The sequence below is a fragment of the Rutidosis leptorrhynchoides genome, chromosome 3 (assembly GCF_046630445.1).
Source record: "Rutidosis leptorrhynchoides isolate AG116_Rl617_1_P2 chromosome 3, CSIRO_AGI_Rlap_v1, whole genome shotgun sequence".
Classification (NCBI taxonomy): Eukaryota; Viridiplantae; Streptophyta; class Magnoliopsida; order Asterales; family Asteraceae; genus Rutidosis; species Rutidosis leptorrhynchoides.
Window position 1 is genome coordinate 525,396,943 of NC_092335.1, and position 72,089 is coordinate 525,469,031.

At 34.6% G+C, this 72,089-nt stretch overlaps 2 protein-coding genes across 2 annotated transcripts; one reads left to right on the forward strand and one right to left on the reverse strand.

Annotated features, from left to right (window-relative positions):
- Positions 1-32,540: 32,540 nt before the first annotated feature.
- LOC139901896 (epi-neemfruitin B synthase L1AT-like) lies at positions 32,541-33,884 on the reverse strand. Its single transcript, XM_071884564.1, has one exon. The coding sequence runs from the start codon at positions 33,882-33,884 to the stop codon at positions 32,541-32,543; it is 1,344 nt and encodes a 447-aa protein (XP_071740665.1).
- A 507-nt stretch (positions 33,885-34,391) lies between these two features.
- LOC139898346 (uncharacterized) lies at positions 34,392-35,919 on the forward strand. The gene is made up of 4 exons (XM_071881079.1): positions 34,392-34,597; positions 35,094-35,412; positions 35,488-35,542; positions 35,627-35,919. Exons 2-4 carry the CDS (start codon positions 35,125-35,127, stop codon positions 35,635-35,637), a joined length of 354 nt encoding a protein of 117 aa, XP_071737180.1. The 5' UTR covers positions 34,392-34,597; positions 35,094-35,124; the 3' UTR covers positions 35,638-35,919.
- The last annotated feature ends 36,170 nt before the right edge of the window (positions 35,920-72,089 follow it).

Below are 72,089 nucleotides of genomic sequence, written 5' to 3' on the forward strand. Positions count from 1 at the left end.
CGAATCCTAAAGATAGATCTATTGGGCTTAACAAACCCCATCCAAAGTACCGGATGCTTTAGTACTTCGAAATTTATATCATATCCGAAGGGTGTCCCAGAATGATGGGGATATTCTTATATATGCATCTTGTTAATGTCGGTTACCAGGTGTTCACCATATGAATGATTTTTATCTCTATGTATGGGATGTGTATTGAAATATGAAATCTTGTGGTCTATTATTATGATTTGATATATATAGGTTAAACCTATAACTCACCAACATTTTTGTTGACGTTTTAAGCATGTTTATTCTCAGGTGATTATTAAGAGCTTCCGCTGTCGCATACTTAAATAAGGACGAGATTTGGAGTCCATGCTTGTATGATATTGTGTAAAAACTGCATTCAAGAAACTTATTTTGTTGTAACATATTTGTATTGTAAACCATTATGTAATGGTCGTGTGTAAACAGGATATTTTAGATTATCATTATTTGATAATCTACATAAAGCTTTTTAAACCTTTATTGATGAAATAAAGGTTATGGTTTGTTTTAAAATGAATGCAGTCTTTGAAAAACGTCTCATATAGAGGTCAAAACCTCGCAACGAAATCAATTAATATGGAACGTTTTTAATCAATAAGAACGGGACATTTCAGTTGGTATCCGAGCGTTGGTCTTAGAGAACCAGAATTTTTCATTAGTGTGTCTTATCGAGTTTGTTAGGATGCATTAGTGAGTCTGGACTTCGACCGTGTTTACTTGAAAAATGATTGCTTAACAAATTTTGTTGGAAACTATATATTTTTAACATGTGAATATTATGTGATATATTAATCTCTTAACGCGTTTGATATTATGTGATAGATGTCTACCTCTAGAACAAGTCCCATTGACTCACCTAATAATAATGAAGAGTCAAATGTAAATTGGAATGATTCGTGGACTGATTCACAAGTTCCCGAAGAGGAACCGGAAGAAGAGTCGGAACCGGAAGAAGAATCGGAACAGGAAGAAGAATCGGAACCGGATGAAGAAATAGAACCGGTGGGGGAAATAATAAAACGGTTAAGTAAAAGAAAATCCTCAACCAACCGACCAAGATTAATTATGGTCAATGGTGTTTCCGCCAAGGAAGCAAAATATTGGGAGGATTACCAATTCTCCGATGAATCGGATTCCGACGAGAATTCCGATGATGTTATAGAAATTACCCCAACTGAATTTAAAAAGGCAAAAGAAAATAATAAGGGAAAGGGCATAAAAATAGAGAAATCTAATTCCAACCCCGATGAACTTTATATGTATCGTCAACCCCCGAAGTCCTTAAGTTGTAACAATGACCCGGGAACCTCTAAACCACCAGGTTTTTCTAAACCAATGTGGATAACGACGGCTCGTATTAGGGGAACATCATATATCCCTAGAAACTTGGCAAAACGAAACAAAACCGAAGAAGAAGAAACGAGCGAGTCGGAATAAGATAGTTGTATTCGTGTGGTGTAATATATGTAATATAGTGTTCGTATGCTTTATGATATATGTAAAAATTGCTTGTATTAATAATATTTTTTTATGAATCTAACTCTTGTCTATTTTACAGTTTAAAAACACAAAATGGATAGACAACCCAATATTTTAAGAGACCTACCCGGAGACATGATTGATGAAATCTTGTCTAGAGTTGGCCAGAATTCCTCGGCACAACTATTTAAGGCGAGATCAGTTTGTAAGACATTCGAAGAACGTTCCAAGAATGTCTTGGTTTATAAGAGACTTTCGTTTGAAAGATGGGGGATATCACATTGGGAAACCCATAAGTTACGATGTGTTTACTTTGACGCATATATTGCGGGGAACCCAAATGCTATTTTACGCAACGGGTTAAGAAATTATTTTGACTCAATATATCCGAATATTGGACTTCGTGATTTAGAAAAAGCGGCTAACATGCAACATAAAGAAGCATGTTATGCTTACGGATTAGTAATGTTCGCTTCTCACCAAAGTGAGAACAAGAACATCGGGCTACAACTATTAAACAAAACGTTTCCACAAGTGACGGAGTCGGTAATTGGGGTAAGAAATGAGGTTTTTAGATTATTACGGGACTGTTGGACATTACGTAACCCTCATCCCTTTGATGACGTTACAACACGCTGTCTTATCAACGGCCATAACGGTTATGTTGCACAAGACCAAGGATGGGAAGTAGTCCTAGTAAAACCAGAATGCATGACTTGTTTCTGGACGTATGAATTACGTGTCTTTATTGCCTTTGCTGAACGACTTGTGTACTAGCTAGAATTGTCTTCACAACTATCTTGTATCAAAGTTATTGTGTGCTATATTTCATGCTTTATGTAAAATAAGCGGTATTGTAAGTTTGTAAAATATTGTATAAAAGTTTGAACGCGAAATATTATTATAATCAGTTTTTCATATAGAATTGTAGTAGTTGAATTGTATATTAGCTACTAAGTATGAACTTAACGGGTAGGTACTACCCGAATTTAAACTTATAAAATGCTAATATGAAGAAAAAGCTTTTATAAATGAGTTCATATTATGCTACGAAATACTATTAACTACTCTTAATATTCTGTATGATTAACTTGTTCCGTTTAACTATTTTGAAGGAAATGGCACCGACTACTCGACACACCGTGAATATGAATGAAGAGGAATTCCGTACTTTTCTAGCTTCAAACATAGCCGCAGTACAGGCTGCGCTACATACCAACAATAACCTTGGATCTAGCAGTACAGGAAATCGTGTAGGATGCACCTACAAAGAATTCACTGCCTGCAAACCTTTGGAATTTGATGGAACCGAAGGACCGATCGGATTGAAACGGTGGACCGAGAAGGTTGAATCGGTGTTTGCCATAAGTAAGTGTACTGAAGAGGACAAAGTGAAGTACGCTACGCATACCTTCACAGGTTCTGCGTTAACATGGTGGAATACCTATCTAGAGCAAGTGGGACAAGATGATGCGTACGCACTACCGTGGTCAGCATTCAAGCACTTGATGAACGAGAAGTACCGTCCCAGAACCGAGGTCAATAAGCTCAAGACAGAACTTAGAGGGTTACGAACCCAAGGATTTGATATTACCACGTACGAAAGACGATTCACAGAATTGTGCCTATTGTGTCCGGGAGCATTCGAAGATGAGGAAGAGAAGATCGACGCGTTTGTGAAAGGATTACCGGAAAGAATCCAAGAAGATATAAGTTCACATGAGCCCGCCTCCATACAACAGGCATGTAGAATGGCTCACAAACTAGTGAACCAGATTGAAGAAAGAATTAAAGAACAGACTGCTGAAGAGGCCAATGTGAAGCAAGTCAAAAGAAAGTGGGAGGAAAACGGTGATAAGAATCACCAATACAACAACAACAGCAATTACAACAATAATCGCAACAATTATCCCAATAATCGCAACATCAATCGCAACTACAACAAACGGCCCAACAACAACAACAACAACAACAACAGCAACTACAACAATCATCCCAACAACAATAATAACCGCAACAACAACAACAATCAGAAACAGCTATGCCAAAGGTGTGAAAAGAATCACTCGGGGTTCTGCACCAAATTTTGCAACAAGTGTAAAAGAAATGGTCATAGCGCGACGAAGTGTGAGGTCTACGGACCAGGGGTTAATAGAACGAAAGGAACAAATGGTGTCGGAACGAGTAATGGCGGAGCAAGTAGTGTCGGAGCAAGTTATGCCAATGTAGTTTGTTATAAATGTGGAAAACCGGGCCACATTATTAGAAATTCCCCGAACCAGGAGAACACGAATGGACAAGGCCGTGGAAGAGTTTTCAATATTAATGCGGCAGAGGCACAGGAAGACCCGGAGCTTGTTACGGGTACGTTTCTTATTGACAATAAATCTGCTTACGTTTTATTTGATTCGGGTGCGGATAGAAGCTATATGAGTAGAGATTTTTGTGCTAAATTAAGTTGTCCATTGACGCCTTTGGATAGTAAATTTTTACTCGAATTAGCAAATGGTAAATTAATTTCAGCAGATAATATATGTCGGAATCGAGAAATTAAACTGGTTAGCGAAACATTTAAGATTGATTTGATACCAGTAGAGTTAGGGAGTTTTGATGTGATAATCGGTATGGACTGGTTGAAAGAAGTGAAAGCGGAGATCGTTTGTTACAAAAATGCAATTCGCATTATACGAGAAAAAGGAAAACCCTTAATGGTGTACGGAGAAAAGGGCAACACGAAGCTACATCTTATTAGTAATTTGAAGGCACAAAAACTAATAAGAAAAGGTTGCTATGCTGTTCTAGCACACGTCGAGAAAGTACAAACTGAAGAAAAGAGCATCAATGATGTTCCCATTGCAAAAGAATTTCCCGATGTATTTCCGAAAGAATTACCTGGATTACCCCCACATCGATCCGTTGAATTTCAAATAGATCTTGTACCAGGAGCTGCACCAATAGCTCGTGCTCCTTACAGACTCGCACCCAGCGAGATGAAAGAACTGCAAAGCCAATTACAAGAACTTTTAGAGCGTGGTTTCATTCGACCAAGCACATCACCGTGGGGAGCTCCTGTTTTGTTTGTCAAGAAGAAAGATGGTACATTCAGGTTGTGTATCGACTACCGAGAGTTGAACAAACTTACCATCAAGAATCGCTACCCACTACCGAGAATCGACGACTTATTTGATCAACTACAAGGCTCGTCTGTTTATTCAAAGATTGACTTACGTTCCGGGTATCATCAAATGCGGGTGAAAGAAGATGATATTCCCAAGACTGCTTTCAGAACACGTTACGGTCATTACGAGTTTATGGTCATGCCATTTGGTTTAACTAATGCACCAGCTGTGTTCATGGACCTTATGAACCGAGTGTGTGGACCATACCTTGACAAGTTTGTCATTGTTTTCATTGATGACATACTTATTTACTCAAAGAATGACCAAGAACACGGTGAACATTTGAGAAAGGTGTTAGAAGTATTGAGGAAGGAAGAATTGTACGCTAAGTTTTCAAAGTGTGCATTTTGGTTGGAAGAAGTTCAATTCCTCGGTCACATAGTGAACAAAGAAGGTATTAAGGTGGATCCGGCAAAGATAGAAACTGTTGAAAAGTGGGAAATCCCGAAAACTCCGAAACACATACGCCAGTTTTTAGGACTAGCTGGTTACTACAGAAGGTTCATCCAAGACTTTTCCAGAATAGCAAAACCCTTGACTGCATTAACGCATAAAGGGAAGAAATTTGAATGGAATGATGAACAAGAGAAAGCGTTTCAGTTATTGAAGAAAAAGCTAACTACGGCACCTATATTGTCATTGCCTGAAGGGAATGATGATTTTGTGATTTATTGTGACGCATCAAAGCAAGGTCTCGGTTGTGTATTAATGCAACGAACGAAGGTGATTGCTTATGCGTCTAGACAATTGAAGATTCACGAACAAAATTATACGACGCATGATTTGGAATTAGGCGCGGTTGTTTTTGCATTAAAGACTTGGAGGCACTACTTATATGGGGTCAAAAGTATTATATATACCGACCACAAAAGTCTTCAACACATATTTAATCAGAAACAACTGAATATGAGGCAGCGTAGGTGGATTGAATTATTGAATGATTACGACTTTGAGATTCGTTACCACCCGGAAAAGGCAAATGTGGTAGCCGATGCCTTGAGCAGGAAGGACAGAGAACCCATTCGAGTAAAATCTATGAATATAATGATTCATAATAACACTACTACTCAAATAAAGGAGGCACAACAAGGAGTTTTAAAAGAGGGAAATTTAAAGGATGAAATACCCAAAGGATCGGAGAAGCATCTTAATATTCGGGAAGACGGAACCCGGTATAGGGCTGAAAGGATTTGGGTACCAAAATTTGGAGATATGAGAGAAATGGTACTTAGAGAAGCTCATAAAACCAGATACTCAATACATCCTGGAACGGGGAAGATGTACAAGGATCTCAAGAAACATTTTTGGTGGCCGGGTATGAAAGCCGATGTTGCTAAATACGTAGGAGAATGTTTGACGTGTTCTAAGGTCAAAGCTGAGCATCAGAAACCATCAGGTCTACTTCAACAACCCGAAATCCCAGAATGGAAATGGGAAAACATTACCATGGATTTCATCACTAAATTGCCAAGGACTGCAAGTGGTTTTGATACTATTTGGGTAATAGTTGATCGTCTCACCAAATCGGCACACTTCCTGCCAATAAGAGAAGATGACAAGATGGAGAAGTTAGCACGACTGTATTTGAAGGAAGTCATCTCCAGACATGGAATACAAATCTCTATTATCTCTGATAGGGATGGCAGATTTATTTCAAGATTCTGGCAGACATTACAGCAAGCATTAGGAACTCGTCTAGACATGAGTACTGCCTATCATCCACAAACTGATGGGCAGAGCGAAAGGACGATACAAACGCTTGAAGACATGCTACGAGCATGTGTTATTGATTTCGGAAACAGTTGGGATCGACATCTACCGTTAGCAGAATTTTCCTACAACAACAGCTACCATTCAAGCATTGAGATGGCGCCGTTTGAAGCACTTTATGGTAGAAAGTGCAGGTCTCCGATTTGTTGGAGTGAAGTGGGGGATAGACAGATTACGGGTCCGGAGATTATACAAGAAACTACCGAGAAGATCATCCAAATTCAACAACGGTTGAAAACCGCCCAAAGTCGACAAAAGAGCTACGCTGACATTAAAAGAAAAGATATAGAATTTGAAATTGGAGAGATGGTCATGCTTAAAGTTGCACCTTGGAAAGGCGTTGTTCGATTTGGTAAACGAGGGAAATTAAATCCAAGGTATATTGGACCATTCAAGATTATTGATCGTGTCGGACCAGTAGCTTACCGACTTGAGTTACCTCAACAACTCGCGGCTGTACATAACACTTTCCACGTCTCGAATTTGAAGAAATGTTTTGCTAAAGAAGATCTCACTATTCCGTTAGATGAAATCCAAATCAACGAAAAACTTCAATTCATCGAAGAACCCGTCGAAATAATGGATCGTGAGGTTAAAAGACTTAAGCAAAACAAGATACCAATTGTTAAGGTTCGATGGAATGCTCGTAGAGGACCCGAGTTCACCTGGGAGCGTGAAGATCAGATGAAGAAGAAATACCCGCATTTATTTCCAGAAGATACGTCAACACCTCCAACTGCTTAAAATTTCGGGACGAAATTTATTTAACGGGTAGGTACTGTAGTGACCCGAACTTTTCCATGTTTATATATATTAATTGAGATTGATATTTACATGATTAAATGTTTCCAACATGTTAAGCAATCAAACTTGTTAAGACTTGATTAATTGAAATATGTTTCATATAGACAATTGACCACCCAAGTTGACCGGTGATTCACGAACGTTAAAACTTGTAAAAACTATATGATGACATATATATGGATATATATATAGTTAACATGATACTATGATAAGTAAACATATCATTAAGTATATTAACAATGAACTACATATGTAAAAACAAGACTACTAACTTAATGATTTTTAAACGAGACATATATGTAACGATTATCGTTGTAAAGACATTTAATGTATATATATCATATTAAGAGATATTCATACATGATAATATCATGATAATATAATAATTTAAAATCTCATTTGATATTATAAACATTGGGTTAACAACATTTAACAAGACCGTTAACCTAAAGGTTTAAAAACAACACTTACATGTAACGACTAACGATGACTTAACGACTCAGTTAAAATGTATATACATGTAGTGTTTTAATATGTATTTATACACTTTTGAAAGACTTCAATACACTTATCAAAATACTTCTACTTAACAAAAATGCTTACAATTACATCCTCGTTCAGTTTCATCAACAATTCTACTCGTATGCACCCGTATTCGTACTCGTACAATACACAGCTTTTAGATGTATGTACTATTGGTATATACACTCCAATGATCAGCTCTTAGCAGCCCATGTGAGTCACCTAACACATGTGGGAACCATCATTTGGCAACTAGCATGAAATATCTCATAAGATTACAAAAATATGAGTAATCATTCATGACTTATTTACATGAAAACAAAATTACATATCCTTTATATCTAATCCATACACCAACGACCAAAAACACCTACAAACACTTTCATTCTTCAATTTTCTTCATCTAATTGAACTCTCTCAAGTTCTATCTTCAAGTTCTAAGTGTTCTTCATAAATTCCAAAAGTTCTAGTTTCATAAAATCAAGAATACTTTCAAGTTTGCTAGCTCACTTCCAATCTTGTAAGGTGATCATCCAACCTCAAGAAATCTTTGTTTCTTATAGTAGGTTATCATTCTAATACAAGGTAATAATCATATTCAAACTTTGGTTCAATTTCTATAACTATAACAATCTTATTTCAAATGATGATCTTACTTGAACTTGTTTTCGTGTCATGATTCTGCTTCAAGAACTTCGAGCCATCCAAGGATCCGTTGAAGCTAGATCCATTTTTCTCTTTTCCAGTAGGTTTATCCAAGAAACTTAAGGTAGTAATGATGTTCATAACATCATTTGATTCATACATATAAAGCTATCTTATTCGAAGGTTTAAACTTGTAATCACTAGAACATAGTTTAGTTAATTCTAAACTTGTTCGCAAACAAAAGTTAATCCTTCTAACTTGACTTTTAAAATCAACTAAACACATGTTCTATATCTATATGATATGCTAACTTAATGATTTAAAACCTGGAAACACGAAAAACACCGTAAAACCGGATTTACGCCGTCGTAGTAACACCGCGGGCTGTTTTGGGTTAGTTAATTAAAAACTATGATAAACTTTGATTTAAAAGTTGTTATTCTGAGAAAATGATTTTTATTATGAACATGAAACTATATCCAAAAATTATGGTTAAACTCAAAGTGGAAGTATGTTTTCTAAAATGGTCATCTAGACGTCGTTCTTTCGACTGAAATGACTACCTTTACAAAAACGACTTGTAACTTATTTTTCCGACTATAAACCTATACTTTTTCTGTTTAGATTCATAAAATAGAGTTCAATATGAAACCATAGCAATTTGATTCACTCAAAACGGATTTAAAATGAAGAAGTTATGGGTAAAACAAGATTGGATAATTTTTCTCATTTTAGCTACGTGAAAATTGGTAACAAATCTATTCCAACCATAACTTAATCAACTTGTATTGTATATTATGTAATATTGAGATACCATAGACACGTATACAATGTTTCGACCTATCATGTCGACACATCTATATATATTTCGGAACAACCATAGACACTCTATATGTGAATGTTGGAGTTAGCTATACAGGGTTGAGGTTGATTCCAAAATATATATAGTTTGAGTTGTGATCAATACTGAGATACGTATACACTGGGTCGTGGATTTATTCAAGATAATATTTATCGATTTATTTCTGTACATCTAACTGTGGACAACTAGTTGTAGGTTACTAACGAGGACAGCTGACTTAATAAACGTAAAACATCAAAATATATTAAAAGTGTTGTAAATATATTTTGAACATACTTTGATATATATGTATATATTGTTATAGGTTCGTGAATCAACCAGTGGCCAAGTCTTACTTCCCGACGAAGTAAAAATCTTGAAAGTGAGTTATAGTCCCACTTTTAAAATCTAATATTTTTGGGATGAGAATACATGCAGGTTTTATAAATGATTTACAAAATAGACACAAGTACGTGAAACTACATTCTATGGTTGAATTATCGAAATCGAATATGCCCCTTTTTATTAAGTCTGGTAATCTAAGAATTAGGGAACAGACACCCTAATTGACGCGAATCCTAAAGATAGATCTATTGGGCTTAACAAACCCCATCCAAAGTACCGGATGCTTTAGTACTTCGAAATTTATATCATATCCGAAGGGTGTCCCGGAATGATGGGGATATTCTTATATATGCATCTTGTTAATGTCGGTTACCAGGTGTTCACCATATGAATGATTTTTATCTCTATGTATGGGATGTGTATTGAAATATGAAATCTTGTGGTCTATTATTATGATTTGATATATATAGGTTAAACCTATAACTCACCAACATTTTTGTTGACGTTTTAAGCATGTTTATTCTCAGGTGATTATTAAGAGCTTCCGCTGTCGCATACTTAAATAAGGACGAGATTTGGAGTCCATGCTTGTATGATATTGTGTAAAAACTGCATTCAAGAAACTTATTTTGTTGTAACATATTTGTATTGTAAACCATTATGTAATGGTCGTGTGTAAACAGGATATTTTAGATTATCATTATTTGATAATCTACATAAAGCTTTTTAAACCTTTATTGATGAAATAAAGGTTATGGTTTGTTTTAAAATGAATGCAGTCTTTGAAAAACGTCTCATATAGAGGTCAAAACCTCGCAACGAAATCAATTAATATGGAACGTTTTTAATCAATAAGAACGGGACATTTCAATTTCATTGCGAGGTATTGACCTCTATATGTGACATTTTTAAAAGAGAAACTGCATATATTATACATTACAAACCATAACCATTATTTTTGTTACAAGCTTTAGACAATAAAAAGATGATTATCGTTTAGCGATAATCTTCGACTTACAAACTTTACATATAATGATAACAACACGATTTCGAGCATATTTTACAACACAAATCCTTGGGTATGCAGTTTTATTTTTGACACAAATATGCGTACGCAAGATCCTGCTCAAATTCAACATAATGCAGCGGAAGCTTTAGTAATCACCTGAGAATAGACATGTTTTAAAAGGTCAACATAAAGTTGGTGAGATATAGGTTTAATGCCGGCAGCAATATATATATATAGACCACAAGATTTCGTATATAAACAGTTTAATAAAAATATTCTAAGTGGTTGAGCACTTGGTAACCATACTTAACATTTAATCACGTCGCATATTCCCTTTATTATGAAATCTTACTACACCGTACCAAGTGTAGTCACGAAATGAAGTACTGTGCAACCGTTGAATACTGGTCGTCCAGTCCGGTTGGGGTTGTCAGGCCCGATAGATCTATCAACAGGATTCGCGTTTACAATACCGCTGTAAATAACAGTTACCAAGCTACAGGGAAGTATGCCAGTGGTACAACTCAACGTAGAATATATTTTTCAGTTACTTGTGTCCATAACGTAAAACATAAAATACATGTATTCTCATCCCAAAATATTTAGAGTTTAAAAGTGGGACTATATACTCACTTTCGTCTTGAAGATATATATATATAATTTGACTTGGTCTCCGGTTGATATCACGAACCTATCCATATATAATATATCAATACCTTTTCTTTTTAAACAAACGTCACATATATATACTTGTTATACTTTTAATATTTTGAATAATTCCTTAGTCCGTAGTTAGCAGTTCGTTGTTAGTAATTCAATTTTAATGGTTCATTTTTAGATGTTTAATATACCCGCAATGAAATAAATAAAACCCCCAACGAAATAAATAAAACCCCATCGTATATGTATTGGTCGAGATTAATCTTGACCCACGGTACCGGTGTTGTCAAATGACGTGTTGCGTACAATCATGGGATCTTATGATTAATCTTCTCGTGTTGTTTACGGGTGATCCTGAACCATATAAAATTGAATTATAAGTACATATATATAAAATATCATGTTAACTTAAAAAGATGTGATTTATTTAATTTTTCCCAATTATTTTTGTGGCTAAACTAGTCTTGGATATCCGATTTTGTTTCGGTCATAGTTTCTTCGTTACAACTCCGTTTTCGTTGATTCAACTTGCCATCTCCTTGGATCGAGTCCCTCTTTAAGACTATGAACTGTAAATACCTTAGTTTGTATTCAAAATCACACGGCATAGGTCAAACTTTAGTGAAACTTATGAAGTTAATCATTTTCCATCATGTAAACAACCTTAAATGATTATTTTTCTAAAAATACTTATACTTTGAGTTAAATCATGAAATTTTTATGTGTTATCATATTCATAGTAAAAATCATTTTTACAGAAAATAAACCTCCAATTCAAAGTTTAAGATGGTTTTTAATTATCCAACCCAAAACAGCCCCCGGTGGCACTCCGACGTCGTAAAAACAGTTTTTAAGATAATCTTTGAAAAACCAAGTTATACCTTGTTAAATTAGCATATATTTAAGTTATATTACAGGTCTTGGAGTATTTTAAAAGTTAAGTTAGAAGGATCTATTTAGTTTGCAAACAAGTTTGAAAACATTCAAACTATGTTCTTGTTGTTAAAATTTTATACCACAAAATAAGATAGCTATATATATATGAATCGAATAAGGTTATGAACATAGATTCTACCTCAAGTTCCTTGGACAAGGTTGTTGTAAAAGAGGAGTAAGAACCTAGAACCAAAAGGGTGATGGAAGTGGATGAAAGATTGGAAGTAAGTTGGTGTTCTTGGAAGGATTTCTTGAAGTGTTTTTGTAAGGTTTTCTTATGAGGTTTAAGTGTTGTTTTTGAAGCTAAATGATGGGGAAAATGCTTGGAGATGATCAAGTATGAAGTTAAGAGTATTTTGAGAGAGAAATGGAAGTGTAAGTATGAGAAAATGGGGTGAAGAAATGGTGTGCATGCATAAAAACGTTTTTAGGTTATAAAGGAAAAAAAAGATACCTAACTTTGTTTTCTTGCTAAATAATTCATGCTACTTGACAAATGGTTGGTTCCACATGTTTCTTAATCATTTAAGGCTGCTAAGGAGCAGATTTTTATTGGTATATACCAATAGTAAATACATCTAGAAGCTGCGTATGATACGGGTACATATACCCTAGGTATACGTATAGAAATCTTTGAGAAAACGGAACGAGGATTCAAATATAGCTATCTTTTGTAAATATACTTATATTGTTTTATGTATTTAAGTCTTTAAAAGTGATTAAATACATTACTTATACGATATATGTATAAACATTATAGGTCATAAGTATTTAAGTCAAATAACGTTACGTATGGTTATCGTTTTGAAAACTTAAGTTAGTAGTTTCAAAATATACTTATAACTTATTGTTATTAATACAAAATGAGATATTAAAACATTCTTAGGTCATGTTAAATATGTATATATACATATATATACACAAACGTATAATTATCATATATTGTATAGTTCGTGATATCATCGGTCAAACTAGACGGTCAAACGTTGTGTAAAACTCTTTTCGAAAAACATAAGTCTCGACAATTTGGATTGCTTATCATGTTGGTAAGGTTTAATTTATGTAAATATTAATCTTATAAGTATAGAACGATCGAAAAAGTGCGGGTCGTTACATTACCTCCCCGTTAAATAAATTCCGTCCCGAAATTTTAAAATTGTACCTATTTTGCGTCATCGAGAAACAAGTGTGGATACTTTTGTTTCATCTGATCCTCCCGTTCCCACGTAAACTCGGGACCTCTTCGAGCATTCCAACGAACCTTAACGATCGGTATGTTGCTCTGCTTGAGCTGTTTAACTTCACGGTCCATGATTTCGATTGGTTCTTCGACGAATTGTAGTTTCTCGTCGACATGGATTTCTTCAAGAGGAATGGTGAGGTCTTCCTTTGCAAGACACTTCTTAAGGTTCGAGACGTGAAAGGTATTATGTACTCCGGCGAGTTGTTGCGGTAACTCGAGTCGATAAGCTACCGGTCCAATGCGTTTGATGATCTTGAACGGGCCTACATATCTTGGGTTCAGTTTACCCCTTTTTCCAAAACGTATCACACCTTTCCAAGGTGACACCTTTAGCATAACCATGTCACCGATCTGAAACTCTAATGGTTTCCTTCGGACATCGGCGTAGCTCTTTTGGCGACTACGGGCTGTTTTCAATCTCTCCTTGATTTGTACTATCTTCTCAGTCGTTTCGTGTATGATCTCGGGACCAGTTAAATGTCGATCTCCTACTTCATTCCAACAGATAGGAGATCTATACTTCCTTCCATACAATGCTTCGAATGGTGCAGCTTTAATGCTCGCATGATAACTATTATTATACGAGAATTCTGCTAACGGTAAATACTTATCCCATCCGTTTCCAAAATCGATCACACATGCCCTGAGCATGTCTTCAAGAGTCTGAATTGTTCTTTCACTCTGCCCGTCGGTTTGCGGATGATATGCGGTACTCATATCCAGACGAGTTCCTAGTGCCTCCTGTAGTGATTGCCAGAACTTTAAGGTAAATCTACTATCACGATCAGATATAATGGAAATAGGTATTCCATGCCTTGAAACAACTTCCTTTATATACAATCGTAATAGTTTCTCCATTCTATCCGTTTCCTTTATAGGCAAGAAATGTGCAGACTTGGTGAGACGATCAACAATCACCCCAATGGTGTCGTAACCCCAGGCAGTCTTTGGTAACTTCGTGATGAAATCCATGGTAATACCATCCCATTTCCATTCTGGGATTTCTAGTTGTTGAAGTAACCCTGACGGCTTCTGGTGTTCTGCTTTGACCTTGGAACAAGTTAAACACTCCCCAACATATGTTGCTACGTCTGTCTTTAAATTAGGCCACTAATAACGTGTCTTAAGATCTTGATACATCTTTCCAACTCCAGGATGTATCGAGTATCTTGTCTTATGTGCCTCGTTCAATATCAACTTCCTTAATCCACCCAACTTCGGTACCTAAATACGATTTGCAAAATATCGAATTCCGTCTTCCCGTATAACGAGTTGCTTCTCATACTTCTTCATTATTTCATTTATTATGTTTTCTTTATTGAGTGCTTCTTGTTGAACCTCTTTGATTTGTGAGTTGAGATTCATGCGAATTTTTATGTTCATTGCTCGAACTCAAATTGGTTCTCGTTCCTTTCTGCTTAGAGCATCGGCCACTACGTTCGCTTTCCCGGGATGATAGCGAATTTCACAATCATAGTCGTTTATTAACTCGACCCACCTACGTTGCCTCATGTTCAATTGTTTCTGATCAAAAATATGTTGAAGGCTTTTATGATCAGTAAACACAGTGAATTTAACCCCATACAAGTAGTGTCTCCACATCTTCAATGCAAACACAACTGCTCCCAATTCTAGATCATGCGTCGTATAATTCCGCTCGTGAATCTTCAATTGTCGGGATGCGTATGCAATAACTCTCTTCCGTTGCATAAGAACGCAACCAAAACCTTGTCGTGAAGCGTCACAATATATTTCAAAATCATCGTTCCCTTCTGGTAACGATAAAATAGGCGCCGTAGTTAACTCCTTCTTTAGTATTTGAAATGCGTTCTCCTGCTTAGAGGTCCATTCATATTTCTTCCCTTTTTGCGTTAACGCTGTCAACGGCTTAGCTATTCGGGAAAAATCTTGAATAAACCTTCTATAATAACCGGCTAAACCCAAAAATTGGCGTATCTGCGTTGGTGTCTTAGGAGTCTCCCATTTTTCAATGGCTTCAATTTTTGCTGGATCAACCTGAATTCCTTTGCTACTAACAACGTGGCCAAAAAATTGCACTTCTTTCAACCAGAAAGCACATTTAGAAAATTTAGCATATAGCTGTTCTTTTCTTAACAACTCTAATATCAACCTTAAATGCTGCTCATGCTCTTGCTCACTCTTGGAATAGATAAGAATATCATCAATGAAAACGATAACAAACTTATCTAAATATGTACTACAAACTCGATTCATGAGGTCCATGAATACAGCTGGCGCATTTGTCAACCCAAACGGCATGACCAAAAATTCGTAATGACCATAACGTGTCCGAAAAGCAGTTTTCGGTATATCTTCTTCTTTGACACGTAATTGATGATAGCCCGATCTTAGGTCAATTTTCGAGTACACACATGATCCTTGGAGTTGATCAAATAAGTCGTCAATTCTCGGTAGTGGATACCGATTCTTGATAGTTAACTTATTCACGATAATCTATACACATTCGGAAAGATCCGTCTTTCTTCTTGACGAATAAAATTGGAGCTCCCCACGGTGAAGTACTTGGTCGTATGAATCCACGATCCAGTAATTCTTTTAACTGACTCTGAAGTTCTTTTAACTCGGACGGTGCAAGTCTATATGGAGCACGGGCAACCGGTGCAGCTCCTGGTACAAGATCTATTTGAAATTCTACAGATCTAAATGGAGGTAATCCCGGCAACTCTTCCGGAAATACTTCAGAAAAATCTCTTGCCACAGGCACGTCATTGATGCACTTCTCTTTTTCTTTCTTTTCAACTTTATTAACATGTGCTAAGATAGCATAGCACCCTTTCTTCAAGCACTTTTGAGCTTTCAAATAACTAATGAGTTTTAGCTTTGAGTTACCCTTCTCTCCATAAATCATTACTGGCGTTTTATTCTTACGAGGAATGCGAATTGCCTTCTTGGCGCACACAACTTCAGCTCCTATTTTGGACATCCAGTCCATGCCGACTATTACATCAAAACTTCCTAATTCTACGGGTATCAAATCAATCTTAAATGTTTCTCCGGCTAAATTTATTTTACAATCACGGCAAATTTTATCGGCTTTAATTAGTTTACCATTAGCTAACTCAATCATGTACTTAGCATCTAGAGGTAATGATGAACAATTCAATTTAGCGTGAAAGTCTCTACACACGTAACTTCTATCAGCACCAGTATCAAATATAATAGATGCGGATAAGTTATTAATGGTAAACGTACCCGTAACAAGCTCCGGGTCTTCACATGCCTCTCTAGCATTAATAACAAATGCTCTCCCACGTGCAGGTCCGATATTCTTCTCTGGATTCGGGCACTGGCTCTTATAGTGACCTTGTTTTCCACACCCAAAACAAGTAATGGTAGCCAAAGCAGTTCTATTTGCATCGGTGGCAAGAGTCTTGGTACCATTTGTATTTGTAACGAGAGCCCTACAATCTTCAGCAAGATGACCCTTTCGATTACATTTGTTGCATACCACATTACAGTAACCAGAGTGATGTTTGTGGCATCGGTTGCATAAAGGATTTTGTCCTTTATAACCAAAGCTTAAACCACTACCCGCACCTTGCGTGTTTTCTTGTTTCTTAAAAGATTGTTGTTGGTTACCTCGATCATAATTTCCATTCCACTTTCTTTTGTTACCTGATACCTTCACATCAGTATTGGATACTTTCTTATCCATGATGACCTGATCCATTAGCTCGTTTGCCATGGTTATAGCTTCATGAATTGTCTTAGGTTTCGATGCTGTAACATTTGCCTTGACCTTTTTGGGCAAACCATCTTTGTACATTTCAATCTTCCGTTCTTCGGTTGGAACCAATTCAGGACATAGCAAAACTAATTCCATGAATCGCTGATTGTAGTTGGTGATTTCAGTACCAATAACCTTCAGACTTCGTAACTCATCTTCCAACTTCCTAACCTCGTTCCTTGGACAATATTCGTTGATTAACATTGTTTTGAATTCTTCCCACGGAGTATCATAAGCTACATCTCCTCCTACAGCCTTCACATAATTTTTCCACCACGTGAGTGCACTATCTTGTAAAGTGCACGATGCATACTTGGTCATGTCCTTTTCAACACAACCACTGATTTTAAACACAGTCTCCATCTTTTCTATCCACCGGGTTAAACCGATTGGTCCTTCTGTTCCACTGAATGATGAGGGCTTGCAAGCTTGAAAAGTTTTGTAAGTGCACCCCACACGAGGATTTGGGTTAACTGCAGCACCTCTTGCAGCCTCGACCCATAACATTCTGTCGTTCACTCGCTGATTGATGAGTTCCTGGATTTCTTGTTCCGTCATTCGATTCAATCGCGCCATTTCCTAATGAAAGAAAATAATTATTCACATGGATTATTATAGATGTAGTGTGTATTTATAGTACATTATAGCTTGTTAATAATATGAACCAGGTATTATTATAAAAGCCTTTTCTTCTTATTAGCGTTTTATAATTATATCTAGGGTAGTACCTACCCGTTAATGTCCATACTTAATAGCTTAGTACAGAATCAATTACTACCATCTAAATAATACTTAACCATGGAAAATTATTGCATTTCACACTTCACTATTTTACATATGCTTATCTTACATCGAACATTAAGCAAACCACACTAATAATATTATACAAAACATTATATGATCCCATGGTTTAATACGGCAGCGCATCGTTTGGTCTATTTTCTAGGACGTTTAGGTTCAAAGAATCGCTTAACGCTTATCCTGGCTGTCTGCCTATATTTTGGCTGTGGGACTGAAGAACTGGATGCCGGGATAGAACGAATAGGAATAGCGGGAATAGGGGTGGTAGTGTCTAGTGGAGTTGGTGCCACATCATCCTTACTAAACTCGGGATTTGAATTTTCTAATTCATTAGCCTTTCGTTTCTTTCCTAGTTCGAACTCGTCTTTTGTAATTTCCTGTATTTCTTCCTCGGGTTCACTTTCCTCCTCGGGTTCACTTTCCTCCTCGGGTTCACTTTCCTCCTCGGGTTCACTTTCCGGGTTCTCTATAGTCGGTTCATCCGGAATTTGTGAGTCTTCCCCAAAGATATTATTTTCGTCATCGGATAGGTTAATGACTGGAACACCATCTGAAGATTCTGGTTCGGAGTCGCAGAACGTGATGACAAGTTTTGAGCCCGACATCTATCACACAACAACTAACCCATTAGTACTACATAATATTTACATATAAATTTTAACCAACAATGATAAGCAATGGTTTTTAAATCAGACCCGGTCAAAGTCCAGACTTACTAATGTATCCTAACGACTTATCAGTTAGACACACTAATGCAAACCTGGTTCGCTAAGACCACCGATCTGATACCACATGTCATAACCCGTCCTTAACCATAAGAACGTGTTAGATAACGTATGATTTCATTGCGAGGTATTGACCTCTATATGCGACATTTTTAAAAGAGAAACTGCATATATTATACATTACAAACCATAACCATTATTTTTGTTACAAGCTTTAGACAATAAAAAGATGATTATCGTTTAGCGATAATCTTCGACTTACAAACTTTACATATAATGATAACAACACGATTTCGAGCATATTTTACAACACAAATCCTTGGGTATGCAGTTTTATTTTTGACACAAATATGCGTACGCAAGATCCTGCTCAAATTCAACATAATGCAGCGGAAGCTTTAGTAATCACCTGAGAATAGACATGTTTTAAAAGGTCAACATAAAGTTGGTGAGATATAGGTTTAATGCCGGCAGCAATATATATATATAGACCACAAGATTTCGTATATAAACAGTTTAATAAAAATATTCTAAGTGGTTGAGCACTTGGTAACCATACTTAACATTTAATCACGTCGCATATTCCCTTTATTATGAAATCTTACTACACCATACCAAGTGTAGTCACGAAACGAAGTACTGTGCAACCGTTGAATACTGGTCGTCCAGTCCGGTTGGGGTTGTCAGGCCCGATAGATCTATCAACAGGATTCGCGTTTACAATACCGCTGTAAATAACAGTTACCAAGCTACAGGGAAGTATGCCAGTGGTACAACTCAACGTAGAATATATTTTTCAGTTACTTGTGTCCATAACGTAAAACATAAAATACATGTATTCTCATCCCAAAATATTTAGAGTTTAAAAGTGGGACTATATACTCACTTTCGTCTTGAAGATATATATATAATTTGACTTGGTCTCCGGTTGATATCACGAACCTATCCATATATAATATATCAATACCTTTTCTTTTTAAACAAACGTCACATATATATACTTGTTATACTTTTAATATTTTGAATAATTCCTTAGTCCGTAGTTAGCAGTTCGTTGTTAGTAATTCAATTTTAATGGTTCATTTTTAGATGTTTAATATACCCGCAATGAAATAAATAAAACCCCCAACGAAATAAATAAAACCCCATCGTATATGTATTGGTCGAGATTAATCTTGACCCACGGTACCGGTGTTGTCAAATGACGTGTTGCGTACAATCATGGGATCTTATGATTAATCTTCTCGTGTTGTTTACGGGTGATCCTGAACCATATAAAATTGAATTATAAGTACATATATATAAAATATCATGTTAACTTAAAAAGATGTGATTTATTTAATTTTTCCCAATTATTTTCGTGGCTAAACTAGTCTTGGATATCCGATTTTGTTTCGGTCATAGTTTCTTCGTTACAACTCCGTTTTCGTTGATTCAACTTGCCATCTCCTTGGATCGAGTCCCTCTTTAAGACTATGAACTGTAAATACCTTAGTTTGTATTCAAAATCACACGGCATAGGTCAAACTTTAGTGAAACTTATGAAGTTAATCATTTTCCATCATGTAAACAACCTTAAATGATTATTTTTCTAAAAATACTTATACTTTGAGTTAAATCATGAAATTTTTATGTGTTATCATATTCATAGTAAAAATCATTTTTACAGAAAATAAACCTCCAATTCAAAGTTTAAGATGGTTTTTAATTATCCAACCCAAAACAGCCCCCGGTGGCACTCCGACGTCGTAAAAACAGTTTTTAAGATAATCTTTGAAAAACCAAGTTATACCTTGTTAAATTAGCATATATTTAAGTTATATTACAGGTCTTGGAGTATTTTAAAAGTTAAGTTAGAAGGATCTATTTAGTTTGCAAACAAGTTTGAAAACATTCAAACTATGTTCTTGTTGTTAAAATTTTATACCACAAAATAAGATAGCTATATATATATGAATCGAATAAGGTTATGAACATAGATTCTACCTCAAGTTCCTTGGACAAGGTTGTTGTAAAAGAGGAGTAAGAACCTAGAACCAAAAGGGTGATGGAAGTGGATGAAAGATTGGAAGTAAGTTGGTGTTCTTGGAAGGATTTCTTGAAGTGTTTTTGTAAGGTTTTCTTATGAGGTTTAAGTGTTGTTTTTGAAGCTAAATGATGGGGAAAATGCTTGGAGATGATCAAGTATGAAGTTAAGAGTATTTTGAGAGAGAAATGGAAGTGTAAGTATGAGAAAATGGGGTGAAGAAATGGTGTGCATGCATAAAAACGTTTTTAGGTTATAAAGGAAAAAAAAGATACCTAACTTTGTTTTCTTGCTAAATAATTCATGCTACTTGACAAATGGTTGGTTCCACATGTTTCTTAATCATTTAAGGCTGCTAAGGAGAAGATTTTTATTGGTATATACCAATAGTAAATACATCTAGAAGCTGCGTATGATACGGGTACATATACCCTAGGTATACGTATAGAAATCTTTGAGAAAACGGAACGAGGATTCAAATATAGCTATCTTTTGTAAATATACTTATATTGTTTTATGTATTTAAGTCTTTAAAAGTGATTAAATACATTACTTATACGATATATGTATAAACATTATAGGTCATAAGTATTTAAGTCAAATAACGTTACGTATGGTTATCGTTTTGAAAACTTAAGTTAGTAGTTTCAAAATATACTTATAACTTATTGTTATTAATACAAAATGAGATATTAAAACATTCTTAGGTCATGTTAAATATGTATATATACATATATATACACAAACGTATAATTATCATATATTGTATAGTTCGTGATATCATCGGTCAAACTAGACGGTCAAACGTTGTGTAAAACTCTTTTCGAAAAACATAAGTCTCGACAATTTGGATTGCTTATCATGTTGGTAAGGTTTAATTTATGTAAATATTAATCTTATAAGTATAGAACGATCGAAAAAGTGCGGGTCGTTACAGTGGTTTCATTCGACCAAGCACATCACCGTGGGGAGCTCCTGTTTTGTTTGTCAAGAAGAAAGATGGTACATTCAGGTTGTGTATCGACTACCGAGAGTTGAACAAACTTACCATCAAGAACCGCTACCCACTACCGAGAATCGACGACTTATTTGATCAACTACAAGGCTCGTCTGTTTATTCAAAGATTGACTTACGTTCCGGGTATCAACAAATGCGGGTGAAAGAAGATGATATTCCAAAGACTGCTTTCAGAACACGTTACGGTCATTACGAGTTTATGGTCATGCCGTTTGGTTTAACTAATGCACCAGCTGTGTTCATGGACCTTATGAACCGAGTGTGTGGACCTTACCTTGACAAGTTTGTCATTGTTTTCATTGATGACATACTTATTTACTCAAAGAATGACCAAGAACACGGTGAACATTTGAGAAAGGTGTTAGAAGTATTGAGGAAGGAAGAATTGTACGCTAAGTTTTCAAAGTGTGCATTTTGGTTGGAAGAAGTTCAATTCCTCGGTCACATAGTGAACAAAGAAGGTATTAAGGTGGATCCGGCAAAGATAGAAACTGTTGAAAAGTGGGAAACCCCGAAAACTCCGAAACACATACGCCAGTTTTTAGGACTAGCTGGTTACTACAAAAGGTTCATCCAAGACTTTTCCAGAATAGCAAAACCCTTGACTGCATTAACGCATAAAGGGAAGAAATTTGAATGGAATGATGAACAAGAGAAAGCGTTTCAGTTATTGAAGAAAAAGCTAACTACGGCACCTATATTGTCATTGCCTGAAGGGAATGATGATTTTGTGATTTATTGTGACGCATCAAAGCAAGGTCTCGGTTGTGTATTAATGCAACGAACGAAGGTGATTGCTTATGCGTCTAGACAATTGAAGATTCACGAACAAAATTATACGACGCATGATTTGGAATTAGGCGCGGTTGTTTTTGCATTAAAGACTTGGAGGCACTACTTATATGGGGTCAAAAGTATTATATATACCGACCACAAAAGTCTTCAACACATATTTAATCAGAAACAACTGAATATGAGGCAGCGTAGGTGGATTGAATTATTGAATGATTACGACTTTGAGATTCGTTACCACCCGGGGAAGGCAAATGTGGTAGCCGATGCCTTGAGCAGGAAGGACAGAGAACCCATTCGAGTAAAATCTATGAATATAATGATTCATAATAACCTTACTACTCAAATAAAGGAGGCGCAACAAGAAGTTTTAAAAGAGGGAAATTTAAAGGATGAAATACCCAAAGGATCGGAGAAACATCTTAATATTCGGGAAGACGGAACCCGGTATAGGGCTGAAAGGATTTGGGTACCAAAATTTGGAGATATGAGAGAAATGGTACTTAGAGAAGCTCATAAAACCAGATACTCAATACATCCTGGAACGGGGAAGATGTACAAGGATCTCAGGAAATATTTTTGGTGGCCGGGTATGAAAGCCGATGTTGCTAAATACGTAGGAGAATGTTTGATGTGTTCTAAGGTCAAAGCTGAGCATCAGAAACCATCAGGTCTACTTCAACAACCCGAAATCCCGGAATGGAAATGGAAAAACATTACCATAGATTTCATCACTAAATTGCCAAGGACTGCAAGTGGTTTTGATACTATTTGGGTAATAGTTGATCGTCTCACCAAATCAGCACATTTCCTGCCAATAAGAGAAGATGACAAGATGGAGAAGTTAGCACGACTGTATTTGAAGGAAGTCGTCTCCAGACATGGAATACCAATCTCTATTATCTCTGATAGGGATGGCAGATTTATTTCAAGATTCTGGCAGACATTACAGCAAGCATTAGGAACTCGTCTAGACATGAGTACTGCCTATCATCCACAAACTGATGGGCAGAGCGAAAGGACGATACAAACGCTTGAAGACATGCTACGAGCATGTGTTATTGATTTCGAAAACAGTTGGGATCGACATCTACCATTAGCAGAATTTTCCTACAACAACAGCTACCATTCAAGCATTGAGATGGCGCCGTTTGAAGCACTTTATGGTAGAAAGTGCAGGTCTCCGATTTGTTGGAGTGAAGTGGGGGATAGACAGATTACGGTTCCGGAGATTATACAAGAAACTACCGAGAAGATCATCCAAATTCAACAACGGTTGAAAACCGCCCAAAGTCGACAAAAGAGCTACGCTGACATTAAAAGAACAGATATAGAATTTGAAATTGGAGAGATGGTCATGCTTAAAGTTGCACCTTGGAAAGGCGTTGTTCGATTTGGTAAACGAGGGAAATTAAATCCAAGGTATATTGGACCATTCAAGATTATTGATCGTCGGACCAGTAGCTTACCGACTTGAGTTACCTCAACAACTCGCGGCTGTACATAACACTTTCCACGTCTCGAATTTGAAGAAATGTTTTCCTAAAGAAGATCTCACTATTCCGTTAGATGAAATCCAAATCAACGAAAAACTCCAATTCATCGAAGAACCCGTCGAAATAATGGATCGTGAGGTTAAAAGACTTAAGCAAAACAAGATACCAATTGTTAAGGTTCGATGGAATGCTCGTAGAGGACCTGAGTTCACCTGGGAGCGTGAAGATCAGATGAAGATAAAAATACCCGCATCTATTTCCAGAAGATTCGTCAACACCTTCAACAGCTTAAAATTTCGGGACGAAATTTATTTAACGGGTAGGTACTGTAGTGACCCGAACTTTTCCATGTTTATATATATTAATTGAGATTGATATTTACATGATTAAATGTTTCCAACATGTTAAGCAATCAAACTTGTTAAGACTTGATTAATTGAAATATGTTTCATATAGACAATTGACCACCCAAGTTGACCGGCGATTCACGAACGTTAAAACTTGTAAAAACGACATGACGATATATATATATATGGATATACATATGGTTAACATGAGATTATGATAATTAAGTATCTCCATAAGTATATTAACAATGAGTTATATACATATAAACAAGACTACTAACTTAAGGATTTCGAAACGAGACATATATGTAACGATTATCGTTGTAACGACATTTAAATGTATATATATCATATTAAGATATATTAATATATCATAATATCATGATAATATAATAATTTAACATCTCATTAGATATAATAAACAATGGGTTAACAACATTAATTGAGATCGTTAACTTAAAGGTTTCAAAACAACACTTACATGTAACGACTAACGATGACTTAACGACTCAGTTAAAATGTATATACATGTAGTGTATTTAGATGTATTAAAATACTTTTGTAAAACTTCAAGACATATATCAAAACACTCATACTTAACGAAAATGGTTACAGTTACTTTTCCATTCTTTTCTTTCATCAAGAATTCTAGTCGTATTCTTACCCGTATTATACACAGCTTCAAAACGTACTTACTATGAGTATATACCAATAGGAACTAGCATGGGATTCCACTCTTGATTATGTCATGTATGACTAATCAATTTTAACTTCTACCATGAGCTAGTCAACTAACTAGAACTCCTTTTAACCCCACTCACCACTCACCAATTACCACTCATCATTCACTCCATTTCACTTCCAATTCTCTTTCTAATTCTCTCTCAACACACACACACTATTATGAACGTATTTTTCCAGTAGTTAATCATCATCTTCATCAAAAATTACTTCAAGAATCAAGCTATAATCATCATAGGAAGAACACTTCAAGAACACTTCAAAAATCCCTTCAAGTTTACTAATTTACTTCCAAGCTTTCTAATCCATTCCAAGTAATCATCTAAGATCAAGAAACCTTTGTTATATACAGTAGGTTATCTTTCTTATTCAAGGTAATATTCATATTCAAACTTTGATTCAATTTCTATAACTATAAACTATCTTAATTCGAGTAAAAATCTTACTTGAACTTGTTTTTGTGTCATGATCCTACTTCAAGAACTTTCAAGCCATCCAAGATCCTTTGAAGCTAGATCATTTCTTGTCACTTCCAGTAGGTTTACCTACTAAACTTGAGGTAGTAATGATGTTCATAACATCATTCGATTCATATATATAAAACTATCTTATTCGAAGGTTTAAACTCGTAATCATCAGAACATAGTTTAGTTAATTCTAAACTTGTTCGCAAACAAAAGTTAATCCTTCTAACTTGACTTTTAAAATTAACTACACACATATTCTATATCTATATGATATGCTAACTTAATGATTTAAAACCTGAAAACACGAAAAACATTGTAAAACCGGATTTACGCCGTCGTAGTAACACCGCGGGCTGTTTTGGGTTAGTCAATTAAAAACTATGATAAACTTTGATTTAAAAGTTGTTATTCTGATAAAATGATTTTTATTATGAACATGAAACTATATCCAAAAATTATGGTTAAACTCAAAGTGGAAGTATGTTTTCTAAAATAGTCATCTAGACGTCGTTCTTTCGACTGAAATGACTACCTTTATAAAAACGACTTGTAACTTATTTTTTCGACTATAAACCTATACTTTTTCTGTTTAGATTCATAAAATAGAGTTCAATATGAAACCATAGCAATTTGATTCACTCAAAGCGGATTTAAAATGAAGAAGTTATGGGTAAAACAAGATTGGATAATTTTTCTCATTTTAGCTACGTGAAAATTGGTAACAAATCTATTCCAACCATAACTTAATCAACTTGTATTGTATATTATGTAATCTTGAGATACCATAGACACGTATACAATGTTTCGACCTATCATGTCGACACATCTATATATATTTCGGAACAACCATAGACACTCTATATGTGAATGTTGGAGTTAGCTATACAGGGTTGAGGTTGATTCCAAAATATATATAGTTTGAGTTGTGATCAATACTGAGATACGTATACACTGGGTCGTGGATTGATTCAAGATAATATTTATCGATTTATTTCTGTACATCTAACTGTAAACAACTAGTTGTAGGTTACTAACGAGGATAGCTGACTTAATAAACTTAAAACATCAAAATATATTAAAAGTGTTGTAAATATATTTTGAACATACTTTGATATATATGTATATATTGTTATAGGTTCGTGAATCAACCAGTGGTCAAGTCTTACTTCCCGACGAAGTAAAAATCTGTGAAAGTGAGTTATAGTCCCACTTTTAAAACCTAATATTTTTGGGATGAGAATACATGCAGGTTTTATAAATGATTTACAAAATAGACACAAGTACTTGAAACTACATTCTATGGTTGAATTATCGAAATCGAATATGCCCCTTTTTATTAAGTCTGGTAATCTAAGAATTAGGGAACAGACACCCTAATTGACGCGAATCCTAAAGATAGATCTATCGGGCCCAACAAACCCCATCCAAAGTACCGGATGCTTTAGTACTTCGAAATTTATATCATATCCGAAGGGTGTCCCGGAATGATGGGGATATTCTTATATATGCATCTTGTTAATGTCGGTTACCAGGTGTTCATCATATGAATGATTTTTATCTCTATGTATGGGATGTGTATTAAAATATGAAATCTTGTGGTCTATTGTTACGATTTGATATATATAGGTTAAACCTATAACTCACCAACATTTTTGTTGACGTTTAAAGCATGTTTATTCTCAGGTGAATACTAAGAGCTTCCGCTGTTGCATACTAAAATAAGGACAAGATTTGGAGTCCATGTTTGTATGATATTGTGTAAAAACTGCATTCAAGAAACTGATTTCGATGTAACATATTTGTATTGTAAACCATTATGTAATGGTCGTGTGTAAACAGGATATTTTAGATTATCATTATTTGATAATCTACGTAAAGCTTTTTAAACCTTTATTTATGAAATAAAGGTTATGGTTTGTTTTAAAAATGAATGCAGTCTTTGAAAAACGTCTCATATAGAGGTCAAAACCTCGCAACGAAATCAATTAATATGGAACGTTTTTAATCAATAAGAACGGGACATTTCATAACGAACCCCATCCAAAGTACCGGATACTTTAGTACTTCGAATTCGTTTATATCATGTCCGAAGGATTTCCCGGAATGATAGAAATATTCTTATATGCATCTTGTTAATGTCGGTTACCAGGTGTTCACCATATGAATGAATTTTATCTCTATGTATGGGATGTATATTGAAATATGAAATCTTGTGGTCTATTATTATGATTTGATAATATATAGGTTAAACCTATAACTCACCAACATTTTTGTTGACGTTTTAAGCATGTTTATTCTCAGGTGATTATTAAGAGCTTCCGCTGTTGCATACTAAAATAAGGACAAGATTTGGAGTCCATGCTTGTATGATATTATGTAAAAACTGCATTCAAGAAACTTATTTTTGATGTAATATATTCTTATTGTAAACCATTATGTAATGGTCGTGTGTAAACGGTATATTTTAGATTATCATTATTTGATAATCTACGTAATGCTTTTTAAACCTTTATCGATAAAATAAAGGTTATGGTTGTTTTAAAAATGAATGCAGTCTTTGAAAAACGTCTCATATAGAGGTCAAAACCTCGCGACGAAATCAATTAATATGGAACGTTTATAATCAATATGAACGGGACATTTCAGAATATGCCCCTTTTTGCTTGGTAACCTAAGAATTAGGGAACATCACTAATTTTGAGAATTAGTGCACGCCTAATTGATGCGAATCCTAAAGATAGATCTATTGGGCCTAACGAACCCCATCCAAAGTACCAGATGCTTTAGTACTTCGATGTTGTTTTATCATGTCCGAAGGATTTCCCGGAATGATAGTGAATATTCTTATATGCATCTTGTTAATGTCGGTTACCAGGTGTTCACCATATGAATGATTATTTTTGTCTCTATGCATGAGACGTATATTTATGAGAAATGAAAATCTTGTGGTCTATTAAAATGATGAAAATGAATGATTATGATAAACTAATGAACTCACCAACCTTTTGGTTGACACTTTAAAGCATGTTTATTCTCAGGATTGAAAGAAACCTTCCGCTGTGCGTTTGCTCATTTTCAAGATATTACTTGGAGTCTTTCATAGCATATTTCGAGAACGTTGCATTCGAGTCATTGAGTTCATCAAAGATTATTATTAAGTCAATTTATAGTTGGATATATTATGAAATGGTATGCATGCCGTCAACTTTCGATGAAATGAAAGTTTGTCTTTTAAAAATGAATGAAATGTTTGTAAAATTGTATCATATAGAGGTTAAATACCTCGTGATGTAATCAACTATTGTGAATCGTTTATAATGTATATGAACGGGTCCTTTCATTTTGGGAGACTATAATTGTTTTTTGTTGTAGTTTGTGTGCACAAAAAAACATGAAGTAAAATGTGCCGTCTAAATCGATAGCTTGCGTTAAAGTCACATAAACCTTAGAGCAGCAACGCGCGGACCTCTAACTCTTGTTAATAAAAAAAAAAAATCAGCTCACGAGTGATTTTGTCCTTCAAATGTAAATAACCACAAAAACTGGGGTAAATTGCAAAAAACTGAATCCTATATAAACATACTTGCCGATATTAGGGTTAAAAATGGGGAACGCTCGGAAAGTATTGAATGATGCTCCGACGAAAGAGAGGGAAGGTTTCAAAAGGGTAGTTGCCACCTCTCTATTGCCACGTCAGCATCCATACAGATTTGTTAATCGGTAAATGATGCGCGTTTGAGCCCATGATTTCACTCCATTTTTTTAATACTCTACTTCTATCAAATCAACAAAGCTTGCGGAGCAAATGAAATCAGAGACCTGAAAGATACTTAAGATTATACTCCGTAATATTTATTTATTTATTTATCAATTTATTTATTTATTAATTTATTTATACAACATGTTGAGGCTATGATGATTACCTTTTTCTGCAAATTATTTTCCGAGCATGTATTGAAAAGGATATCGGATCTGGGTGAAATTCGGCCCGTATCTTGGCGGGGCAACCCGAATTGATAAATTTTTGCGTTTGCAGCCATGGCGGTGTTTGATCCCCTTAATCCGTTTCCATAATTTGCAGATCTGAGCCCCTGGCCCGAAATTTATGCTTTGTTCTCGAGTTTTAAATAAATACTCCGTACTAAACAAAATAAGTTACAAAATCACTCAGACGCAATTGAAATGAGACAAATTATTCAGAAGGGATGTAAATGGTTTTTAAGGGTTGTTGCCCCCTTCTGATTTGATCAAACATCAATCTTTGTTTGGTTGCTGACGATTTTCGATTTAATTTAACAACCCTTGATTTTAGAGGTGTTCAATATTCGGATATAATAGAATCAAACACCTTAGCATAAATTACCCTCACATGTCTGTCACATAACATGGAATGTGCATACAACCTTATATTCTTTCTGTCTGATGGATGGATATTTGGTTGATTTTAAGAGGCTGTGATGATTAATTTGAATAAATGCGTCTGAGTGAACTCGAGCAAGTAGAGATCATCTGTATCTTGGCGGGGCAATACGGATACGGATGGTGATATCACGTTGCAACCGGATCGGTAAATTTGCAGCCATGACAAATTGATCCTCTTTGCTTGATTTGTTAACAAAATCTGAGCCTCATAGTACTATTATAATTATTAGTAGAGCAAAATCGATCAGTCTCTTAGCAGAGCTAAATCGAACGTTGGAGTTTAGTTTCAAAAGAAAGTTCGATCATACATTCAACTGTTGTGAAAATGCCTTATCTTGAAGACATAAACAGCTTCACGTTGAAACGTCGATGTCTTATATCTTATATCTTATATGTTATAGGGAAGTCTATTTATTGGTGCGCTTTTGGACTGTTAGAATGAATGGTTTCGACGCGGCATGGAAACTGATTGGTCTGTGTACGACGTTGGCAAGTGTGGGAAGCAAGAACTGAAGCTGTTCATAACTTTAGATATGAAATATTTGTCTAAGGGGGCGTTTGGTTCCAGGATTTCAATTCCCAGGATTTGAAATCCCATGGGATTTGAAATCCCACAGGATTTGAAATCCTGGGATTTGAAATCCTATCTTCTGTTTGGTTCGAGGTTTTCAAATCTCAAAATTTGTAATGCGAACCCGAACGTGAACGCGGTCGGAAAACAAAAACTCGAAATCGAAACATGAATCCAAAACGAGAATGCGACCGTGATACGCAACCCGAAACCGAAATGCGAACCCGAAATCGATATACGAACCCGAAATGGACAACGAAACGCAAACCCGAAACGCGTACCCGAAATGCGAACCCGAAACGCGATCCCGAAACATGACCCTGAAATGCGAACCTGAAACGCGAGCCAGAAACTTGAACCCGAAACACGAACCCGAAATGCTAGCCTGAATCGCGTATCCCAAATGTGAACCCGAAACGTGAACCCGAAACGTGAACCCGAAATGTAACCCGAAACGCGAGCCCGAAACGCGAACCCTAAACGCGAACCCGAAACGCGAACCCGAAACGCGAACCCGAAACGCGAACCCGAAACGCGAACCCGAAACGCGTACCCGAAACGCGAACCCGAAAAGCGAACCCAAAACAGGAACCCGAAACCCAAAACGTAAATCGTAAACGTAAAATCATAGAACATGGGATTTCAAATCCCTCATATATACAAAGGATTTTCAAATCCTTCATCTATGAGATTTCAAGGGATTTGAAATGCAAATCCCACGAACCAAATCCTCCAACCAAACATGGAATTTCATGGGATTTGAAATGCAAATCCCTCCAAATCCCACGATATCCCACGAACCAAACGCCCCTAAGGATTTTGTCATTTTGAGATAAAATCCATGGTGGTTGTAATACTCTCATTCATGTATACATACACGCTCTTTACGCAATTTTTAGGTTATATTTCTCTGACATCTTTGTAATTTGTGTTTAAACTCAGCATTGAGGTGATCAGGAAAAGCATGACGGGGATAACTCACTTAAGCAGTATGAAACAGCACAAGTAACTACAAAAAATAATAGATATCTATAAAGAATAATAGATAATAGATGGATATTACGACTTTTTGTAATGTATAAATGGTGTTTTAATGTAGTAATATATAATATACTCTGTACTTTTAAAGTCTGAATATTAAATGGGTTAATAGATATGTATTGAATATTTAAAAATGTTCTAACTATTTTTTATTACGAAATAAATATGAACTCTGATTATTTGGTTAATTACATATGTTGTTTTCATTTGTGTTTATCGTCAATTGTGACTTTATTTTGTGGTCGCCATGTATGATGGCTTGTTATAATTGTGGTTGTATATTTTGACAAGCTGTTCCTCTTATTATTCCTGATACCCAACATGTTGAATAAGAAAGAGGAGGTTACTATAAGCTCAAAGAATATATAAGCTCGGGGGGCTTGGTTTTCGGAGGTTTTACTTTCTATGGGGAGCCAATGTGCTCGTTCATTGGAGGGTTTCCTCGCTTACCTAAAAAAAATATATATGTCGAAAATTTTGTTTGAATTATTTGTATTAAGCTTAACCCGCTTCACAGTGGGTTGATACTTCTTTTTCTTGTTCTCTAACACTTAGCTCAATACTAATTATTGACTATGATCTTAAACAAGAATAATTATGTTTGCAATATGATTTCATATTTCTAAAAGACGAGATTTGGTTATAACTCAAACAATTACATTGCATATTAGTTAACTCACAAAGTACTTTTCTTCTTTTCTGTAACTAATTCGTAAGTTCATAGTTTTCATTCCAACAGTAACTATGAGAGTAAGCTATATGTGAGTTAATTACAAACCAAGTAGCATGTACTTATTGTAGCAGATAATAAAAGTAACACAAAAGGCGGTAATCGAGAAATTACAATACAATACAACAGACTAGTAGCCAATGGCCAATAACTCGGGGTCGTTTGCAACTATCTTAATGTCTTGTTTATTCAAAGAAACTAGCGCTTCGATGCCATTTCCATCAGACGCGTCCATCAAAATACTTAAATTTTTAAACGCTCCACCAACGGCTACTTTTATAGGCTTTCCCCACCCAAAATCAATATCATACATAAAAAACCCACAGATAATCGAATAGAAATAACTCGTATCCATGCTTCGTGTCGTCCCCAATATAAAAGTATCAGAGATCATGTCTGCTACAGTTCCTAACGCAGTTTCTAGATTTCTGATATTTTGAAACTTGAGTTTTTCTTTCCTTAGTTGGTTAATGAAGTCATCTGGCATGACATCACCATGATGATTGCTTATCGGAAAGGTAAGGTTTCCTATGCTTGTTGCAGGCAATGGCTCTTTTAACTTGTTTCTCAGATTTATTAGCATAATCACGCTCGTTTTTATAACATTTCCCGATATCCTCCTGGTAGCTGCTACTACACACTTATGCAGAAGCCATGATACGACTGCAGCTCGAGTAGGGTTTATGATAGGTTGTTTAGTGTTCATGGTCATGGTTGCCACTTTGGTCTGGAGTTCCTTTATTTTCATATTCGAGAAAACAAAACTTTTTGACACAACATCATTAGGTGGTATGTACTGGTCACTCTTTGGCAACTTAACGGTTGTAGGTTGGTAAGAGATAAAATGGGGATTAATGATGGGTGACGTCACATCTCGAGAGTGTGATGTCACTGCAGCCCAGTGTTTGATGAAATTCAACGCGCTGTTTCCGTCTCCAATCGTGTGGTGTAAAGAAGTTGCGACTGCAACCCCTCCACACGTGAAATGGTTAACTTGAACTGACAATGGGCAGACGTTAATACTCTTTTCGTCATCATTAGAGCTTTTAATGTTCTTTTTGAACCATATACGATCATCTGGGAAGAGTTGATCAAGATCTTCGTGCTCCGATTGTTGGAGGAAACCTGACAGGGTGCTGGTGTTGCACGCTTCGATAAACTCAACACCTTCGTCGTTACAATCAATGAAGGTAGGACCGATTTTCTTCATTCTACCTGCAAAAGGATAGTAATGAGTTAGTACTTTCGATAAAGAGTTCTTCAGCTCGAGTGTCTTATCACGGGAAGATTGATAAGCATTCGAGCTCGGGTATATGGCAACAATCGGCACATATGGATTTATGGCAATTTGATCGAGTAATGAGAGATTATATGTTTTGGAATGAAAGGGAGTTGGAGAAGAAGGTTTGATTGTATTTCTTGAGACAATTGTGTGAAGTTTTCTTCTATCCAATCTTAGAAGCTTGCTAATCATCACCATACTTGTTTATTGGCTAATTATCTATAGATTCAATTAGAAAACACAAGAAGACAAAAAAATAAAACTATTCATTTGAAACTTTTTCACAATTTTGTCACCTTATCCTCTCGGTCTTTACATTATGTTAAATTTCACCCCCTTTTAAACTTTTTCACAATTTTGTCACCTTACCCCCTGTCTTTACATTATGTTAAATTTCACCCCCCTTTTGATTACCTTTTTAATGAGAAAATTGCGCGGATAGTCCCTGTGGTTTGTAGCACCCAGCGTGGATAGACAAAGTTGGTGATTTGAGTGTGGATAGTCCTTGTGACTTAAAAGTGGAGCAAGGATAGCCTACTTCACTAACAATGTTAACCTTTTTCGTTAAAACTGAATCATGTGCCAAGCATGTGAGGGTAAATTCATCATTTTGCGTACCTTCTACCCCATTTCATATCCTTCTATCATTCTTCATCTTTTTCATGCTTTTTTTTTTTTCCAGATCTGTAATCTAAAGAGAGAGACGTGCATATTTTTTACATCTACCAACCCGACCCGTTTACATATTACAAACCGCTTTGGCTTTATTTAGTTCAAAAATTAGCCCCATTTCTTTCTCTTTTACAAACCTTAGACACTGTAGAAAAGTTCAATTCAATTTCTCTTATAATCAATCTCGTCATTTCATCGTTTTAGGCTCTCGATTGTTACTTCAATCGCATCAGGTGAGGTTTAAATTTGTAAATTTGACTGATTTTTTTTTGAATTCGTTGATTCATTCAAGTTTTCGATCATCACTGTGATCGGTTAATTGATGATAAAGTTCCCCTTTTTTAGGTTTATGTTAGGACCATATAACCTTATGTGTGTTGTGTGCTCTTTAATTGCGTTTGATTTCGACTTTTGTAGTTAAAATTTGAACTATAGGGTTTATGATTGTATCTGTGGTGGTTGGTGGAGGTTTACTATAATTACCTAACAATCTGCTTACTAATTTGTGACCTGAAAGAATTGAGTAGATATAAAAACAATTTTTGATTTAACAACTATGAGGTTTGCTATAATTTAACTGAATTTTTAAAAGTATATTTCATAATTGAGTTCTATTTTGTATATCATACTAGTAGTAACTGTAAGTTTATATTAAATGGCATATACATAAGATGGAATTTATCAAATTTTTATTGCGAAACAGAACATGATCTTGACTACTTGATTCAGGTGTTTTTAATTTCTAAAAGAAAAACAGAACATGAGCACTCAAGGGCAATATGTGAGGTATGCCAGAGGTGGTAGACGAAGGAAAGATGTACCGGATCTTAATGTTCCTCTTGTAGTTGAGAACCTAGAGGTAGCGAGTGGGCCCGCTGTTTCAGTGGCCCAGGGTGGTCAAGGTAATGTTCCTGTTATTCCGATAGCTCATGGTGGTCAAGTTCGTCAGCCAGCAAGATCCAATCAACCTGCACCGATTGATGTTGAGGAACTAGATGATGATGATGATGATGTTGTTGTTATATCATCTCCCAGAGCATTTGAAGAAGTACATTTTTTTTGCTTGCTTCTATTATTTATAAGCATTAACCTGGTTCACATTATTTGTTTGTTTCTTGTTTAGGCTAAAAACAGATCTCGAAGAACTCGGAGGACTGTTGTGGTTGATGTTGAATCTGGTAATTGACTAATACTTCTATTATGCATTCTTGCATAATAGAGATGTTGGTCTTTTTAAGTGTTTAATTTTTGAGACAATGCAGATGTGGTTTAGATTACAGATCTAAAAAAAAAAAGCATGAAAAAGATGAAGAATGATAGAAGGATATGAAATGGGGTAGAAGGTACGCAAAATGATGAATTTACCCTCACATGTTTGGCACATGATTCAGTTTTAACGGAAAAAGTTAACAGTGTTAGTGAACTGTCTATCATTGCTTCACTTTTAAGTCACAAGGACTATCCACACTCAAATCACCAACTTTGTTTATCCATGCTGGCTGGTACAAATCACAAGGACTATCCGCGCAATTTTCTCCTTTTTAATTTTGCCCAACCCTCTAATTTTAATTTGGTTACAAATAGTCATTTCACGTTGCGCATGCGCATGGGTTTATAAACCACGCACTCTTATCTTAAGAACACGTCTCACATCCATTGAATTAATCACATCCATTGAACTATAGAAATAAATTTTTTCATTATAAATTCAAGTGAAAACTAAAACTGAAGATATCTAGTTAGTTCATTGTTTTGGCTTTGGGAGCATTATATATAGCATCGAAGCTATAAACTCTTGGTGTGACGTGAAATGTCCCGTTCTTATTGATTAAAAACGTTCCATATTAATTGATTTCGTTGCGAGATTTTGACCTCTATATGAGACGTTTTTCAAAGACTGCATTCATTTTTTTAAAATAAACCATAACCTTTATTTCATAAATAAAGGTTTAAAAGCTTTACGTAGATTATCGAATAATGATAATATAAAATATCCTGTTTACACACGACCATTACATAATGGTTTACAATACAAATATGTTACATCGAAATCAGTTTCTTGAATGCAGTTTTTACACAATATCATACAAACATGGACTCCAAATCTTGTCCTTATTTTAGTATGCAACAACGGAAGCTCTTAGTATTCACCTGAGAATAAACATGCTTTAAACGTCAACAAAAATGTTGGTGAGTTATAGGTTTAACCTATATGTATCAAATCGTAACAATAGACCACAAGATTTCATATTTCAATACACATCCCATACATAGAGATAAAAATCATTCATATGGTGAACACCTGGTAACCGACATTAACAAGATGCATATATATAAGAATATCCCCATCATTCCGGGACACCCTTCGGATATGATATAAATTTCGAAGTACTAAAGCATCCGGTACTTTGGATGGGGTTTGTTAGGCCCAATAGATCTATCTTTAGGATTCGCGTCAATTAGGGTGTCTGTTCCCTAATTCTTAGATTACCAGACTTAATAAAAAGGGGCATATTCGATTTCGATAATTCAACCATAGAATGTAGTTTCACGTACTTGTGTCTATTTTGTAAATCATTTATAAAACCTGCATGTATTCTCATCCCAAAAATATTAGATTTTAAAAGTGGGACTATAACTCACTTTCACAGATTTTTACTTCGTCGGGAAGTAAGACTTGGCCACTGGTTGATTCACGAACCTATAACAATATATACATATATATCAAAGTATGTTTAAAATATATTTACAACACTTTTAATATATTTTGATGTTTTAAGTTTATTAAGTCAGCTGTCCTCGTTAGTAACCTACAACTAGTTGTCCACAGTTAGATGTACAGAAATAAATCGATAAATATTATCTTGAATCAATCCACGACCCAGTGTATACGTATCTCAGTATTGATCACAACTCAAACTATATATATTTTGGAATCAACCTCAACCCTGTATAGCTAACTCCAACATTCACATATAGAGTGTCTATGGTTGTTCCGAAATATATATAGATGTGTCGACATGATAGGTCGAAACATTGTATACGTGTCTATGGTATCTCAAGATTACATAATATACAATACAAGTTGATTAAGTTATGGTTGGAATAGATTTGTTACCAATTTTCACGTAGCTAAAATGAGAAAAATTATCCAATCTTGTTTTACCCATAACTTCTTCATTTTAAATCCGTTTTGAGTGAATCAAATTGCTATGGTTTCATATTGAACTTTATTTTATGAATCTAAACAGAAAAAGTATAGGTTTATAGTCAGAAAAATAAGTTACAAGTCGTTTTTGTAAAGGTAGTCATTTCAGTCGAAAGAACGACGTCTAGATGACCATTTTAGAAAACATACTTCCACTTTGAGTTTAATCATAATTTTTGGATACAGTTTCATGTTCATAATAAAAATCATTTTCTCAGAATAACAACTTTTAAATCAAAGTTTATCATAGTTTTTAATTAACTAACCCAAAACAGCCCGCGGTGTTACTACGACGGCGTAAATCCGGTTTTACGGTGTTTTTCGTGTTTTCAGGTTTTAAATCATTAAGTTAGCATATCATATAGATATAGAACATGTGTGTAGTTAATTTTAAAAGTCAAGTTAGAAGGATTAACTTTTGTTTGCGAACAAGTTTAGAATTAACTAAACTATGTTCTAGTGATTACGAGTTTAAACCTTCGAATAAGATAGTTTTATATATATGAATCGAATGATGTTATGAACATCATTACTACCTCAAGTTTAGTAGGTAAACCTACTGGAAGTGACAAGAAATGATCTAGCTTCAAAGGATCTTGGATGACTTGAAATTTCTTGAAGTAGGATCATGACACAAAAACAAGTTCAAGTAAGATTTTTACTCGAATTAAGATAGTTTATAGTTATAGAAATTGAATCAAAGTTTGAATATGAATATTACCTTGAATAAGAAAGATAACCTACTGTATATAACAAAGGTTTCTTGATCTTAGATGATTACTTGGAATGGATTAGAAAGCTTGGAAGTAAATTAGTAAACTTGAAGGGATTTTTGAAGTGTTCTTGAAGTGTTCTTCCTATGATGATTATAGCTTGATTCTTGAAGTGATTTTTGATGAAGATGATGATTAACTACTGGAAAAATACGTTCATAATAGTGTGTGTGTGTGTTGAGAGAGAATTAGAAAGAGAATTGAAAGTGAAATGGAGTGAATGATGAGTGGTAATTGGTGAGTGGTGAGTGGGGTTAAAAGGAGTTCTAGTTAGTTGACTAGCTCATGGTAGAAGTTAAAATTGATTAGTCATACATGACATAATCAAGAGTGGAATCCCATGCTAGTTCCTATTGGTATATACTCATAGTAAGTAAGTTTTGAAGCTGTGTATAATACGGGTAAGAATACGACTAGAATTCTTGATGAAGGAAAAGAATGGAAAAGTAACTGTAACCATTTTCGTTAAGTATGAGTGTTTTGATATATGTCTTGAAGTCTTCCAAAAGTATTTTAATACATCTAAATACACTACATGTATATACATTTTAACTGAGTCGTTAAGTCATCGTTAGTCGTTACATGTAAGTGTTGTTTTGAAACCTTTAAGTTAATGATCTCAATTAATGTTGTTAACCCATTGTTTATTATATCTAATGAGATGTTAAATTATTATATTATCATGATATTATGATATATTAATATATCTTAATATGATATATATACATTTAAATGTCGTTACAACGATAATCGTTACATATATGTCTCGTTTCGAAATCCTTAAGTTAGTAGTCTTGTTTATATGTATATAACTCATTGTTAATATACTTATGGAGATACTTACTTATCATAATCTCATGTTAACCATATGTATATCCATATATATATCGTCATGTCGTTTTTACAAGTTTTAACGTTCGTGAATCGCCGGTCAACTTGGGTGGTCAATTGTCTATATGAAACATATTTCAATTAATCAAGTCTTAACAAGTTTGATTGCTTAACATGTTGGAAACATTTAATCATGTAAATATCAATCTCAATTAATATATATAAACATGGAAAAGTTCGGGTCACTACAGTACCTACCCGTTAAATAAATTTCGTCCCGAAATTTTAAGCTGTTGAAGGTGTTGACGAATCTTCTGGAAATAGATGCGAGTATTTCTTCTTCATCTGATCTTCACGCTCCCAGGTGAACTCGGGTCCTCTACGAGCATTCCATCGAACCTTAACAATTGGTATCTTGTTTTGCTTAAGTCTTTTAACCTCACGATCCATTATTTCGACGGGTTCTTCGATGAATTGGAGTTTTTCGTTGATTTGGATTTCATCTAACGGAATAGTGAGATCTTCTTTAGCAAAACATTTCTTCAAATTCGAGACGTGGAAAGTGTTATGTACAGCCGCGAGTTGTTGAGGTAACTCAAGTCGGTAAGCTACTGATCCGACACGATCAATAATCTTGAACGGTCCAATATACCTTGGATTTAATTTCCCTCGTTTACCAAATCGAACAACGCCTTTCCAAGGTGCAACTTTAAGCATGACCATCTCTCCAATTTCAAATTCTATATCTTTTCTTTTAATGTCAGCGTAGCTCTTTTTTCGACTTTGGGCGGTTTTCAACCGTTGTTGAATTTGGATGATCTTCTCGGTAGTTTCTTGTATAATCTCCGGACCCGTAATCTGTCTATCCCCCACTTCACTCCAGCAAATCGGAGACCTGCACTTTCTACCATAAAGTGCTTTAAACGGTGCCATCTCAATGCTTGAATGGTAGCTGTTGTTGTAGGAAAATTCTGCTAACGGTAGATGTCGATCCCAACTGTTTCCGAAATCAATAACACATGCTCGTAGCATGTCTTCAAGCGTTTGTATCGTCCTTTCGCTCTGACCATCAGTTTGTGGATGATAGGCAGTACTCATGTCTAGACGAGTTCCTAATGCTTGCTGTAATGTCTGCCAGAATCTTGAAATAAATCTGCCATCCCTATCAGAGATAATAGAGATTGGTATTCCATGTCTGGAGACGACTTCCTTCAAATACAGTCGTGCTAACTTCTCCATCTTGTCATCTTCTCTTATTGGCAGGAAATGTGCTGATTTGGTGAGACGATCAACTATTACCCAAATAGTATCAAAACCACTTGCAGTCCTTAGCAATTTAGTGATGAAATCCATGGTAATGTTTTCCCATTTCCATTCCGGGATTTCGGGTTGTTGAAGTAGACCTGATAGTTTCTGATGCTCAGCTTTGACCTTAGAACACGTCAAACATTCTCCCACGTATTTAGCAACATCGGCTTTCATACCCGGCCACCAAAAATATTTCCTGAGATCCTTGTACATCTTCCCCGTTCCAGGATGTATTGAGTATCTGGTTTTATGAGCTTCTCTAAGTACCATTTCTCTCATATCTCCAAATTTTGGTACCCAAATCCTTTCAGCCCTATACCGGGTTCCGTCTTCCCGAATATTAAGATGTTTCTCCGATCCTTTGGGTATTTCATCCTTTAAATTTCCCTCTTTTAAAACTCCTTGTTGCGCCTCCTTTATTTGAGTATTAAGGTTATTATGAATCATTATATTCATAGATTTTACTCGAATGGGTTCTCTGTCCTTCCTGCTCAAGGCATCGGCTACCACATTTGCCTTCCCCGGGTGGTAACGAATCTCAAAGTCATAATCATTCAATAATTCAATCCACCTACGCTGCCTCATATTCAGTTGTTTCTGATTAAATATGTGTTGAAGACTTTTGTGGTCGGTATATATAATACTTTTGACCCCATATAAGTAGTGCCTCCAAGTCTTTAATGCAAAAACAACCGCGCCTAATTCCAAATCATGCGTCATATAATTTTGTTCGTGAATCTTCAATTGTCTAGACGCATAAACAATCACCTTCGTTCGTTGCATTAATACACAACCGAGACCTTGCTTTGATGCGTCACAATAAATCACAAAATCATCATTCCCTTCAGGCAATGACAATATAGGTGTCGTAGTTAGCTTTTTCTTCAATAACTGAAACGCTTTCTCTTGTTCATCATTCCATTCAAATTTCTTCCCTTTATGCGTTAATGCAGTCAAGGGTTTTGCTATTCTGGAAAAGTCTTGGATGAACCTTCTGTAGTAACCAGCTAGTCCTAAAAACTGGCGTATGTGTTTCGGAGTTTTCAGGGTTTCCTACTTTTCAACAGTTTCTATCTTTGCCGGATCCACCTTAATACCTTCTTTGTTCACTATGTGACCGAGGAATTGAACTTCTTCCAACCAAAATGCACACTTTGAAAACTTAGCGTACAATTCTTCCTTCCTCAATACTTCTAACACCTTTCTCAAATGTTCACCGTGTTCTTGGTCATTCTTTGAGTAAATAAGTATGTCATCAATGAAAACAATGACAAACTTGTCAAGGTATGGTCCACACACTCGGTTCATAAGGTCCATGAACACAGCTGGTGCATTAGTTAAACCAAACGGCATGACCATAAACTCGTAATGACCGTAACGTGTTCTGAAAGCAGTCTTTGGAATATCATCTTCTTTCACCCGCATTTGATGATACCCGAAACGTAAGTCAATCTTTGAATAAACAGACGAGCCTTGTAGTTGATCAAATAAGTCGTCGATTCTCGGTAGTGGGTAGCGGTTCTTGATGGTAAGTTTGTTCAACTCTCGGTAGTCGATACACAACCTGAATGTACCATCTTTCTTCTTGACAAACAAAACAGGAGCTCCCCACGGTGATATGCTTGGTCGAATGAAACCACGCTCTAAAAGTTCTTGTAATTGGCTTTGCAGTTCTTTCATCTCGCTGGGTGCGAGTCTGTAAGGAGCACGAGCTATTGGTGCAGCTCCTGGTACAAGATCTATTTGAAATTCAACGGATCGCTGTGGGGGTAATCCCGGTAATTCTTTCGGAAATACATCGGGAAATTCTTTTGCAATGGGAACATCATTGATGCTCTTTTCTTCAGTTTGTACTTTCTCGACGTGTGCTAGAACAGCATAGCAACCTTTTCTTATTAGTTTTTGTGCCTTCAAATTACTAATAATATGTAGCTTCGTGTTGCCATTTTCTCCGTACACCATTAAGGGTTTTCCTTTTTCTCGTATAATGCGAATTGCATTTTTGTAACAAACGATCTCTGCTTTCACTTCTTTCAACCAGTCCATACCGATTATCACATCAAAACTCCCTAACTCTACTGGTATCAAATCAATCTTAAATGTTTCGCTAACCAGTTTAATTTCTCGATTCCGACATATATTATCTGCTGAAATTAATTTACCATTTGCTAATTCGAGTAAAAATTTACTATCCAAAGGCGTCAATAGACAACTTAATTTAGCACAAAAATCTCTACTCATATAGCTTCTATCCGCACCCGAATCAAATAAAACGTAAGCAGATTTATTGTCAATAAGAAACGTACCCGTAACAAGCTCCGGGTCTTCCTGTGCCTCTACAGCATTAATATTGAAAACTCTTCAGCGGCCTTGTCCATTCGTGTTCTCCTGGTTCGGGCAATTTCTAATAATGTGGCCCGGTTTTCCACATTTATAACAAACTACATTGGCATAACTTGCTCCGACACTACTTGCTCCGCCATTACTCGTTCCGACACCATTTGTTCCTTTCGTTCTATTAACCCCTGGTCCGTAGACCTCACACTTCGCCGTGCTATGACCATTTCTTTTACACTTGTTGCAAAATTTGGTGCAGAACCCCGAGTGATACTTTTCACACCTTTGGCATAGCTTCTTCTGATTGTTGTTGTTGTTGCGGTTATTATTGTTGTTGGGATGATTGTTGTAGTTACTGTTGTTGTTGTTGTTGTTGTTGTTGTTGTTGGGCCGTTTGTTGTAGTTGCGATTGATGTTACGATTGTTGGGATAATTGTTGCGATTATTGTTGTAATTGCTGTTGTTGTTGTATTGGTGATTCTTATCACCGTTTTCCTCCCACTTTCTTTTGACTTGCTTCACATTGGCCTCTTCAGCAGTCTGTTCTTTAATTCTTTCTTCAATCTGGTTCACTAGTTTGTGAGCCATTCTACATGCCTGTTGTATGGAGGCGGGCTCGTGTGAACTTATATTTTCTTGGATTCTTTCCGGCAATCCTTTCACAAACGCGTCGATCTTCTTTTCCTCATCTTCGAATGCTCCCGGACACAATAGGCACAATTCTGTGAATCGTCTTTCGTACGTGGTAATATCAAATCCTTGGGTTCGTAACCCTCTAAGTTCTGTCTTGAGCTTATTGACCTCGGTTCTGGGACGGTACTTCTCGTTCATCAAGTGCTTGAATGCTGACCACGGTAGTGCGTACGCATCATCTTGTCCTACTTGCTCTAGATAGGTATTCCACCATGTTAACGCAGAACCTGTGAAGGTATGCGTAGCGTACTTCACTTTGTCCTCTTCAGTACACTTACTTATGGCAAACACCGATTCGACCTTTCTCGGTCCACCGTTTCAATCCGATCGGTCCTTCGGTTCCATCAAATTCCAAAGGTTTGCAGGCAGTGAATTCTTTGTAGGTGCATCCTACACGATTTCCTGTACTGCCAGATCCAAGGTTATTGTTGGTATGTAGCGCAGCCTGTACTGCGGCTATGTTTGAAGCTAGAAAAGTACGGAATTCCTCTTCATTCATATTCACGGTGTGTCGAGTAGTCGGTGCCATTTCCTTCAAAATAGTCAAATGGAACAAGTTAATCATACAGAATATTAAGAGTAGTTAATAGTATTTCGTAGCATAATATGAACTCATTTATAAAAGCTTTTTCTTCATATTAGCGTTTTATAAGTTTAAATTCGGGTAGTACCTACCCGTTAAGTTCATACTTAGTAGCTAATATACAATTCAACTACTACAATTCTATATGAAAAACTGATTGTAATAATATTTCGCGTTCAAACTTTTATACAATATTTTACAAACTTACAATACCGCTTATTTTACATAAAGCATGAAATATAGCACACAATAACTTTGATACAAGATAGTTGTGAAGATAATTCTAGCTAGTACACAAGTCGTTCAGCAAAGGCAATAAAGACACGTAATTCATACGTCCAGAAACAAGTCATGCATTCTGGTTTTATTAGGACTACTTCCCATCCTTGGTCTTGTGGAACATAACCGTTATGGCCGTTGATAAGACAGCGTGTTGTAACGTCGTCAAAGGGACGAGGGTTACGTAATGACCAACAGTCTCGTAATAACCTAAAAACCTCATTTCTTACCCCAATTACCGACTCCGTCACTTGTGGGAACGTTTTGTTTAATAGTTGTAGCCCGATGTTCTTGTTCTCACTTTGGTGAGAAGCGAACATTACTAACCCGTAAGCATAACATGCTTCTTTATGTTGCATGTTAGCCGCTTTTTCTAAATCACGAAGTCCTATATTCGGATATACTGAGTCAAAATAATTTCTTAACCCGTTGCGTAAAATAGCATTTGGGTTCCCCGCAATATATGCGTCAAAGTAAACACATCGTAACTTATGGATTTCCCAATGTGATATCCCCCATCTTTCGAACGAAAGCCTTTTATAAACCAAGGCATTCTTGGAACGTTCTTCGAATGTCTTACAAACTGATCTCGCCTTAAATAGTTGTGCCGAGGAATTCTGACCGACTCTAGACAAGATTTCATCAATCATGTCTCCGGGTAGGTCTCTTAAAATATTGGGTTGTCTATCCATTTTGTGTTTTTATACTGTAAAATAGAAAAGAGTTAGATTCATAAAAAATACTTATTAATACAAGCAATTTTTACATATATCATAAAGCATAAGCACACTATATTACATATATTACACCACACGAATACAACTATCTTATTCCGACTCGCTCGTTTCTTCTTGTTCGGTTTTGGTTCGTTTTGCCAAGTTTCTAGGGATATATGATGTTCCCCTAATACGATCCGTCGTTGTCCACATTGGTTTAGAAAAACCTGGTGGTTTAGAGGTTCCCGGGTCATTGTTACAACTTAAGGACTTCGGGGGTTGACGATACATATAAAGTTCATCGGGGTTGGAATTAGATTTTTCTATTTTTATGCCCTTTCCCTTATTATTTTCTTTTGCCTTTTTAAATTCAGTTGGGGTAATTTCTATAACATCATCGGAATTCTCGTCGGAATCCGATTCATCGGAGAATTGGTAATCCTCCCAATATTTTGCTTCCTTGGCGGAAACACCATTGACCATAATTAACCTTGATCGGTTGGTTGAGGATTCTCTTTTACTTAACCGTTTTATTATTTTCCACATCGGTTCTATTTCTTCTTCCGGTTCCGATTCTTCTTCCGGTTCCGATTCTTCTTCCGGTTCCGACTCTTCTTCCGGTTCCTCTTCGGGAACTTGTGAATAAGTCCACGAATCATTCCAATTTACATTTGACTCTTCATTATTATTAGGTGAGTCAATGAGACTTGTTCTAGAGGTAGACATCTATCACATAATATCAAACACGTTAAGAGATTAATATATCACATAATATTCATATGTTAAAAATATATAGTTTACAACAAAAATGTTAAGCAATCATTTTTAAAGAAAACACGGTCGAAGTCCAGACTCACTAATGCATCCTAACAAACTCGATAAGACACACTAATGCAAATTTTCTGGTTCTCTAAGACCAACGCTCGGATACCAACTGAAATGTCCCGTTCTTATTGATTAAAAACGTTCCATATTAATTGATTTCGTTGCGAGGTTTTGACCTCTATATGAGACGTTTTTCAAAGACTGCATTCATTTTTTAAAACAAACCATAACCTTTATTTCATAAATAAAGGTTTAAAAGCTTTACGTAGATTATCGAATAATGATAATCTAAAATATCCTGTTTACACACGACCATTACATAATGGTTTACAATACAAATATGTTACATCGAAATCAGTTTCTTGAATGCAGTTTTTACACAATATCATACAAACATGGACTCCAAATCTTGTCCTTATTTTAGTATGCAACAGCGGAAGCTCTTAGTATTCACCTGAGAATAAACATGCTTTAAACGTCAACAAAAATGTTGGTGAGTTATAGGTTTAACCTATATGTATCAAATCGTAACAATAGACCACAAGATTTCATATTTCAATACACATCCCATACATAGAGATAAAAATCATTCATATGGAGAACACCTGGTAACCGACATTAACAAGATGCATATATATAAGAATATCCTCATCATTCCGGGACACCCTTCGGATATGATATAAATTTCGAAGTACTAAAGCATCCGGTACTTTGGATGGGGTTTGTTAGACCCAATAGATCTATCTTTAGGATTCGCGTCAATTAGGGTGTCTGTTCCCTAATTCTTAGATTACCAGACTTAATAAAAAGGGGCATATTCGATTTCGATAATTCAACCATAGAATGTAGTTTCACGTACTTGTGTCTATTTTGTAAATCATTTATAAAACCTGCATGTATTCTCATCCCAAAAATATTAGATTTTAAAAGTGGGACTATAACTCACTTTCACAGATTTTTATTTCGTCGGGAAGTAAGACTTGGCCACTGGTTGATTCACGAACCTATAACAATATATACATATATATCAAAGTATGTTTAAAATATATTTACAACACTTTTAATATATTTTGATGTTTTAAGTTTATTAAGTCAGCTGTCCTCGTTAGTAACCTACAACTAGTTGTCCACAGTTAGATGTACAGAAATAAATCGATAAATATTATCTTGAATCAATCCACGACCCAGTGTATACGTATCTCAGTATTGATCACAACTCAAACTATATATATTTTGGAATCAACCTCAACCCTGTATAGCTAACTCCAACATTCACATATAGAGTGTCTATGGTTGTTCCGAAATATATATAGATGTGTCGACATGATAGGTCGAAACATTGTATACGTGTCTATGGTATATCAAGATTACATAATATACAATACAAGTTGATTAAGTTATGGTTGGAATAGATTTGTTACCAATTTTCACGTAGCTAAAATGAGAAAAATTATCCAATCTTGTTTTACCCATAACTTCTTCATTTTAAATCCGTTTTGAGTGAATCAAATTGCTATGATTTCATATTGAACTGTATTTTATGAATCTAAACAGAAAAAGTATAGGTTTATAGTCGGAAAAATAAGTTACAAGTCGTTTTTGTAAAGGTAGTCATTTCAGTCGAAAGAACGACGTCTAGATGACCATTTTAGAAAACATACTTCCACTTTGAGTTTAACCATAATTTTTGGATATAGTTTCATGTTCATAATAAAAATCATTTTCTCAGAATAACAACTTTTAAATCAAAGTTTATTATAGTTTTTAATTAACTAACCCAAAACAGCCCGCGGTGTTACTACGACGGCGTAAATCTGGTTTTACGGTGTTTTTCGTGTTTCCAGGTTTTAAATCATTAAGTTAGCATATCATATAGATATAGAACATGTATGTAGTTAATTTTAAAAGTCAAGTTAGAAGGATTAACTTTTGTTTGCGAACAAGTTTAGAATTAACTAAACTATGTTCTAGTGATTACGAGTTTAAACCATCGAATAAGATAGTTTTATATATATGAATCGAATGATGTTATTGATATTGCTAAAAACGAACATATATTTCATAGCATTATTCCTCAAGAAAGACAAGCTTTTAGTTGCAATTGTTCTATTTACAAGTGATATTCGTTTAAATAATAAAAGGTGAAGACAAAAGACAGATTCGACGAATTGAAGACGCAAACGACCAAAAAGCTCAAAAGTACAAAATACAATCAAAGAGGTTCCAATTATTGATAAGAAACGTCTCGAAATTACAAGAGTACAAGATTCAAAACGCAAAGTACAAGATATTAAATTGTACGCAAGGACGTTCGAAAATCCGGAACCGGGACCAGAGTCAACTCTCAACGCTCGACGCAACGGACTAAAAATTACAAGTCAACTATGCACATAAATATAATATAATATTTAAATAATTCTTATAATTATTTAATATATTATATTATTTATAAAACCGTCGGCAGAAGAAAACAACCAAAAATGAGCCTCCCCAGCTGGCCATGCGATCGCATGGCTGGAAGGCAAAAATCCATGCAATCGCATGAGCCCCAGTTCCAGCCCACATGCCTATAAAAATCGAGCTTTGGTGCACCAAAAATAATCCATCTTTCTCTTCTCTCATTCATACGATATATTTATATTTATAATTTATATTTTAATTTTAATTATAATTCTAATAATAAGGGTATGTTAGCGAATATTGTAAGGGTGTAAGTCGAAATTCTGTCCGTGTAACGCTACGCTATTTTTAATCATTGTAAGTTATGTTCAACCTTTTTACATTAATGTCTCGTAGCTAAGTTATTATTATGCTTATTTAAAACGAAGTAATCATGATGTTGGGCTAATTACTAAAATTGGGTAATTGGGCTTTGTACCATAATTGGGGTTTGGACAAAAGAACGACACTTGTGGAAATTAGACTATGGGCTATTAATGGGCTTTATATTTGTTTAACTAAATGATAGTTTGTTAATGTTAATATAAAGATTTACAATTGGGCGTCCCTATAAATTACCATATACACTCAATCGGACACGATGGGCGGGGTATTTATATGTACGAATAATCGTTCATTTAACCGGATACGTGAATGGATTAATAGCCACTAGAATAATTAAAACAGGGGTGAAATTATGTACAAGGACACTTAGTATAATTGATAACAAAATATTAAAACCTTGGGTTACACTCAGTTGACATCTTGGTGTAATTATTAAACAAAGTATTAAAATCTTGTTACAGTTTAAGTCCCCAATTAGTTGGAATATTTAACTTTGGGTATAAGGATAATTTGACGAGGACACTCGCACTTTATATTTATGACTGATGGACTGTTATGGACAAAAACCAGACGGACATATTAAATAATCCAGGATAAAGGACAATTAACCCATGGGCATAAAACTAAAATCAACACGTCAAACATCATGATTACGGAAGTTTAAATAAGCATAATTCTTTTATTTCATATTTAATTTCCTTTATTTTATATTTAATTGCACTTCTAATTATCGCATTTTTATTGTTATTGTATTTAATTGCACTTTTAATTATTGTACTTTGTAATTATCGCAAGTTTATTTTATCGCACTTTCATTTTACGCATTTTCATTATCGTTATTTACTTTACGCTTTAAATTAAGTCTTGTATTTATTTATTATTTTACATTTGGTTTTAACTGCGACTAAAGTTTTAAATCGACAAACCGGTCATTAAACGATAAAAACCCCCCTTTATAATAATAATATTACTTATATATATATATTTGTATTTTTATAAAAGTAAACTAATATAGCGTTAAGCTTTGTTTAAAAAGATTCCCTGTGGAACGAACCGGACTTACTAAAAACTACACTACTGTACGATTAGGTACACTGCCTATAAGTGTTGTAGCAAGGTTTAAGTATATCCATTCTATAAATAAATAAATATCTTGTGTAAAATTGTATCGTATTTAATAGTATTTCTTGTAAAATTTAATAGTATTTTATACCACTCCGCTACTGCATCAAGTATTTTTGGCGCCGCTGCCGGGGAGACTCTTAAACGCTGGAAGCGCAACGCTAATATAAAAAAAAAAAGATTTTTAGTTTACTTTTATTAAAATTCGTTTTTAAAAAAATACGTTTTAAATATTCGAAAATATAAAAAGAAAAACAAAAATATAAATATTTTTAGGAGTTTGATAAATATTTAAGTTTTATAAAGTTTATTTATTTCTATTTTTTTTAGTTTGTAAAAATATAAGTTTTATTTAATTAATAAATATATTTTATATTTTACAGCAAAAACAGAAAAAAAAAATATAATTAATTCGGCCCGAACACTGTAGCAGCCCACTCTATGGCCCGAAACCCTAGACCATGCGATCGCATGGCTGGGCAACTGAGGACTCATGCGATCGCATGAGCCCTGCTGACACGCCAACTGTAGCCCTGAATCAGCATTAATTACGGGTATTATTTATTATTATAATTATAAAACCCTATTTAGTTTTATATTTAATATTTATTAAGTTTAGTTTTATTATTTAATTTATATATTTAGTTTATTTAGTTTAATTAAATTTTAAAATTAATATTTTTATAAAATAAATAATATAAAAATAATATTTTTATAAAAATTATACTTTTTACAATTTTTAGTATAATTTTATATTTTGTACTCTTTTAGCGTAATATTTGTATTTTTCGCTCATATTTAGTTTTAATTCATAGTCTTTGCCATATTTATTTTTATTTCTAGATTTTTAGGATTTGCCGTAAAAACCCTTAAGTGCTTTTTCTTTAGACTAAGATTTAAGTGCTTTAGAATTTTGCGACGCCTTTTTAAGTTTTAGTTTTTTTTTTTTTAAGTTATTTCCATTTGGGATTTAGTTTTTCTTGTAAGCTTTAATATTTTTAGACGACTTTTACCTATGTATCAATTATCATTCCAATTAGTAATTTCAATTTGCGATTATAATTTTAAGTTAGTTGTAGTAATAAGGTTAGGTTAGTCAAGTATTTTTAAGTTTTATAAGTTTCTTTTATTTTTCCGTCACCTTTTATTTTTCAACCATTTTTCTTTTTCGACCTTTTTCGACGAACTCTTTTTCTTTCTTATTTCTCGCTATTCTAGTTTTAGGACATAGATTTTTATTCTACTTCTTATCTAAATTTCTTAAAATTACGAAAATTTATTTTGAGTGGTTAAATTAATAGACATCAAAATTTTCTGGTTCGTAGTAATAGTTGGATTTGTACGTGGACCGGGTTATTGGAGCCACACAGTCCTCAATTATATTGAGACCAAACGAATCCTGCCCCTCTGCTGCATCTTTTGGCTATTCGAAACGTGGGCAAAATCAGAAAAGTCTATTGATTGGATAACTTATTATAATTTTTCTTTCCTTTTTAAAACTAATAGGATATTCAGTGAATGCACCGAGCAAGACGTTCACCAACTTTTGTACGTTCACCACCTGTAACTAGATCAAGACATTTAGCAAATATAACTGCCGTTGATTTTTCTTTAGAATCGTCATCCAGTCGACCAAGTACTTCAGTTCAAATTTCCGATAATCCATTTTTTGAACCCGACCTCACAATTGAGAATCCGGAGAATGTTCAGGAACGGTTCGTAGATCCTGAACCACTAAATTTTCCTCCGGAACCACCAATCATTCAAACAGAGATTGTTGAGGAACGAACCATTAAATCAGAATCCTCTAGTGATTCCGATTCAACAAATTCAATTATGGAGAATCTGGAACCTTTAAGTATGGAAGACCGAATGAGAGCTAAACGCACTGGCCAAGGTCACGCAATTACTCATCCAGACATTAATGCGCCAGATTATGAAATCAAAGGACAAATTCTACACATGGTGACTAATCAATGCCAATTTAGTGGTGCGCCGAAGGAAGATCCAAATGAACATCTACGTACCTTTAATAGGATCTGCACACTATTTAAAATCCGAGAAGTGGAGGATGAACAGATATATCTCATGTTATTTCCCTGGACTTTAAAGGGAGTAGCCAAAGATTGGTTGGAATCGTTACCTGAAGGGGCGATTGATACATGGGATGTTTTAGTTGACAAATTTCTTAAACAATTCTTTCCTGCATCTAAAGCCGTAAGACTTCAAGCAGAAATTGTTACGTTTACACAGAAGCCAAATGAAACTCTATATGAGGCATGGACAAGATATGGAAAGTTGTTAAGAGGATGTCCGCAACATGGTTTAGACACCTGTCAAATAGTACAAATATTCTACCAAGGATGCGACATCACTACAAGGAAAGACATAGATATAGCAGCTGGTGGTTCTATTATGAAGAAAACCGAAACTGATGCTTACAAAATTATTGATAACACTGCTTCCCACTCACATGAGTGGCACCAAGAAAAAGATATCATTAGATCATCTAAAGCAGCTAGAGCCGATTCTAGCCATGACTTAGATTCCATTTCCGCAAAGATAGATGCTGTGGAGAGACGAATGGAAAAGATGACTAAAGATATTCACTCAATACGAATTAGTTGTGAGCAGTGTGGAGGACTACATTTGACAAAAGATTGTCTCAGTATTGAATTAACAATGGAACAAAGAGAGAATATTTCATACATAAACCAAAGGCCCGGAAATAATTATCAGAATAATTATCAACCGCCAAGACCGATTTACAATCAAAACCAGAATTATAACCGAAATATTCCATACAACAACCAACAAGGTCCTAGCAATCAACAAGTATCCAATAATACTTACAATCAGCAAAGACCTAATTTTCAAAACAAACCACCACAACAAACCGATGATAAAAATCCGAATTTAGAAGATATGATGACGAAGCTAGTTGAAACTCAAACGCAGTTTTTCACATCTCAGAAACAAACCAATGAACAAAATGCTCAAGCATTTAGAAATCAACAAGCTTCTATTCAAAATCTGGAACAAGAAGTGAGTAACCTAGCAAGGTTAATAGGTGAAAGAAAACCAGGAAGTCTACCTAGTGATACAAATGCTAACCCCCGGAATGAAACAGCTAAAGCTATTACCACAAGAAGTGGTACAACACTTAAACCACCTGAAATACCTGTAACTTCTGATGAAGCTATTCCTACTCTACAAGAACCACAACCTGATCAAGATAAGGAAAAAGAACCGGTAGTTGAGAAGGTTAATGAAGATAACACAGTTAAGGATAAACCTTATGTTAAACCATACCAACCACCACTTCCTTACCCGAGTAAAATGAAGAAAGAGAAACTTGAAGCCGAGCAATCCAAATTTTTGGATATGTTTAAACAGATAAATGTAAATCTTCCTTTCATTGATGTGATTTCAGGAATGCCTAGATATGCTAAATTCTTGAAAGATCTAATCTCAAATAGAAAGAAAATGGAAGAACTCTCAGCTGTTACTATGAATGCTAATTGTTCAGCAGTGCTGTTGAATAAGATACCAGAAAAATTATCTGATCCAGGAAGTTTCACAATTCCATGTTTTCTGGGTAGTCTTAGTTCAATAGAAGCATTGGCAGACTTAGGTGCTAGTATAAATTTAATGCCATATTCACTATACGCTAAACTAGACCTTGGAGAATTGAAACCAACCAGAATAAGCATACAACTAGCCGATAGATCAATAAAATATCCTAGAGGGATAATGGAGAACATGCTAGTTAAAGTTGGTACTTTAGTATTTCCAGTAGATTTTGTTGTTTTGGACATGGAAGAAGATTCTCAAGTTCCTCTCATATTAGGAAGACCATTCTTAAACACGGCTAAAGCAATGATAGACGTGTTCGGTAAGAAATTGACCCTAAGTATAGAGGATGAGAGTGTTACCTTTTCAGTTGATAGAGCAATGCAACAACCACAATCTGCAGATGATACATGTTATTATATTCAAACTATAGATGCACATGCAGAATTATTAGAAGAATTTCCAGAATTACAAGGAACAGGAGAATGTTCTTTAGGAGAAGGTAATGAACCAATTGATGAAGCTGAAATGTTAGCTACACTTATAGCTAATGGATATGAACCAACAACAGAAGAAATTCAAATGCTAAAAGAAGAAGACAGATATCGATACAAATCATCGATAGAAGAACCTCCGAAATTAGAGTTAAAGTCACTTCCAAACCATTTGGAATACGCTTATTTACATGGTGAATCTGAATTACCTGTAATAATATCGTCTTCTCTTACTGAAAATGAGAAATCACAACTCATTTCTGTGTTGAAAGCCCATAAACTAGCCATTGCATGGAAGATTCATGATATTAAAGGAATAAGTCCTTCGTATTGCACACATAAAATCCTTATGGAAGAAGGTCATAAAACGTATGTGCAACGCCAACGAAGACTAAATCCTAATATGCAAGATGTAGTTAAGAAAGAGATTATTAAACTGCTAGATGCAGGTCTAATTTATCCAATCTCTGATAGTCCATGGGTAAGCCCAGTTCAATGCGTGCCTAAGAAGGGTGGCATGACTGTCATTACAAATGAGAAAAATGAGCTTATTCCTACTAGAACCGTAACAGGATGGCGTGTATGTATTGATTATAGAAAATTAAATGACGCCACCAGAAAAGATCACTTTCCCTTACCTTTCATAGATCAAATGTTGGAAAGATTAGCCGGAAATAGTTACTATTGTTTTCTAGATGGATTTTCCGGATATTTTCAAATTCCAATAGCACCCGAAGATCAAGAGAAAACCACATTCACGTGCCCTTATGGTACTTTTGCTTACAAACGCATGCCATTTGGACTTTGCAACGCCCCTGCAACCTTTCAAAGGTGTATGATGGCGATTTTTCACGACATGATAGAAGAATGCATGGAAGTATTCATGGATGACTTTTCAGTCTTCGGTGATACATTTGAAACATGTCTAGTTAATCTGGAACGAATGCTAATTAGATGCGAACAATCAAATCTAGTACTTAATTGGGAGAAATGCCATTTCATGGTTAAAGAAGGCATCGTTCTTGGACATAAAATTTCAAAAGAAGGAATTGAAGTGGATAGAGCTAAAGTAGATGTAATTGCTAAACTTCCACATCCCACCAATGTTAGAGGAATTAGGAGTTTTCTAGGGCATGCCGGTTTTTACCGACGTTTCATAAAAGATTTTTCTAAAATTGCCACTCCTATGAATAAACTCCTAGAAAAGGATGCTCCATTCATCTTTTCAGATGAATGTATCAAATCCTTTTAATATTCTTAAAGAGAAACTCACTAATGCGCCGATCATGATAACTCCAAATTGGAATCTACCATTTGAACTAATGTGCGATGCAAGTGATTTTGCAATGGGAGCCGTTTTAGGACAAAGGATTGAAAAACGATTTCAACCTATATATTATGCTAGTAAGACGTTACAAGGAGCACAAACAAACTATACAACTACTGAAAAAGAACTCCTTGCTATTGTCTTTGCTTTTGACAAATTTCGATCATATCTCGTTCTAGCAAAAACAGTGGTCTATACCGACCATTCTGCTCTTAGATACCTATTTTCGAAACAAGATGCTAAACCAAGATTAATCCGTTGGATCTTACTCTTACAAGAGTTCGATATTGAAATCCGAGATAAAAGAGGAGCAGAAAATCTCGCCGCTGATCATCTTTCTCGTCTTGAAAATCCCGAATTAGAAGTTCTAAATGAATCAGCCATACAAGACAACTTTCGTGATGAATATCTATTGAAGATAGATTATAAAGAAATCCCATGGTTTGCAGACTATGCAAATTATTTAGTATGTGGATTCCTTGAAAAAGGATTATCGTACCAAAGACGAAAGAAATTCTTCAGTGATATAAAACACTATTTCTGGGAAGATCCACATCTGTTTAAAAGTTGTCCCGATGAAATAATATGCCGATGTGTATTTGGAGATGAAGCTAGTAAAATTTTAAACCATTGTCACACAGGACCAACAGGAGGGCATTATGGGCCTCAACTAACAGCTAGAAAAGTTTATGAAGCTGGATTCTATTGGCCTACAATTTACAAAGACGCACACCTTCTTTGCAAATCCTGTGATGCTTGTCAAAGGGCCGGAAAAATAAGTCAACGTGATGAAATGCCACAAAATGTCATCCAAGTATGTGAAGTATTTGACATTTGGGGTATTGACTTTATGGGTCCATTTCCAAAATCTCATAATAATCTATATATACTCGTAGCCATTGATTATGTATCTAAATGGGCGGAAGCACAAGCTCTCTCAACTAACGATGCACGAGTTGTAGTCAATTTTTTAAAACGTCTTTTTGCAAGGTTTGGAACACCGAAAGCTTTAATAAGTGATCGGGGTACTCATTTCTGTAATAATCAACTTGAGAAAGTTCTTAAAAGATATGGAGTAACTCATAAAATCTCCACCGCATATCATCCACAAACAAGTGGACAAGTTGAAAATACCAACCGAGCCTTAAAACGTATTCTAGAGAAAACCGTAGGATCAAATCCGAAGGAATGGTCCATTAAATTGGAGGATGCACTCTGGGCTTTTAGAACAGCCTACAAAACTCCAATTGGAACCACACCTTTTAGACTTGTTTATGGAAAAGCATGTCATCTTCCAGTAGAAATTGAACACAAAGCATTTTGGGCTTTGAAAACATGTAATCTTGATTTACATGAAGCTGGAAGTCTACGATTAAGTCAACTAAACGAATTAGAAGAATTAAGACATGAAGCATACGAAAATTCGTTAATCTATAAGGAAAGAACGAAGAAATGGCATGATAAAAGAATCAGAAGTTCAAAAGAATTTAAAGAAGGAGACAGAGTTCTTCTTTTCAATTCACGATTCAAGCTATTTCCTGGAAAATTGAAATCAAGATGGTCTGGACCATTCATAGTCAAAAGAGTTTTCCCATACGGAACGATAGAATTAATAAATTCAAATGGGATTGAATTTAAAATTAATGGTCACAGAGTTAAACATTACATACATGGTCCGATGGAAGTCGACAATGAAGTTAATCACAATTTCGACACCACAGCTAACTAAGTGTGGGGAGAATCAAGTCTTTAAAGGATAATATGTATTTCTGTTAGAGTTAGATTGTCTGTTTTCGTGTAGTTCTCGAAAATGGAACCCGAATGGTCTTTCCCTAGCAGACCCTAAAGAACTAGTCTTCTCCCCCCATTCTGAATTTTTATTTTTTTTAGGTTTTTACAAAATGAAGTCTGCCTGTGAACTAAACCATGGTCTAATGCTACACGCTTTGATCACTAAACGTAATAATGACATACTACCGAGTGAATTAGTATCAGTAATCAGAGAAAGAATGGACGGAGTTAGAAAAGAATCCAGATGCGAAGATAATAAATTACAATTTGGTAAAGGAAAATCAAAATCCGCAGCGAAAAGAAGAGCACGACACCTAGAAAGATGTCACAAATGCGGAAAATGGTCACATGGAGGTAAATGTTCAAATAATCAAACCTATTCAAATACCGAATTTGTTACTTTATGCAGAGACGGACCGTTCATATGTTTAGAAGAAAAGACACTGAATGCTCGAGGTTACGCCTATGTAGCTATGGAAAACCAATTAAACCGACTATCTTATGAATGGGATAGATCATATAACTAAGAAATCTATTTCACAGGTATGTTTGTACAGTTTTTATTTTATTTATTTTTATTTTTAAACCTTTTGATAATAAACGCTAATTTTTTCGCTTAAAAGTATTAAATTGGTATTGAATAAAATTAGGTTTGGCGACCGAAATTATTGATATCATTCAAAAATTTATTACATCACTGCGAAATTTAACGTTTATTCTTATGGTATAAATATCTTTAATCAATCAACCCAAAATATTTCAAAAATTCGTCATGAGTTAAATTAGGTCTTGGAACCGAAATTACTTTACCGAAAAGATGGGCGCATATTTTTGATAATATTTGATTGATTAAAGTGGGAAAGAAAGCCAAAAAGATTTTTAATTTTATTTTTACCATGTTTTTAAAATTAATATTTAAATCTTAAATTAATATTGTAAACTTTGTAAAAACAATATTTTTAAAATTGTAAATATTTGAATTTTTAAATTAAGTTTGGTGTGAATTTTTAATTTTTAAAATATGAATTTTTAATTTTATGCATTTCAAATTTTAAGTTTGGTGTGAATTTTTAATATTAATTTTGAATTTTATATTTAAGTTGTGAGAATTTAAAAACAAAAAAAAATTTACTTTATCTCATTAAGTTTAAAATAAGATTTTTAAATTTCTTCGTAAGTTGAAGACTAGGTCTTTGAACCGAAATTGCTTTACCCGAGGAAGGGACGAGAACTTTTATTATCATTATTTTTAATCTTATTGAATTAAAGTATGCCAAAAACATTAAAAAAACCCAAAAATCTTTACTTTTAAAAACCGCGCTTTGATTTGACAAATTTTAAAATTTTGTCGAAGGACAGACTAGGACAACGATCCGAAACGCCCTCGCTCCTAAAGGAAAACAAAATTTTTAAAATTTAATTAATTATAAGTTTTATAAAGCATAAGGTTTAAAAAAAAAAAAAAAAAAAAAAAAGCTGAAAACACTGTAGCCGGCACCCCATGCGATCGCATGGGGTTTACACACCAACCTCATGCGATCGCATGAGGCTGGAAAACTGGCCAGATCAAAAACTCTCAGCGAGTCTGCTTCTACACCACAACACACACACATACCCGAAAATACTCCCAAATATTCACCAAATTTCACCAAAATTCACCGTAATTCGTCATTTTTCTTGCTCTAATCATGCCTAGATTCTCATTCTTCAGCAAATTGGTAAAAATTACACTCCTAAACTCTATAAATTCCTAGTTTTTGTGATAATTACCAATTTTTTACCTAATGCAATTTTGTTAATTTCTAGTGTAATTTGTGTTAAATTGTTAGTATTTTATGCATGTATAACCTAGATTGATGCTATTTAACATGATTTGAAGCCAAAAACTTCAAAATTTTTAGAAATCTAGGGTTTGTGTTCTTGAGCAATTTGGGGCTTTTTGATATAAACAGGTTATGGCCGATTTTTGTCATGAATTATTGCTAAATTGAGTAGTGTAACATGTTTAGATAGTTAAATGATCCAAACAATAATCCTAAACATGATTTTTGGAGATTAAAGTGGACTTTTTAAGTCCAAAATTCATGAACTTGATTAATTTGATATATTTTCCATTTGAGACTTGTTTAATTATTAATAATGAATATTTTGACATGTTATTTGAGTTAAATGCTTATGAATTTTGTATACATTTTCATATGTGCTTATTTGAAAAGTGTAGAATTGTGAAAAATTGTGAAAATGTGTATAAGTTTAATTTTGATTTAACATGTTATAGTGATTGTTTTAAGTTGTTATTCTACTAACACTAATGCATATTTGGATGCACAATTTTTGTGTTTAATGTGTTTTACAGAGAGCCGATACTGGAGGTTCAGGAGCATCATCATCTAGACGACCAGCACCAGCACCATAACAAGAACCAGAAATGCAACACGAACAAGAACCGCAACAGGAACAACAACAGCCTGATCATCACATACCTTATTATGATCCAGTACAGTTTGTTGATGAATTCATAGTATTCCCAATGAGGCCGCCAGTAGAATTCCCAACGATTCCTGAGCGCACTCTACATCCTAATCTGAGATTTGATAGAAGATGGAGAGATTACGAGACATATCAAAGGAACAAATTCAAATTGGTAACAAAAAATGTAGAGGTGCCAAGGGTAATTGATTGGGCCCCTTTAGAAACGGTCCATCTAGCTGACCGTGTTAGACAGCTTTTAGTTCAAAGGTATGGCAGTTCTTCTTTTACAGATTGGGAACGTCTTTTCACCATTCGTAGACCTGTATATAAGGAATGGTGTGTTGAGTTGATGAGTACTGTATCACTTGATACAAATATAGTTAGGATAGATGATAGAAGATTTCTTAGGTTTATCCTTGGCGGTAGGATGTACAGAATGTCCATGCTGGACATGGCCAGGGCCTTACAGATATATACTCCTGGTGAGTTGCTATTACCCGATTGTACAAACTTGATTCATTATGGTGAACGGGTAGATAGTAACTTTGACGCTGACGCCATTTGGAGGCGTATGTCACATTTTGATGTTTTTACACGAGCAGGAGGACACTCCTATACACATATTGACAGAGCCGAGCTTCGTATTATTCATAGATTTTTGGCTAACTCGATTACACAAAGAGGTCATAATAAAGAAAAAATTACCTTATATGATTTATTCTACCTAAAGTGTATTCGGGATCCTAGAAGCTTTGTCAATATCCCTTACTGTGTTGCTTTTTATTTATCTAAAATGGTAGAGGGAATGCAGGACGGGAGTATAATAGGAGGAGGTATTTTTGTTACTCTCATTGGAGAGTATTTAGGTGTTGATAGGAACCAAGGGGGTCTATTACAGATTTGTAGAGAACAGGTTGAGCCCTTAGGATTGAAAGTTTATGTGGGTGCTAAGGTATTGAAAAGTAGACGTAACCAGGCAGTACCCTATGAGGGATCTCATCCTCAGGTAGAGAGAGGCTCAGACGAGGAAATGGAGGAGGTGGAAGACATTAGGGATGTCTTTCGAGATGCTATTCTTGACGTCCACGTTCGTATAGATGAGGAAGCAATGACGAACGCGGCAAGACATAGTATGTATGAGCAGTGGAACTCCGAGCGAGTATACGAGGATTATAGGCGACGCCAACACGATAGCTGGTTAGTTTATCAGCACCAAATCATGAGCCAGCTATCATATCAGGTACCAAATAACTATGTACCTACTCGACCTGCTCATTTTCCGCCACATAGCCCCGATATCCGACCACCCTTTAACCGGTATGACTATAACCAAGCCTATCAGAACACCTATAACCAACAATGGAACCCACCCGATGAGATGAACTGGAACCCCTATCCAGACTGATTTAGTTCCATTTGGTTATTTTTATGATTATTATGTTTTTATCTTTTGACTTTTTTATGTTTAAACTTATGTTATTGGATAAATTTGTGTAATTTTTATTATTTTATTATTATTGTGTACTAATATTTCATATTTAGAATTTGAAAGTGGGATATTAAATCCCATTTCAAATTGCCATGCATGATTATACTTGTATGTATGTATATTGTCAATTGTTCAAAACAGGGTAAAACAGCGCATTTTCAAAGACTGGCATTAAGTTCAGCAAAAGCTACTAATTTTGACTACAAGATGACAAATAAATGTGATGTAACAACAGACGAAATGAACAAATGCTATGCACCATTTATCATTCAGCAAACAAACGCCAATATATTTGGAAACTTTGGTAAAATTTAATCATTTCTACGCTAATCACCCTCAATAATTTAAATTGTACTGATTTCTTGCAAATGAGGGCATTGCAAGATCTTAAGTGTGGGAAGGGGTTAAATTCTTTAGGATTTTTAAAATTTTTATCTTTATAGACTTGGTTACCATTAAAAATACTAGTAACGTAGTAGTTGTATTAGAATCTAGTGCTCTCTGATAATAAAGAACAGCCCTAGTCTTATATACTGACTACCCAATTCTAGTAAAATTTTTCAAAATTTTCAATTAAATGAACTCAAAATCATGTTTATACATATTTATGAACAATAAAACTAGGTGTTAACACCGAAATTATTGTAACCTCGGAAAGGACATAAATTGAGAAACAAACCAAAATGTTAAAATTCATTTAAAATGGAATAGAGGACGATAAAAAGGAAAATAAAAGCCAAGTGTGGGAAAATTTACCAAGTTATCTTAAACATATGTCACATATATCTGTAACAAATAACTGAAAATACTTTTGCTTTGGACTAAACTAAACCATTTTACCCGATGAAAGAAAAGAAGAGATGGATCTACACGATGAATCAATTCCATCATTAAAAGGAAGTAAAGTCTTCCGAAAAAGACACGCGCTTCTTGATTTAGGTCAAGAAGTTGTCGTCTAGACCAGCTGTAGGTTGACGAAAAATCTAGAAAAGTCATCTCTAAAATCAGCAGGAAATCCACGGACCTCAGCATAAAACAGGGTCGCCAAGTGGTCAGATTTATCCTAACCATGAGAAGGATTTATCTCGTACAATGGGGGGGCACCGTGCAAATTAGCTTGATAAGACTAATGAATCAGATCTCCAGAAAGGATAATCTCCTTAAAAGATCAAAAATCTGCTTTTAAGACTGATATTACTCAATCCTTGAGATTGACTTTAAAGATTGAGAATTACAAACTCATGGAATTCAATGATATCTAAACTCGAGCTTGAACGAGAAAATATTTTGATCAAAATTACAAACCGATTTGTTTTCTGAAAACCCTATTTTCAATGCGTTCATTACCATTGAACGTAAAATCCTAGGAATTCACCTGGAATTCATTAGGTCACCTGAACCAAATCGGGTGTCAACCGTAAGAACGGTGGTTGCATAGTGGTCAAAGACAGGACCTTGTGCCAGACCGAAAAATCATAAGGGTGAGCTTTACTATTGCTCCTACCAAGGATAGTAATTGCATCCGACACGTTATAGACCATAATTAAAAGCATGTCAGGGGACATTGCCTTAACAGTTGCTTGTTCAACGCTTTCCTTTACAACCGGACGGTAGTTTATCGAAAGGTAATATACGGGACAAGTAAACTGGACGTGTTGCTTTCCAAATACAAGGTTAGCAAGTGGGTGACACAAAACCGCAAGTTTTGAGCTAAAATTTTCAAATCTGAAACCCACCAAACCCACAAAAATATTTTGCAAACACCGGTGAAGGGTTATTCCGGAAAACTTATCTAGGGTAAAAGCTAGATTGAATTTTCAAAAGATCAAATATTTTCATAAAGATCCAATTTCCTTAAGGATCTACATTTTCATAGTCATGTGGGACTGTAAACCGCCTTTCAAATGTGCACTTTGCTTTGGAAACCGAAAGTAAATCGGCTATTTGATTGCAAGTGTCATTGACCTAAACCCGAGGCAACTGTGGATGACACACCCATCTTTAACCATTGTTCTATCGTTACTATCATTGTTTATACCGCAGTATAGAAATCACTGATGTACAAAGTGTGAAGAATAAAGAAGTGATTCTAGTATTTCAAGACGATATTGCTTGAGGACAAGCAACGCTCAAGTGTGGGAATATTTGATAATGCTAAAAACGAACATATATTTCATAGCATTATTCCTCAAGAAAGACAAGCTTTTAGTTGCAATTGTTCTATTTACAAGTGATATTCGTTTAAATAATAAAAGGTGAAGACAAAAGACAGATTCGACGAATTGAAGACGCAAACGACCAAAAAGCTCAAAAGTACAAAATACAATCAAAGAGGTTCCAATTATTGATAAGAAACGTCTCGAAATTACAAGAGTACAAGATTCAAAACGCAAAGTACAAGATATTAAATTGTACGCAAGGACGTTCGAAAATCCGGAACCGGGACCAGAGTCAACTCTCAACGCTCGACGCAACGGACTAAAAATTACAAGTCAACTATGCACATAAATATAATATAATATTTAAATAATTCTTATAATTATTTAATATATTATATTATTTATAAAACCGTCGGCAGAAGAAAACAACCAAAAATGAGCCTCCCCAGTTGGCCATGCGATCGCATGGCCTGGAAGGCAAAAATCCATGCGATCGCATGAGCCCCAGTTCCAGCCCACATGCCTATAAAAATCGAGCTTTGGTGCACCAAAAATAATCCATCTTTCTCTTCTCTCATTCATATGATACATTTATATTTATAATTTATATTTTAATTATAATTCTAATAATAAGGGTATGTTAGCGAATATTGTAAGGGTGTAAGTCGAAATTCTGTCCGTGTAACGCTACGCTATTTTTAATCATTGTAAGTTATGTTCAACCTTTTTACATTAATGTCTCGTAGCTAAGTTATTATTATGCTTATTTAAAACGAAGTAATCATGATGTTGGGCTAATTACTAAAATTGGGTAATTGGGCTTTGTACCATAATTGGGGTTTGGACAAAAGAACGACACTTGTGGAAATTAGACTATGGGCTATTAATGGGCTTTATATTTGTTTAACTAAATGATAGTTTGTTAATGTTAATATAAAGATTTACAATTGGGCGTCCCTATAAATTACCATATACACTCAATCGGACACGATGGGCGGGGTATTTATATGTACGAATAATCGTTCATTTAACCGGATACGGGAATGGATTAATAGCCACTAGAATAATTAAAACAGGGGTGAAATTATGTACAAGGACACTTGGTATAATTGATAACAAAATATTAAAACCTTGGGTTACACTCAGTTGACATCCTGGTGTAATTATTAAACAAAGTATTAAAATCTTGTTACAGTTTAAGTCCCCAATTAGTTGGAATATTTAACTTTGGGTATAAGGATAATTTGACGAGGACACTCGCACTTTATATTTATGACTGATGGACTGTTATGGACAAAAACCAGACGGACATATTAAATAATCCAGGACAAAGGACAATTAACCCATGGGCATAAAACTAAAATCAACACGTCAAACATCATGATTACGGAAGTTTAAATAAGCATAATTCTTTTATTTCATATTTAATTTCCTTTATTTTATATTTAATTGCACTTCTAATTATCGCATTTTTATTGTTATTGTATTTAATTGCACTTTTAATTATTGTACTTTGTAATTATCGCAAGTTTATTTTATCGCACTTTCATTTTACGCATTTTCATTATCGTTATTTACTTTACGCTTTAAATTAAGTCTTGTATTTATTTATTATTTTACATTTGGTTTTAACTGCGACTAAAGTTTTAAATCGACAAACCGGTCATTAAACGGTAAAAACCCCCCTTTATAATAATAATATTACTTATATATATATATTTGTATTTTTATAAAAGTAAACTAATATAGCGTTAAGCTTTGTTTAAAAAGATTCCCTGTGGAACGAACCGGACTTACTAAAAACTACACTACTGTACGATTAGGTACACTGCCTATAAGTGTTGTAGCAAGGTTTAAGTATATCCATTCTATAAATAAATAAATATCTTGTGTAAAATTGTATCGTATTTAATAGTATTTCTTGTAAAATTTAATAGTATTTTATACCACTCCGCTACTGCATCAGTTATGAACATCATTACTACCTCAAGTTTAGTAGGTAAACCTACTGGAAGTGACAAGAAATGATCTAGCTTCAAAGGATCTTGGATGACTTGAAAGTTCTTGAAGTAGGATCATGACACAAAAACAAGTTCAAGTAAGATTTTTACTCGAATTAAGATAGTTTATAGTTATAGAAATTGAATCAAAGTTTGAATATGAATATTACCTTGAATAAGAAAGATAACCTACTGTATATAACAAAGGTTTCTTGATCTTAGATGATTACTTGGAATGGATTAGAAAGCTTGGAAGTAAGTTAGTAAACTTGAAGGAATTTTTGAAGTGTTCTTGAAGTGTTCTTCCTATGATGATTATAGCTTGATTCTTGAAGTGATTTTTGATGAAGATGATGATTAACTACTGGAAAAATACGTTCATAATAGTGTGTGTGTGTTGAGAGAGAATTAGAAAGAGAATTGGAAGTGAAATGGAGTGAATGATGAGTGGTAATTGGTGAGTGGTGAGTGGGTTAAAAGGAGTTCTAGTTAGTTGACTAGCTCATGGTAGAAGTTAAAATTGATTAGTCATACATGAAATAATCAAGATTGGAATCCCATGCTAGTTCCTATTGGTATATACTCATAGTAAGTACGTTTTGAAGCTGTGTATAATACGGGTAAGAATACGACTAGAATTCTTGATGAAAGAAAAGAATGGAAAAGTAACTGTAACCATTTTCGTTAAGTATGAGTGTTTTGATATATGTCTTGAAGTCTTCCAAAAGTATTTTAATACATCTAAATACACTACATGTATATACATTTTAACTGAGTCGTTAAGTCATCGTTAGTCGTTACATGTAAGTGTTGTTTTGAAACCTTTAAGTTAATGATCTCAATTAATGTTGTTAACCCATTGTTTATTATATCTAATGAGATGTTAAATTATTATATTATCATGATATTATGATATATTAATATATCTTAATATGATATATATACATTTAAATGTCGTTACAACGATAATCGTTACATATATGTCTCATTTCGAAATTCTTAAGTTAGTAGTCTTGTTTATATGTATATAACTCATTGTTAATATACTTATGGAGATACTTACTTATCATAATCTCATGTTAACCGTATGTATATCCATATATATATCGTCATGTCGTTTTTACAAGTTTTAACGTTCGTGAATCGCCGGTCAACTTGGGTGGTCAATTGTCTATATGAAACATATTTCAATTAATCAAGTCTTAACAAGTTTGATTGCTTAACATGTTGGAAATATTTAATCATGTAAATATCAATCTCAATTAATATATATAAACATGGAAAAGTTCGGGTCACTACATGACGGACACGTTGCTTGTGTATCTATAAACTCCATATTTAATTTACAATCGATCCATTTATCACTTTAAATGTATGTTTATTGTAACTAATAATAATTATGATTGTTTATTTTTTCAAGATAATATTTGATTATAGCTTGTTAATATATATATATATATATATATATATATATATATATATATATATATATATATATATATATATATATATATATATATAGAGAGAGAGAGAGAGAGAGAGAGAGAGAGAGAGATTTAATCAAGAGGGAAGCACTTTTTTGGGGAGAAGTAATTTTTTTTCGTTTTTTGAAAAAACTTTGTTCACGAACATTATAGATTAGATGAAAATATGAACATTTAAAAAAGACACTTTGTGATGAATGTCATTATTTTGGAGAGAAAACGCTCGAAGAAAAAAAAACATTCAATGCATTGAATGTTTTGCTGCTGAGTTTTTTTAAGGGTTTAGAAATTAGGGGGTTATAAATTAGGATTTAGCTATTAGGGTTTAGAAATTAGGGTTTTGGGTTTAGAAATTAGGGTTTAGGGCTTAAAAATTAGGGTTTAGATTAAATATTTTAACACGAACGGTTTAGAGTTTAGGGTTTAGGGTTTAGGGTTTTGGGTTGAGGGTTTACGGAGTAAACCCAAAAACTCAAAACCCTAAACCCTAAACTCTAAATCGGGTTAAATTCGAAAAAAACACTTCACACAAGATGAAAACAAAACGATGCAAATAAACTCAGCAGCAAAACATTCATTGCATTGAATGTTTTTATTTTTTTCCTCGAGTGTTTTTCCGCCAAAATAATGACATTCATCACAAAGTGTCTTTTTTAAATGTTTATATTTTCATCTAATCTATAATGTTCGTGAACAAAGTTTTTTCAAAAAACGAAGAAAAAAAATTGCTTCCCCTTCCCTCCAAAAAAGTGATTCCCTCTTGATTATGAATATATATATATATATATATATATATATATATATATATATATATATATATATATATATATATATATATATATATATGGGAAGGATCCAGCGCTAAGGAGCTTTTTTAGGATTAGGAGGATAAGTGATTTTGTGATTTTTATATCTTTAATTCTACAGCTCTGATTTAAAAAAAATAAAAAAATTGCTGGTATCTATTTTCACTGTGTAGATTCAGAAAAAATAATTTTTTTAACTGGAGTGTTACGATGCATCTGATGCATGTTATCCGCTGTTTGATGCATGTTAACTGCTTTTGATGCATCAGATGCATCTTAACAAAAAACAAAGAAAAAATGACTTTTGATTAAAAAAAAAAAAGTGTTTAGAGTTTAGTAATTAGGGTTTAGAAATTAGGGTTTAGGGTTTAGTATAACGATGGATTACTTCAACAACCCGAAAATGGAAGTGAGAAAGAATAACGATGGATTTTATCACGAAACTACCAAGAACGGCGAGCAGTTATGATACTATTTGGGTTATTGTAGACCGTCTCACCAAATCCGCCCACTTCCTTGCCATGAAGAAAACTGACAAAATGGAGAAACTTGCACAACTTTACATTAAAGAGATCGTAGCCCGTCACGGTGTACCATTATTGATTATTTCTGACCGAGATGGCCGTTTTGTTTCTAGATTTTGGCGTACCTTACAAGAAGCGTTGGGAAAACGATTAGACATGAGCACCGCATATCACCCACAAACCGATGGACAAAGCGAACGCACGATTCAAACTTTGGAAGATATGTTACGAGCTTGCGTTATCAATTTCAGAAAAGCTTGGGACAAGCATTTGCCTCTCGCCGAATTCTCTTACAACAATAGTTATCATGCGAGTATTAACGCCGCACCATTCGAAGCATTATATGGACGCAAATGTCGTTCACCTCTTTGTTGGGCCGAAGTAGGCGACACACAAATCACCGGACCCGAACTCATTCATGAAACAACCGAGAAGATCGTTCAAATCCGAGATAGGCTTAGGACGGCCCGTAGTCGTCAAAAGAGCTATACCGACATCAGGCGCAACGACCTCGAATTTCAAGTAGGTGACAACGTAATGTTAAAAGTCGCACCTTGGAAAGGTGTAATCCATTTCGAGAAACGCGGGAAGCTAAATCCGCGGTATATTGGTCCTTTCGAAATCTTGGAGCGTGTTGGAACCGTTACTTATCGTTTAGATCTTCCGCCTCAATTGAGCTCCGTTCATCCTACTTTCCATGTATCAAACTTGAAGAAGTGCCTTGCCGAACCCGATATCGTCTGTAGTGACCCGAACTTTTCCATGTTTATATATATTAATTGAGATTGATATTTACATGATTAAATGTTTCCAACATGTTAAGCAATCAAACTTGTTAAGACTTGATTAATTGAAATATGTTTCATATAGACAATTGACCACCCAAGTTGACCGGTGATTCACGAACGTTAAAACTTGTAAAAACTATATGATGACATATATATGGATATATATATATAGTTAACATGATACTATGATAAGTAAACATATCATTAAGTATATTAACAATGAACTACATATGTAAAAACAAGACTACTAACTTAATGATTTTTAAACGAGACATATATGTAACGATTATCGTTGTAAAGACATTTAATGTATATATATCATATTAAGAGATATTCATACATGATAATATCATGATAATATAATAATTTAAAATCTCATTTGATATTATAAACATTGGGTTAACAACATTTAACAAGACCGTTAACCTAAAGGTTTAAAAACAACACTTACATGTAACGACTAACGATGACTTAACGACTCAGTTAAAATGTATATACATGTAGTGTTTTAATATGTATTTATACACTTTTGAAAGACTTCAATACACTTATCAAAATACTTCTACTTAACAAAAATGCTTACAATTACATCCTCGTTCAGTTTCATCAACAATTCTACTCGTATGCACCCGTATTCGTACTCGTACAATACACAGCTTTTAGATGTATGTACTATTGGTATATACACTCCAATGATCAGCTCTTAGCAGCCCATGTGAGTCACCTAACACATGTGGGAACCATCATTTGGCAACTAGCATGAAATATCTCATAAAATTACAAAAATATGAGTAATCATTCATGACTTATTTACATGAAAACAAAATTACATATCCTTTATATCTAATCCATACACCAACGACCAAAAACACCTACAAACACTTTCATTCTTCAATTTTCTTCATCTAATTGATCTCTCTCAAGTTCTATCTTCAAGTTCTAAGTGTTCTTCATATATTCTACAAGTTCTAGTTACATAAAATCAAGAATACTTTCAAGTTTGCTAGCTCACTTCCAATCTTGTAAGGTGATCATCCAACCTCAAGAAATCTTTGTTTCTTACAGTAGGTTATCATTCTAATACAAGGTAATAATCATATTCAAACTTTGGTTCAATTTCTATAACTATAACAATCTTATTTCAAGTGATGATCTTACTTGAACTTGTTTTCGTGTCATGATTCTGCTTCAAGAACTTCGAGCCATCCAAGGATCCGTTGAAGCTAGATCCATTTTTCTCTTTTCCAGTAGGTTTATCCAAGGAAATTAAGGTAGTAATGATGTTCATAACATCATTCGATTCATACGTATAAAGCTATCTTATTCGAAGGTTTAAACTTGTAATCACTAGAACATAGTTTAGTTAATTCTAAACTTGTTCGCAAACAAAAGTTAATCCTTCTAACTTGACTTTTAAAATCAACTAAACACATGTTCTATATCTATATGATATGCTAACTTAATGATTTAAAACCTGAAAACACGAAAAACACCGTAAAACCGGATTTACGCCGTCGTAGTAACACCGCGGGCTGTTTTGGGTTAGTTAATTAAAAACTATGATAAACTTTGATTTAAAAGTTGTTATTCTGAGAAAATGATTTTTATTATGAACATGAAACTATATCCAAAAATTATGGTTAAACTCAAAGTGGAAGTATGTTTTCTAAAATGGTCATCTAGACGTCGTTCTTTCGACTGAAATGACTACCTTTACAAAAATGACTTGTAACTTATTTTTCTGACTATAAACCTATAATTTTTCTGTTTAGATTCATAAAATAGAGTTCAATATAAAACCATAGCAATTTGATTCACTCAAAACGGATTTAAAATGAAGAAGTTATGGGTAAAACAAGATTGGATAATTTTTCTCATTTTAGCTACGTGAAAATTGGTAACAAATCTATTCCAACCATAACTTAATCAACTTGTATTGTATATTATGTAATCTTGAGATACCATAGACACGTATACAATGTTTCGACCTATCATGTCGACACATCTATATATATTTCGGAACAACCATAGACACTCTATATGTGAATGTTGGAGTTAGCTATACAGGGTTGAGGTTGATTCCAAAATATATATAGTTTGAGTTGTGATCAATACTGAGATACGTATACACTGGGTCGTGGATTGATTCAAGATAATATTTATCGATTTATTTCTGTACATCTAACTGTGGACAACTAGTTGTAGGTTACTAACGAGGACAGCTGACTTAATAAACTTAAAACATCAAAATATATTAAAAGTGTTATAAATGTATTTTGAACATACTTTGATATATATGTATATATTGTTATAGGTTCGTGAATCAACCAGTGGCCAAGTCTTACTTCCCGACGAAGTAAAAATCTGTGAAAGTGAGTTATAGTCCCACTTTTAAAATCTAATATTTTGGGATGAGAATACATGCAGGTTTTATAAATGATTTACAAAATAGACACAAGTACGTGAAACTACATTCTATGGTTGAATTATCGAAATCGAATATGCCCCTTTTTATTAAGTCTGGTAATCTAAGAATTAGGGAACAGACACCCTAATTGACGCGAATCCTAAAGATAGATCTATTGGGCCTAACAAACCCCATCCAAAGTACCGGATGCTTTAGTACTTCGAAATTTATATCATATCCGAAGGGTGTCCCGGAATGATGGGGATATTCTTATATATGCATCTTGTTAATGTTGGTTACCAGGTGTTCACCATATGAATGATTTTTATCTCTATGTATGGGATGTGTATTGAAATATGAAATCTTGTGGTCTATTGTTACGATTTGATATATATATAGGTTAAACCTATAACTCACCAACATTTTTGTTGACGTTTAAAGCATGTTTATTCTCAGGTGAATATTAAGAGCTTCCGCTGTTGCATACTAAAATAAGGACAAGATTTGGAGTCCATGTTTGTATGATATTGTGTAAAAACTGCATTCAAGAAACTGATTTCGATGTAACATATTTGTATTGTAAACCATTATGTAATGGTCGTGTGTAAACAGGATATTTTAGATTATCATTATTTGATAATCTAAGTAAAGCTTTTTAAACCTTTATTTATGAAATAAAGGTTATGGTTTGTTTTAAAAATGAATGCAGTCTTTGAAAAACGTCTCATATAGAGGTCAAAACCTCGCAACGAAATCAATTAATATGGAACGTTTTTAATCAATAAGAACGGGACATTTCATCGTCGTCCCTCTCGAAGAGCTTACTATTGATGAGAAAACTTCATTTCGTAGAAGAACCGGTTGAAATTGTGGACCACTCTGTCAAAATGCTAAAACAAAGCCGAATTCCGATTGTCAAGGTCCGTTGGAATGCCAAAAGAGGACCCGAGTT

Coding starts and splice junctions, on each gene's coding strand:
- LOC139901896 (XM_071884564.1), bottom strand. CDS start 33,884: ATGATTAGCAAGCTTCTAAGATTGGATAGAAGAAAACTTCACACAATT.
- LOC139898346 (XM_071881079.1), top strand. CDS start 35,125: ATGAGCACTCAAGGGCAATATGTGAGGTATGCCAGAGGTGGTAGACGA. Junction 35,413..35,487: donor CTCCCAGAGCATTTGAAGAA/GTACATTTTTTT, acceptor TTTCTTGTTTAG/GCTAAAAACAGATCTCGAAG.